At 32.6% G+C, this 72,089-nt stretch overlaps 2 protein-coding genes across 2 annotated transcripts; one reads left to right on the top strand and one right to left on the bottom strand.

Annotated features, from left to right (window-relative positions):
- The first annotated feature begins 6,523 nt into the window (after positions 1-6,523).
- On the top strand, positions 6,524-14,295 carry LOC123663390. The gene is made up of 6 exons (XM_045598077.1): positions 6,524-6,724; positions 6,952-8,351; positions 8,667-9,491; positions 12,714-12,917; positions 13,294-13,406; positions 14,051-14,295. Exons 1-6 carry the CDS (start codon positions 6,524-6,526, stop codon positions 14,293-14,295), a joined length of 2,988 nt encoding a protein of 995 aa, XP_045454033.1.
- A 2,865-nt stretch (positions 14,296-17,160) lies between these two features.
- Positions 17,161-49,844, bottom strand: LOC123663391. Its single transcript, XM_045598078.1, has 5 exons — positions 49,680-49,844; positions 48,105-48,286; positions 26,865-27,136; positions 25,959-26,183; positions 17,161-19,258 (listed from the first exon to the last, which is right to left on the bottom strand). The coding sequence occupies exons 1-5, from the start codon at positions 49,842-49,844 to the stop codon at positions 18,126-18,128; spliced, it is 1,977 nt and encodes a 658-aa protein (XP_045454034.1). The 3' UTR covers positions 17,161-18,125.
- Between the last annotated feature and the right edge of the window lie 22,245 nt (positions 49,845-72,089).

The following is a 72,089-nucleotide window of genomic DNA, read 5'->3' on the forward strand; positions in this document are numbered from 1 at the left end:
TATATATTTTTGCTTGCAAACGAAAAAGACCAGACTTCAATTACATCGACAAAAAATAGTCAAGTAATTATTAGATATAACTCGAAAAGTACTTGTCAGATCTGAAGTACTTCTCCATTAAAATTAAACGGGACCACATGACAAGCAACACCTTTCGATTAAAAAAAGATCATCGAAATCGGTCTGCCCAGTTTAAAGTTCTGATATAACATACAAAATAAAAAATATACAGTCGAATTGAGAACATCCTCCTTTTTTGAAGTCAGTTAAAAATAGAAAGCATACGACTATTTTGTAGGTCTGTTTCTTGAATACACAATTCTACACCCCTCTTATATGACTTATTTTACATAGTTCAGGCTTCATTGGATATTCGCAACAATTATAAATAACATTTATGGAAGTCATCCAAAATATTTTAGTGTATATATATATATACTATTTTATCAATAAACAAACATGAAAAAAATGCTGTTAAGTATTTATTGACTTACTACTCTCTCTCTACTCTCGACTATTACAGCTACAAGCAAAAAAATTTGCATAAATATCAGACATGTCTCATTTGAAGTGTACCAAGTACGTTTCTTTCTTCTTAAATAAATTTATTGAGGAAAGTAATAAAAATAATTAATACACGCGTATGTAGGACGCAGCAAAATTTTAATCTTCTTCTACATATTTATATAAAAATGAATGTTTGTCTGTATGTCCTTTATAGAAACGTAAACTATGCTTTTGATTATGTCATGATATTGCATGCATTGGCCCACAAAGGTTTCTGAGTTGGTACGACCAAATAAAAAAAGGGTAGCAAAGTGCGCAGGGTACAGCTAGTGTTTATATATATACGACGAAAGCTCTGTCCGTCTTTTTGTTTGTCCTTTGTAATGTGAATGTGATACTTTTACGGCTTGTTCTCCTAAATTCTCAGCTATACTCTTGAGTTGCTGTGATCAAAACCTATATTAATAAAAAATAATCGCGGAAATGTACTTACGCGCAAAGCTTCCATACGACTGCATCAATCTGAACTTCGTTTCTTTTAAAAGCTTTTATTTTTTTCGTTATTGATTGGACGGGTTTGTAAAGAAGAATATTTAAAAAAAGAATTGATATTTTCACTAATAAAAATGGTTTACAAAGTCTGCCATGTTAACTAGTTCAATATAATCTTCAATATAAGTAAAGGACTAATTTCTTTTTGTTGATTAAAATTAAATGTAGCATAAGTATTCCTTAAATTCATGATTGACCAGCACATGCCGTTAATGTCTTTATTAAACCAGATTTACACGTTACAATTTTCTCCACTTTTTAAGATATCAGTTAGAATGATCCAAATGTTTGATTATTTTATTATTTATTAATATTCAAATGGGGTTTATAGCGAGATAAACGTTAATTATAATGTTTATATACATTAACTAGTTGACTCCGCAAACGTTGCTTGCCGCTTAACGCTATTTAAAAATAGGCGTTGGTAGTAGAAGGGTGAAAATTTAGAGTTGTATGTATTTTTCAACGCCAAACCACAATAAAATAAAGAATAAATAATTTATCTACTCAATTAAAAAAAAAATTTAGGGTTGGACTACCTTTAACATTTAGGGGGATGAAAAATACATGTTGTTTGATTCTCAGACCTACCCAATATGCACTCAAAATTTCATGAGAATCAGTCAAGCCGTTTCGGAGGAGTTTAACTACAAACACCGCGACACGATAATTTTATATATTAGATAAAAGACTTAAGTTTGTCCGAAAATTTGTGATGTTGTCATGATTGTAGAAATTATATTTAAAACTAACAGCAATCGTATCTTTATACATTTATTACTATCAAATATTAGAAGAGGAATTGTAAATGATCTCAATTATTGAATTTACGTCATTACGATTGATGTATTTGTAATTATTTAAAAGTGATCGAATCAATCGACGATGACAGAAATCGTGAAAACATTAGCAATTATGATTACGTTAGAAAATACAAATATTCTCAGTTCATTCACTTGTTTGTTTGTACTGTCGTTTTTTTCGTTCCTTGGGTTTAAAAATAAACTCTTTAAATATTATTATTTGAACATTTGATTATTATTGTAACAGTTATACATTTAATATTTCGGCAGCTATTGTTCAGTAGTTACATGGTACTCAGTGAATGGAAAACTTTACATAGAAAAATAAATTATTCAATAGAAATTTATAACATTTTATAAGGATATTTTTTTACTGTAAATTAATAAAACACACCAAAATCCATTTCCTAAAGTAAAGGATTCACACAAATTAATTTTTTTGTGAATTTAGGTGAACTAAGATCTCATCAATGTACGTAAATATAAGCATGTACATCTATTATTCAGCCGAATGAGATGCATTATTTTATTTTGTAAGCAAAGCGTACGCTAATTTGAAATACATTAGAAAACTAATGATTTTTTTTGTTCCAGTTGGTCCGTACAGACGGTGGGAGTATATCAATATGCTAACAATTATTGGGCCGGGGGCCCATCGACGGCTTAAGAGGTAAACATTAAATTAAATATACGTACAGCTTTAAAATCAATCTTAAAAATGTAAATTAAATAGCGAAAATAAACACAACTAGTCATAACTAATACAAATCAAATTAGCTCATGATTGCTGATAAAGATTACTTTTAATAAGTTACAATTGATAGGCTATCAAATTTACTAGCAGGAGGTAAGAAAGGCTATATATACTACTTTCGCAAGTAGAAATTTTTTCGTCTTCCATAGAAGGACCGGACCAGGCAAGCCTGATCAAGACTAGATAAGGCATGTAACGCAGATGATTGGTCTGGACCTGATCAGGATGAGATGAGATTTCCTGATCGGGTACAGATCAGGAAATCTCATCTCATCCTGATCAGCCGATTCGGTCCGATCCTTTTAAAAAACACGAATGTATTATTCTTGAAAAATTTGTTTAGCAAAAAAAAAAAAGCGAATTGATATTATAAATATGTTACTTAACATAATTATTATAATATTTATTTCGTTTTTACTTTAAATATTAATTATTATTATTTATTTTTATGTTATTAATTAATTATTATTATTAATTAAATTTTATTTATTAACTTCTAATAATTAACTACTAATTAACTATTTCCTACTACTTACGACTGCTCCACTGTGTAATCAGGCTATCCTGATCTGGACGTGACCGGGTCCTGATCCAGTATGCCTTACCATACTTGATTATATTTTACATCAGGCTATCCTTGTCTGGACCAGACCTGGTTCTGATAGAGCTTGCCGGATCTGGCATGCCTCATTCCGTTCCATTCATATCCTGATCCGGTCCAGATACATGATTTGGTTGAGCCTGACTTTTTTTCTAGTCGGGTTAGTGTTACCAAGTTGCCAATAGAAATATCTATCTGATAAAGTAGGGTTAATCGTGAAGCAGCAAAAGTTGACTCTAAAAGTAAGTTACAAATATTTGAAAAAAATATTTAAAAAGTTTATCACTTCTGTTAAGTCTTTAACCGACTTCCCAAAAAGGAGGAGGTTCTCAATTCGACTGTATTTTTTTTTATGTATGTTACATCAGAACTTTTGACCGTGTGGACCGATTTCGACAATTTTTTTTTAATCGAAAGGTGGTGTGTGTCATTTGGTCCCATTTAAATTTATTTGAGATCTAACAACTACTTTTCGAGTTATATCTAATAATGTGTTTTTACTTGACGCTTTTTTCGTCGACCTACCCTGTATTATACCGCATAACTTTCTACTGGATGTACCGATTTTAATAATTCTTTTCTTGTTGGAAAGGAGATATCCCAAGTTTAGTACCATGATAAGGAAACCAGGATATGATGGTGGGATCCCAGAGAAATCGAGGGAAACTCTTGAAAATTCGCAATATTTTTTTATTGGGTGTACCGATTTTAATAATTTTTAATTTAATCGAAAGCTGATGTTTGTCATGTGGTCACATATAAATTTTATTGAGATCTGATAACTAATTTTTGAGTAATCTTTGATAACGCGTAATTACTTGACTATATTTTCGTCGATCCACGTTGTATTACTCGTCGATGTAATTGAAGTCAGTTTTTTTTTCGTTCGCGAGCAAACACAATTATGTATAAGCAATTTGATATCAAAACCAAGTCCTTTGTACACGCATATTATAACCGACGCAGACAAAACCTTTTGTATCAGCTAGATATAAAAATTGTGTGCTAACATTGGTAACTAGCTACAACTATACCTCATAATGTACAATATAAGGTTATACTTACGTATCACCACGAAAAGGGAAGTATTTTATAACTGTAGCAAGTTGATATTAACTTTTATGCGTCTGCATGACTATTGTGTAGTCTCGCATTCTTCGTGACTGTTGACTCGCCTACGTATTATTGGCAATCATACGTACGTAGAGTGCGTTAACATAAATAATGGAATAATATTATATGACAACGACACGTGGGACTTAATTTGTAATGGTTGAGCGATTTATTTTTAAATGGGTAGCAGTTAAGTTTCTTGGTTCTTCTGAGAGAAACTACAACTGCTGGTACCTTCAAATTAATTATAGTTAATTAATTAAATACTAAAACGTACTTATTACGTCCCTTACTTATGTCCCACATTGCATCTTGGCAAACGCAGTGTGAGACGTCCTCCGGCACGCTGGACCGACCAACTACGTAAGATTGCCGGTGTAGGCTGGATGAGGATCGTGGAAAACCGGGATGTCTGGCGCGAACTTGGGGAGCCTTATGTCCAGAAGTGGCCTGCAATAGGCTGAACTGACTGAACACGTATTTAGTATAGATATGTTTCAAGCGTGCTTCTCATCTCTACTTGAATAAAGACATTTTTATTTTGATTAATTCGTAAACGTTCAAGAGACTGCAATGTTAAACTTACAGTATCTTTCGCTACAAATATAATAAGTTTTTGATTTTAAATATTGATTTAAAATAAATTCAAATTTCGAATTATTTAGTAGCTATCTGTGTTTCTTCTGTTCTAACCTAACCTAACCTTTCTTTGTATAATATTTTTATGAGATAGATTTTTTTTAGAATATAATTTTAATTTGTAAAGTTATTTTTATTATTAAAATAAGTATGATTTTTTTAAACATAAATACTACAATATGAATTACTCAACGGTTCAATATTTCATTCAAGTTAGGAGTAATTTATGATCTGTGTAGATAATAATAAATTTTAAAGTAAGAAAAAAATTGAATTTTTCAAAAGAACTATCATTTATTCCGCCCAGTGTATTTATGTACAACTATAAAAGTCTACTAAGAATGAATAAAATTAATGCATTCCTCTATAATTGGTCCATTAAAATTGTAAAATTTAGTAGGTATTTAAATTATTTTAGGTAAAACGTCATCGCGGTGAGATATTGTTGTTTGGCTTTGTTACGTAATCTCTTTTAAAATAAGTTTCACTTTTATTACCGACAAGGGTAATGTGATGTATTATATTACTCGTTACTCGCTAAATTACTTTTACGTGTTATAGTTAACTGGTAGCAATTTGCACTTAAGTACGATAACACCATGTTATAACTTCATTTAACGGAATTACTTCCGTTTTTTATACTTCTATAAATTGTTTAAAATATTTACCGATTACTTGTGATTATTGCAAGTGATAATAATAATTGACACAGGGAAGCGACTTTGTAAGTCTACTACTATTAAACGAGCAATTTTTGTATATATATAATCTGATCTCGGAAACTGCTCCAACGATTTTCATGAAATTTAGTATGCAGGGGATTTCGGGGGAGATAAATAAATCTGCTAGGATTCATTTTAGAAAATGTCGTTTTATCCCTGTTTTTAGGCAATGAAAAAATGGCTACAATATCGTTAGAAGATGAAGGTAAATTTCGCACCTGTCAATAAAGTTCGATCGACCGGAAGTACCGCGGTTCAAATCCTAACGTTTCCGAGATCGATTATTATTTTTTCTTTTTTTTTTCTAATTGCACTCGTAATTTTTATTTAAATAGCCAGTTCATATTTTTTATTATTATGTCGGTAAAATCGAAAAATATTATTCATATTTTATCAATATGTAATTCGTATTTAAATATGATTCCCAAAACACACGATTTACTAAAAATACCGAGCTAAGCGCGGTCACCCAGGTACTTAATTTTCATGTGTCGCATATTATGCACAATATTAATCTTTTGCCTATCAATGACTCCATTGAAATAAATAATATTGAACGTGTTACTATGCGCTTGTATACTGTTTTGAACACATTTTATTATACAACTAGCTGCGCACCCTCGTTAGTTTGAGGAATTATGTACTAAAATATAATATAGGCTTATAGCCTTCCTCGGTAAATGGACTTTGCAACAGAAAAAGTTTTCAATTTAAATCAGTAGTTGCCGAGGTTAGCGCATTCAAATAAACAAACTTTTCAGCTTTTTAATATTAGTATAAATAGTATCACAATAAATATTGTTCTAAATTAAAACATAATATATTGATACAGATGGTGATGTGTGATAACGAGAGCGCGTCTGTCGGCGGCTTCCACCTTGGCGCTCAAGATGACCAACGCCCGCGAGCCCCGAGCGTCTCTTCCCTATCGCTTTACAAACAGAAGATCGACGCGCTCTTCGACGACACACGTTCCATTACCAGTCTTCCGCAGTATACACCTACGTCGGAAACAGGACGGAAAGATAGTAAGGTGAATATGAAAAAGTTTCTCAAAAACAATTGTTAGGCGATGTTTATTTATAAAAAAAATGTCGAATCAATAATCAACAACATTGGCGTTTTTGATACTGTCCACATTTTATGTACTACGCAATTATGTTCTGCCTTTCATATGATAGGTAAAGTTTAGTACTATTTATTCCTAGAAAATAACTGTATGTAAATTTAACTCATGTATTTATTTTGTTATTTTTGCAGGCCAGCCTATTACAAGACAATAAAACAAGCGTACTCGAAGACGAAAACAACTACTGTTTAAATAAAATAAAGAAGATCAATAATACTGTACAAGATCGAATAGAGAGAATGTTTGCAGATATGGCGGGAGAGACCAAACAACCTGAGAATATAGGGGTGCACGTATTCAGTGTGCATTACCTGGGGTCGACTCCTTTACAGAGTAAAGTAACAAGCCTTTCTGGACTTCAAGATCCTCTTAGGGATTTGTATTTCGCCTTCAAAAGTAATCATCGCCATAAAAATACATTCAACGGTAAATTAGAAATATCAAAAAATGGTTTAAAAGTTAGGTATAAAGGAGAGAAAGGAGACTTAGAGCAGCTCAATCCTTTTCCAACTATAGCCGTTTGGTCCGCAGTAAAATTTCTAGTTCAACCGTCAGATAAAGATCAAAACGCATTAAGTTATGCATTTGTTCCATTAATCACTGATCCCGATAATATCGATCGACACGCACTATTCAAATCGTTAGATTCATCTGAAAAGAAATATATCCTCTCCCACAACGAAAATTCACATTCACCTCTTTTCGCTGTCGTGATGAGGAAAATAGGCGTTGCAAAACAATTGGAGTGTCATGGGTTTGTATGTCAGACGACCGAGGACGCTATAGTAATAGCGGCCACGCTATACAAATCTCTTATGTCACATATGAGTCGGCAGGGTCACAATGATAACAAGAAGTTGAGAAATAGGAATGGAGTAAGCTGTATGAGTATTACAAGCAGCGTGGCAGCTAATGATGTCCCTGTTAGACCACCTCGAAAAAAACGCAGTACGTCTTCTTTGAGTGGAGATAGTGATAGAGCAGATGGGTACTCAGCTAGTGAATCGTTTACTGAAAAGCCGAAATTAGAAAGAACGAAGAATGTAACCGAAGATTTACCTCTTTTTTCAATACCTACTTTGCCACCTTTTGGTTCGAATCGAATTACTGTTGAAGAAGTAAAAGCGAAATTAGATTTAATAAGAAACAATGACACAAGTAGTGAGTCTCAAGAGTCTAAATCTTCCATTCCGAAAGATTCTTTAAATTTTATATCAAATCCGTCAGGTCAAAATCCACAAAGTAGTAGTGAATCTTCAGGCAAAAGCAAAGTGTCTGAAAAAATCGAACTATTTCGAGAGTTAGAAAGGCGGAAAAACATACAAAGACCACCGACTTTACCTCCTCCTATACCTACTAAGCCTCAGACTAAAACTCAACCAGAAAATCCCAAGGAACCGTTGAGACGTAGTCAAAGTGGAAGGAAATCACTAAGTGAATCTGGTGATATTTTGACAAAAGTTGCCATTCCCCGCTCTGGAAGTTTCTTAAACGCTGGTGGGCTGACCCGTTACAAATCTATCGGCCAAAGGTATGTTTATTAACTCAATTCTTTACAATTTCATTAAAAATAATTTCACGCATTCGCATCAATTAACACTATCGTCACACTTGACAAATTAAAGAACAGAAATAGTAACTTTAACGAGATTGAATAGACCATGCCTAGCGAAGTGTTTCGACATCTTGCGTGTTTGTAATTGTGCTAATGCAACCGCGTCCGCTACATTCCTCTGATTCAATGTAATAATAGCAATTAACTAGATCATATTAAATTCACCATTGCGAATTTAATGCATTTATTTTAGTAAAAATGTCTAAATTCTTTTTCAAATTTCAATTTCAGGAACAATGGTAAGAAAGGCGGTGGTTCACCGTTGGGCTTCAATGAACTGTTTAATGAATTTAAAGTACAGGAAAATTTACATTCGATGGACGAAATTTTAAACGCAATAATCGATCCAGATGGAATGTCTTTTAATGATTTGAAACCGATTTACAAAGAATTTCTATTAAAACTAGCAGTAACGTTAACTAAGGATGAAATATTTCAACACAGTAAAGCGATTATGAAGAAACAAAAGAAAAAGATTTTGCGAAGAAATAACACATTCTACAATAAGAGAAGAAAAATTTTCAAAGGTGCTAGCGGACTTCGTATGGTTTTTCGTTTGTCATTCGGTAAAGACTTAAAGAAGAAAGAAAAGAAGAAGCAACAAAGCAATTTTGATATACAGACAATAAACACAGCGAACGTAAAGGAACCAACGGAAAGTTCAGTTTCGACATCTAGCTACGATTTAAGACAGTTCAAACCTAAGGAACCAGATTTTCCCGCTCCGAAACGACAAACAATGAGACAAAGGAACTCAAAACGTTCGGAAAAGTCTATTCACGTTTCGAAGAGAAGTGGAAAGACAAGGCACGGGGAAAGAACATCGACTTCAGAAGATTCCGATTTTCTGACGTTGAGCAATCGTCTCGGATGTCAAAATAGAAATAGCTCGAGTGGTTATGTTTCCTGTTCAGAATGCGAGTCTGAAAGTTGTGTAGACCGCTGTTATTGTTCATTAAAAGCTGACTGTAAGCCTATTTGTGACTGCCCTACCAGAAACGGGAAGGAATGTACTAAAGCTAAACTGTTAGCTAAAAACTGCAAAGAGTGCTCGAAGTAAGTAATTTATTAATTATACAAATATATATTGCAAAATATTTTAAAACTATAAATATAATAGAAATAAGAAGCAAAAGTCTATTAAGTTTCTTTATCTAATACTACCAACTTTGGGGAGATAAAAATACAATAAATATTCTTTTTAGAACATAAATATCAATTAACAACAATCTTGAGCAATTAAATTTAACTTTCCAACAAGTTTTTGTATTGAAAGATGCAATATTTATGCAAATAGAGTGTACAAAAACACCAACGGACTTTCACGTTCTTACAGATAAAAATAAAATTCGCCATTTGTTAAAATGTTTTTGCTACTGGCTTGTTTTGCAATTTACACCTAATTTAGAGATCTCAATTTTCTAAAAATATAATGATTTAATATATCAATCGACAAATATAAGTAATCGGCACTTCATATCTTCATCTATAATCTGACAACTGCTCTATTGTATTGGTGCGTATAATCGCCTAAGCCACCGACGGTTTGTGGGTTCAATCCCCGCTTGGGATAGATATTTGTATTTGTACAAATATATCTTTCCGGTTTGGATGTCTGACCCTGTGGGTGCCCCGGGTCTCACAGAGCACGTTAAGCCGTGGGTCCCGATCCTCAGTGGAACAGCGTGGTGGATTGAGCTCCAATCCTTGTTCTACATGGAGAAAATGGTCTAGGCCCCGCTGGCGATGTTACGGGCTGAATCGTGATCGTGAATGAAATGATATTAAATGAATCGTCACTTATCAATATTTCACAGTATTTTATGTCTCCTCTGGGAATTTTTCGCCTTTTAAGTAACCCAATAATCTTATAACATACACCGTAACTGCTGATTTTATAGATTTATATTTCATTCACTATAAATTGTACAACGTTACTTCAAAAGTGAAATCAAAAATTCTCGATTTTGGTTCAGAGATAACAATCATTGTCCGGTAAATGATCTATTACGTCGTTTTTAAAATGAATATTCTCAGATCTTTCTGCTTTCGTTTGTCTAATAGCAACATTAATAAGAGAGCATATCTGCAAAGACTGTTAAATAATTACGTCAAATGACTTTCTATTAGAGAAATATCTACCTATTCCTAATTAAATTAAGGTTCATATCAGTATTTCTTGTTTGTAAAGAAATGAAATGTGCGTGAGTTATCAGAGCATAACTCGTCCGCGACTGGGGACGGCTCACGAGTAACTAAGCCGAATGATGTGATTCGCTTAGAATCCATTTATATCTAATTCCATTTTTAATTGATGAAAATTGTTGTGACTTGGTCGGACGCTAAAATTTATGATTGGGTCGTAAATCTTTTTTAAACTTTCACGATACGTAATCTTTTACTTCAACGTGGGCTATATATTAATATATAAGCTTTATAATAATTTATTGCATATGCACTTAAAACTTTTAATCAGCTATACTTTCAACTGAAGTATGTTCTATGTTATGGAAGTATATAACTGAGGTAGGGCACAGCAGGAAATTTCTTGCTCAAAATATGGAGCAGCTCGTCTGGGGTAGAACCTCGACCTTACAGAAGATCACAGCTAAATAATACTATTTTCAAGCAGTGTTGTGTTCCTGTTGGTGAGTACGGTAATTAGAGCTCCTGGGGGAACTGGGGATGGGGTCGGCAACGCGCTTGCGATGCTTCTGGTGTTCCAGACGTCTATAAGCTACGGTAATCGCTAACCATCAGCCGTACGCTCGTTTGCCTATCTAGTTACATAAAAAAAAATAACGAAGACAGTCAAGAGATATGACCGGATAATTGCTGTATGTTAGCGGTTACTTATTGGTATAATAAAAGTTGTTAGGCATGTAATATTTTTAATAGTCGTCAAACAATATTAGAACATAATATAGATATGATGACTCCACCATCTTTGTACTGGTAGAGTGAGGCTAGTCAATCGTAGCATAGAAACAGAAACAATGCATAAAAAGTTTTACTGTTACTTGCATTTGAATCAGATTATATATAATAATTATATTGGCGTGCAGGAAATACATTATTAGTTGTAGTATATGTACGTGTGATTAGCCAATAAATACGAATGGCCTTTCAAACAGGAATAAGAATAACATACTAATGGCGGATATTTTAACAAAAAAATCATTGCTTCGTCTAGATTAGATCTGACAAAATATATTTTTATTTATATAAATTCTTTATTGTACAATAAATACACTAATACAAGTGTGTAAAAAAGGCAGGCTTAACGCTAATGCATTTTCTACCAGCCAACCTTGGTGCAAGAAAGTATAGTGTGAAGGTGTACAGTTAAAAAAAAATACAACATTACATATCACATATACTCACAAATTATTTTTTTACTTTACCAGAGCCATTTATGATAAGCATTTCTTTGTGACATTTCTGTGTACAGTACTTTTCAAAATAAATGGATTAAGCGGAAATTCGTGCGGTGAAAACATATTTTTTGCTTGAAAAGTTTTACCAGCGAATAACTTCTTAAGGAATTACGAGAGACATTGAAAAAGACTTATCCGTCATATTCTGCAGTGGCTCGGTGGTGTGCAGAGTTTGAACGTGTTAAAACAACGGATAAAGATGATCTACGTTCAGACCGCCCTTCGACGTCAGCCTCTCAGGGAATGGTTGAAAAAGTTAAATAACTTGTTTTGGAAAATTGTCGTGTAACAATCCGTTTTATTGTAAAGAGCTAAATATTTCAGTTGGGAGTGCCCATGCGGATATAGCATTTTGCAAGATCCGTGCGTTGACTCAAGGTTTTGCGATTCAAGGTTTCGAAGAGCTCATTAAAATTGATTCAGCAAGATCCTGATAATTTTTTGGCCAGATTCATAGGGTTTAAAGGTCACAAAAATTGCACGATTTTTTGACTCTTCCCCCATTTTTGTCAAGATGAAGAATTTTTGGGATAATATGTTAAATGTACATATAAACCTAAAGGGTGATTATGAAGAAAAATAAAATTGTATTAAACCTAATAATTTTCTAACCTTAGCTAGGTCAAAAAAGTTCTGTCTCATTACTTTTTGAACGCCTTTCGTATATCAACTTTAATGGTATCTTAAAAATAATATATATTTTTAAGTATTTTAGCAATCAATTCTTAGCATGAAATAATAGGTAGTCTTTTTGCGTGTGATATTGACGTTGCGTTTGTAATTTTAAGTATAAGTAAGACCATATTAAAAAGTTTTTAAAATGTTATTTTGTGTATTCCAGAGAAGTATATGACGGCGACTACAGCTATTGCTCCTGTGACTCCGAAAGTTGCGCTGACAGTAATAAATGTTACTGTACCGGCCCTAGAAGGACAACAATGCAAAGTTCACAGAGTTTAGAATACTTAAAGAGTCCTTCAAGTAAAACCTACTCGGATAGGATGAAGAGAGCTTTTGATGATTACGAAGCAAAGCCTAGAACTAGGTATATTCATAGACCACACGATATTTTTTTTACATAACAATGCATGGTTAGCTGAGTGACTTTATTCTTAATCCAATATGGCGGAACACCCAAGATGGCGTAGTAGTTATTTTTAATGCACTCCTTTAATATGGGTAACAAATGAAAGGGATTGCTAAGAGCCCCCACAAGCCTCCACAAGTTCGCACCAAAAATGGCGCGAACTCATGTAAAACTAACTATCGACATATAATATATAATATGATGAGGTTTAATTATGTAGATAAACAAGTAAATTAAATAATTGACTATACATCGTTATTAATTAAGGTAGGTATAAAAGTAAAAGTCATAGAATATATACGTATGTAGTAATGATAAAACGCAACACGTGCAGGTCGATGGCGTCGAATCGGCGGCGGCGCGCACGCAGTTCGGACAGTCTGGCGCTCGACTACGAAATACTGCTGCAGAACAAGCCGCGCGCGCGAAACATGCAGCGACTTACCGGTGAGCCAGCGCACTAGTGCTATACACTACATAGGTTTCTCGACTATGAGTTATTGCTGCAGAACAAGCGACGCACGTGCACTGGAGAGATACACTTGCTCACATACATTAGAGCAATGGTTCTTAATTAGTGGTCGTAATCGTCCAGTGTTCCTCAAAGCGAGGTGCAGATTGAGTGACTCTCGCTAATCAATAACTCCAAATTTAGAGAAATGGTCTCCCATCATTAAACTGCAAGAACGCCCGCTATATTGTGTAGGTTTCGCTCACTCACACACGATACCTATATTCACAAGAACTATTCTGCCCAAAAAGCAGTTAGGATGGGGGAAATACCTCGAAGTCTGATTTTAACATTTGGTATTGACCGCATTGGAAACTATACATGCATCCTCTTATCACAGATTATTCAAAATTTAATCTTTATATAAGAAAGTAAATCTTATTTACATTGAAAACATTATTTTACTACTTTTCTGAATGGATGTTATAACTGTAAAACTGTATTGAGAAAATATTTTCACCGACTGATATAGGCATTCTAAAGTTAATTTGCAGCGAATGAATCTTATTTTAATATTTACCTAATTACAGCAAATTGAATGGAAGAGTTATATTTGAAGTGTGTCTCTTTTAATTGTCAGTACGAAGCACTGGAGCTGGTTCTCAAGATGCACTAAGCGTGAAGAAATCCGCGGAAATGGCAGCGCTGTTTGCAGATGTTCGTTTATCTCAGCGCACCGATGTTCGCTCGTTAGTCGGGGGGCGTAGGAATAGGCCTCCCCCGCTGTCCTCACCGCTTCCTGTGCCACCCCTAGCTAAAATTTTTGACAATCGACCACTTAGCAGTAATGCTAGTTTAGAAGATACTTTAGGCTATTTTCCGTAAAAATATGACAAAGGCTAAATAGTATATTATTTTCATAACGTTGAAATTGACACATTTTTGTTACAAAGTTAAAAATGTGAAGAATTTAACTACATTAAACAGAATTGGAGTCCAAACTTTTTAATTGATATTTGGATGATTTGTATGATTCGATTGGCGCCCAATGTGGGACACCGTTTTTAGAAATTAATTTATTGATAATTTTTACAAACTTTGACATTCAACGATGAAAAATTTACTGATAAATATTTAGTTTTAAAAATTTAATATATTTTTGCAATATAATTATAAGAAAGCGCGTGGCATAACTAATTGTAATACCACTAACTTTTTTATTTATATTATAAATCTAATCTAGTTACTTATAAATTAAAACTGAATACATATAGATTTTGTAATGTTATAGTCTATTCGCGTTAAGAAAATAGTGATTCATCTCTGTCACTTAGCTTAGTCATGACGTTTGACCAATTAAATCATAATAAATTAGAACGCTTGTTGGATGGCTTACGCCGACCGGTCAATTTGGACACAGCGTTCTAATGCCAGTAATGAGACACTTTTTTTCTTAACGCGAATAGACTATAGCATGTTATTACTCTGTATGTATTCAGAATATGTGGTTTGGTGCAATTTGTCATATTTTTATCTGTGTTTTAAAATAGGTTAATATAGTTTCAAGTATCTCATCACGTATACCACCTTATTCGTAAAAAATAAGGATTTTATTAGGTATATAGGTTTTTATTGTAAACATTGTATGTAGTTATTTATTTATAAAATAACCGTTATGCATATGTTAGGTTTCAGTCATAATGAACAATCCTAATATTAAATATTTTACATCAATTTAAACGAAACGATTTTTATTGTATTGGTAATTTTATTAGTATCTATTAACATTTACATACGTACATAATTAATTATTGTGTCCTATGAGATGACAAAATAACATTAATTGTTTTTTTTTAATTGGAGGTCTTTTAACTAACAAAATTTTGTAAATAATTAATTCTAAGTGTTTTAATGAAATATGTTTATCTTTTCAATGTACTAACAATTTCTTATTTATAAGCAAAACCATGTGATTACTTTAAATATCGTTTCGTAATTTTTTAAATATTATATATAAAATGTTTTTTAGCTTCTAAAGAAAAATCGTTTAACGCAGTTGTGCAATTTCAGTGCAATATTTATCTAAAAATAAGACTTGAGTGCAATCGAAATGTTTGTAAATAAAATTAATTTTATAAAATTGTGTTTTAATAATATTTCTTTCTATATTACTATTATTCAAACATTAATTCATGTATCATGGACATGAGCATAATAAATAAACATAAATAATACATAAGCTGTAGCTACGGCAGTAAAGAATATAGCCACCCCACCGCTCTTCCCGTTGGTCTCGTAAGAGGCGACTAAGGGATAACACAGTTCCACTAACACCTCGGAACCTAAAATACCGACTGATGGCGGGATAACCGCTGGCTTTGAAGTACACAGGTCGAAGACGGGTAGCAGTGTCTTCGGTGCGACAAAGCCCTGCGGTCACCAACCCGCCTATCCAAAGTGGTGACTATGGGCAAAACACACGAGCTCGCACCATAATGTCTGGCGCGAACTTGAGGAGGGTATGTCCAGCAGTGGACTGCGATTGGCTGAAGTGAATAATACTATACTAAATACTATACTAATAATTTTGAAATCCCACGATCTCGCACTAAACGATTTGCTTCCTCGTTCCTAATTCGCACCGCTAAAATTTGGAATGCCCTTCCGGCTTCCGTTTTTCCAACGAACTATAACTTAGGTATCTTTAAATCAAGAGTGAATAGGCATCTTCTAGGCAAGCGCGCACCACCTTAGGCTGCATCTTCACTTGACTTCAGGTGAGATCGCAGTCAAGCGCTAGTCTATATATTTAAAAAAAAAAAAAAAAAAAAAAAAATACATATCCAGTCCGCTGTTACCTATAACACAAGCATTAAGGAGCTTTAGATTACTTAAGAAGCAGACGACCATGTGTGTATGTTGTAGACAATATATATATATATATATATATATATATATATATATATATATATATATATATATATTATATATGTATATAACAACTAAAATCCAACACATCACATGTTAAAAAGATCCGAATATTTCAATAAGTTCAGCTTACTCTTAAAAATATTTATATTGATTTGAATAAGAAACTATTAATTAAACTTATACTATTACTTAAATTTAAGAAGCTATCTATGTATTTTAAAAATAATAATCACTTTTAAAATTTTAATATCTATAATGACGATTCGTGAGTTTTGAAGCTTATTTGAGTAACGTTATTTTGATTTGAAACAAAAAACGTTTTAACAAATTTTTTGCCAGTAAAATAAAGTTTTATAGCATATTTATATTTTAATATTACAAAATTACAATAGATTTGTATAACAAGTGAATGACGAAGTACTGAAGTAACATCACAGTAGATAATTTTGGTAGAAGTTTAATTACACCAACTATGACAATATCATTTCTGTATTTATTTAAATAAAAAATATGTAATATACATTTTCTGCAATATACACTTTTTAAACAGTGGAAAAGATTTCAGCTAAGTATTAAATGAAATACTAATAAAGTATATGTGTGATGTGTAAGAGTTATATGTGATATGAAGTTTATGTATAATATAAATAAATAACTGAGTATCCCACGTACTACACTTTAGCGCTATCAGGCTATCTAGTTCTTGCAATGTAAACGGTATCCTGCTCCCATTAAATACCACGTTTATCTCAAACGTTGGAAAATGAACGCTAGTAGAATAAGAAATAAGGGTCTAATGCTAAAATAAAAAATAAACAATACAATCAATAAACATTTATTAACATTTCACAGATACATTGTCAAAAGGTTGTGGGACGGATTTAGATGACCTACAGTTGTCACTGACTTTCAATAAAAATTCCTACGTTATGTATACTGCGTGTTTTAACATTTACATTTTTAATATCTAACAATTTTTATAATGTCTTTTATTCGATATCAAAACCTTTATAGAACAGACCTTATTATATTATTCATATAACTAACTCTATTAGTTTTATCGTAACATTTGTTTTGAATTATGTATAAAATATAAACTCTATATTTAATTGATTATGAGTAATATTATAATTTATATTTACAAAGCTATTTCTGTGACATTTGATGAGTATTTATTACATTATTCTTTGAGAACCAATTCTCATAAGTATATACTTTTTCGGATATAGTTCGTTTTGATTGTCATAGAATATTATAGTTTTATCTTTAGGGTTATTTTAAATAGCACCCAAATACTTACAGGTTTTTAATATTTTCCTTTTATTGTAATATAAAGTTTGATAGCGATACATTGATTGACATTGACAAAACAAATGATATTTTAAGTAAATAAATCAGATTGTGCTTATTTTGCACTCCGCGATTAGTGCGAATGAAAGAGAAATTATCTATATAAAAAAAGGTAAAAATTTTATTGTACGCCATTACGATTCGATTATAACACTCAAGACTAGTAAGTTAAACACGTCAATTATATTTTTTGATATATAAACAAGAATATTTTATGAAGTATAAAATTGTATATAATATTCACGGTCTATTTACATATTGAATATTTGATATATAATTTAACAGTATCGATGGTATCTAATAGGTACATTTTATGATAAAAAATGTTAGTAAAGATACATGATTTTTTTGATTACAATGTAATCAACGTCATTTTATCCTGGTTTTTTAACAAGTACTAAGTTTTTTTTCTCTACAAATCTATTATGGCATTTCTAATAAGGTCTCACAGTACCTAGGCGACCTCTCGGTATTGGCTCCGCGTAGCTGTGTCGATAGTTTGCTGGTTGCCGGTCAGCGAGGTCACGGTATTCCCTGTAGTCCCTCTCGAAAAACCTATCTCTGTCACCTTCAGCGTAAGACTGGCGCTGTTCATCTAATAAGCGTGAACGACTAAATGCCCTTTGCCTATCATTCCAATCCCTCCTTCTATCTTCTATTACTGGCTCAATAATTTCATCTTCGTCAATACGACGATCTAATTCTCTTCTCTCTCTAAAGCGATCAAATTCTTCTCGATGTGGTTTTGGCTCGACTCTGTTCAAGTATTCCTGTTTTGGCTCGATCCTGTTCAAATACTCCTCATTTCCATATTCGTATCTTTTAACTTCATCACGTTTTCGGCCAACTCGAGGAAGTCTCTCGATTTCTCTCTGCCCTAAGTCTCCCAAATCGCGTATCCTGTCTTCCTTGCGTCTCTCCGGTTCTCGATGAGGGCGCTCTAGCTCCCGATGAGAACGGTCGTTTTCTCTTCGAGAGCTTAATTCTCTGTGACGATCGAGTCGCTCATCGCGTCTTTCTTCCTCCGGGGAAGAAGTTGAGCGACTGTTCCTTTCCAACATACTCCTCCTCATCGCCATATGTGCTTCGAGTTCTCTGTTAAACCTTTCCCTTTCTAGGTTCATAAACTTTTCCTTGGCGACGTTGAAGCGTTCTTTTGGAGAAACATCCGTGGTCTTTAAGCTGCCTTCGCTTGCTCCTCTTTGAAGTTTGCCAAATCGTCGATCCTCAACCCTGTCTATGCTTTTGTTCGGAGGTTTTGTTTCGGCAACGTATCTTCGCCTGTAGCTTGGTGTATCATCTTCAAACTTCTCTGGCTTGTCTTTGCTGACACGTTCCAAGGATTCGTGACGGAATCGACGTTCGAAGGTAGTTTGATCGCGGAAGGGAGCTAGTTGATCACGGTACTGCTCAGTGTAGTCATCATTGTAGGGTGTTCTGTCGTAGTTGCGGGGCGAGAGAGTGCGGCGTGGCGGTGAGGCGCGCCGCGGTGAAGGAGGGCGTCGCGGCGGTGAAGCATCGAACGCTTCGTGCATGAGGTACGCTGTGCTTTCTGCCCAGTCTTCCTCTGAAATAAAAAAAAAAATAATCGTTAAAATTTTTGTTTTTTAAAGGTTTATAACTCTATTTAATATTTTGACAAACCAAAAAATTGTGGGAATAGATTTTAATTACAATTAATATTTTTCATAAAATTATTTAAATATACGTTTTACATGTTAATATAAAATATGCCTACTAAATCGAGATTACTTTATTTTTGTGTTAAAACTGATCATAGATAGCACCAAGATTATTTCTCGATTTATTATAATATGTAAATATAACATGTCGGAAAACACTTTTAATAAGTTTCCTGCCCTAATAGCCTACTTGAGATAATATATTCACGACCGCCGGTGTAGTTTACACACTCAGTCTATTGTCAAATATGCATTTACATATAACGGGAGTATATTCTTAAGAAATACGCCATTTGTCTCAAGTGATTTTGACAATATTGTAGAAAATAATTGTATTTGCTCGCTAAAACCGGCTTCAATTATATCGATAAGTAATACTATATTAATAGGTAGATGTTTTCGTCTACCTATATTAATATAGTATTCATCATTACAGCCTATACAGTCCACTGCTGGACATAGGCCTCCACAAGTTTACGCCAAAAATAACGTGAACTCATGTGTTTTGCCCATAGTCACCACGCTGGGTAGGCGGGTTGGTAACCGCAGTACTGGCTTTGTCGCACCGAAGACGCTGCTGCCCGTCTTCGGCCTGTTTTTCAAAGCCAGCAGTTGGATGGTTATCCCGCCATCGGTCGGCTTCTTAAGTTCCAAGATGGTTGTGGAACCTTGTTATCCCTTAGTCGCCTCTTACAACACCCACGGGAAGAGAAGGGGTGGCTAAATTCTTTAGTGCCGTAGCCACACAGCACTTAATATAATATAGTATTGCCAAATTTAAATTACTCTCGACGTAAAATAGCCAAGTATTTACGCATTAAATTAAATTATATCACCTCAGATGTAAATTTAATGAAGATAACATGACACGCGCCATTTTTCAATTAAAAAAAAAATCATCGAAATCTTTCCACCCACCCAAAAGTTCTGAGGTAACTGACACACATAAAAATACAGTCGAATTGAGAATCTCTTCCCTTTTTGAAGTCGATCAAAATGCGTTGTTTATATGCAATACGACAAGATTATTCTGTCTTGGTTGATGAGGTAAGTCAGATAGGAATTATAGCTATTCTATTTTTGTGTGAGTTAAGTAGTACTGACTCGATGGATGTAGGCAGTCTGTGAAACTCATTTAAATGACTTAAAATTCAGATTAATTAAAATTAAATAATTAAATACTGATAAACAATTAACAAAGTGGCGATTTAAAAGTGCTTTTGTAACCTACTTTATTACAAAAACTACTTAACCTTGTTGGTGACACAGATCCCAATATAATAGAAGCGTAAAACTAAACTCTTACGTTATTTTGTTTTGTATCTGTACAAAGGTTTATATTCCTAAGCGGTTTTAGGAAATTAAATAATGTTTTCAAATATTCGTAAGCTCTATTCTTAACACGCAAAATAATAAAGACGTTTTCTAATGAACAGAACGGTCTGTAAAAGAAAATAATATAATATAGGACTTATACTGGAAATTAAAAACTCTTAATAGTTGTGTTTGCTCGCAAACGAAAATAAATTGGTTTTCAATTACATCGACAAGTAATACAATGTAAGTAGACGAAAGAATAGTCAAGTAAATACGCGCTATCAAAGATTATTCAAAAAGTACACATTAAATCTTGATCAAATTTAAATGGAAGCACATGACAAGCATTAGCTTACAATTAAAATAGGAATTACTAGAATCGGTATACCTAGTGAAAAATTATTCGGTACAATACAACGTAGGTCGACGAAAAAGTAGTAAAGCAACTACGCATTATTAAACATAACTCGAAAAGTACTGACCAGATCTTAAGTAAATTAAATTGGACCACAACACACAACACTTTTAGATTAAAAGAAAAATCATCAAAATAGGTGCATCCAGCCAAAAAGTTCTAAGGTAATACATAAAAAAATACCATCGACTCGAGAACCTCCTCCTGTTTAGGAAGTGGGTTAAAAACTCATAGCGTCCGAATTCCAAACGTTCCCAATCACGAAGTTTAACAAACTGTTTGTCTGTAAAGCTTGAAAAGTAAAGTGAATGCTTATCCTAAATAAAATATTTCAAGTCATCGTAGATCCAATGACTTGTAACCGGCGTGTAGTGTCTACGTCTCTACATAAATATCTTTTTGACACAGAAAAGAACCTGTCACACTCCCACGTGCAGTTGGTAAAAAGTGGTTTTAAGTTTTATCGCCGGGTGTCGTTTTAAAAGCTCGAATGGATTTTGGGTTCACACCGTTTTGAGTTTCGTTCTTTCAAACATCGCTCTACTTTACCTCAAACAAAAGTGAAAGTAATGATTTTATTTGAATTTAACATTGTTAATAAGATGGTGAAAGTATTAGCTACATGTTTTGTATATATGTTGCAGTCAGAACTCTTAACCAGTCAAAAGTACTATTGACTAGAGAAATCAGTCAAAAGTACTTTTGACTGGACAAGTTGGTCAAAAGTGGTTTTGACTGAAAATTATTGGTTATTAGTACTTTTGACTGCAAATTCGCGGTTAAAAATACTTTTGACTGACGCTCTCCGTCAAAAGTATTTTTAACTGCAAAAAAGCGTCAGTCAAAAGCACTATTAACTCGTTAGATGTGAATAAATTTAGTCAAATGATCCTGATAAACCATAATAAATTTATGCCCGCGATCTTCTTGCGACTACATGTCAATCAGATTGACTTGGCAGCGGCTGTTCATTTCAGTGTGCAGGATCGATTTCTAAACCTGACCCATCCTTTTCTTGCTTTTCTTCCTTTGGCATACTTCGCACATTGATAAATATATATTAATCATTTCTTTTGTAATATTAGCGTACTTTTGACCGTTTCATTCTTAAGTCTATCGCGACCACCATGCCCTATAGAAATATGAGCAGCATCAATAATGTCGTAGATTTCCTCAGCCGGCAAAAATATTTGACAGGTTCTGTGTTTGTAAGTAATTTTTTTTATAATAAAAAATTATGTATTAAAGCGTTGTAGTCTACTGTACTGCAATGGTGTTTCCTTTTCATTAAATTTCGCGTCTTCCACATCCATTGCAAACTTTTTAAATTTTTCTTTTGTCATCACATTGAAATGACTATCTTTCATATCTTCCATTGCTAAAATTCTTTGCAAAATGCCTTCTTTCTTTTCGTAGTCACTCATTTTTGTTCTTATATCAGCACGTTCTCCACTAATAATGAGTAATATAAAAGTTTATATGTGCGTTTGTCGTTATTTTTATCGACCACCTTAACTTTTTACGAGTTTTGACTGATACAACCAGTCAAAACCACTTTTGACGGAATCATTTAGTCAAAAGTACTTTTAACCAGCTCCATTGGGCAAAAGTACTTTTAACTGTTATTTTAGTCAAAAGTATTATTGACTAAAGCAAACGGTCAAAAGTACTTCTGACTGATTTTGCTAGTCAATAGTGCTTTTGACTGGTTAAGAGTTTTGACTGCAACATATACATATATATATATATATACATATAAATTTTTTGGTCTAGCTATATTTTAAACAATTGTTTTAGAAACGTATAATGGTCCAGCTGTTAAGAAGGCAAAGCTCTGAATATTTTAGACTCATTTGATTACTATATAATAAGTGTGATTTAATTATGTCTTATATGTTGTAAGACGAAATAATCGTAAAAAAATATCATTTTTTTTTTAAATTGATTCTAGCTCAAAGTCTGGGTGTATCTATTAATGATACATTATATTACACAGATTTATTAAAATATAAAAAGTATGTATATCAGACGATTGTTAATAAACATAGGTTGCCTCGGTCACCAACCCGCCTGCCCAGCGTAGTGACTGGTGCGAAGTTTTGGAGATCTATATCCAGCAGTGGACTGCGATAGGCTGAAGTGATGATTAAGTTGCCTACTGTAGGAAAAATTTACCATATTCAGATAGAGTCGATTTAGATGTATATAGGCATTTAACAAAAAAAGGAATATTGTAATTTTAAAAATACCAAAAAGGTATTATGAAGGGATTATATTAGCTGGTTCTTCTATTTTAAATTCATTTATATTGACCGTTTAAATTTTTATTTTATACCAAAGTGTTATCCAACAATATTAACGATATAAGTTTTCAAATAATATTAGTATAAATTTACACAAATACTATTTACATCGGTTTTGTCTAACAATTTATGTAAAATATTAGTTTATAGGCAATCGAAACATAATGATTATTATGATGAATATAACTGCAACAGACTTCGCAATAACGAAGGTTAATCCGCTCGTGAAGCACTTGTTGGGAGATTTTAATTATAAAGATTCATTATGCAAACTTTTGCATTTGAATGCATCAAATTGTTGCAACACACGTAATTTGATTTGAAGTACTCTATTATACGTACATTAAAAGATAACTATTAAATACAAATTTCTCAAGAACTAATTAATAAGACGAACGTTAACTATAATTTCATTCTGGCTGACGTTAAAGTCTGATTCATTTATTCGTTTACATTAAAATATTGATATTTTTTATACTTAATGCTTTATATTTTTACATTGTTATATACTACTTATATTATATTATATGAGTTATCTCTTGACCGAACGTTTTCACATATATCGACAAGCTAGTTGGCGCAGATTGTTGTGCTTTCTGCTCCGAGAGGTTGTTGGTTTTATTCCCGCCTCGAGTCTGGGTTATGATATACGTATTCGTTTATATATAAGTATTATTTATATGTATTTATTGGAAAAAATCTAGCGCAATCAACCGGTTGTTACCTGTAACACAGTCATTAAGTTGCTTCCCGTAGGAATAGACCACTGTCTCTGTATGTTATAGACATTTATATATCTAAATATTCAGTGAAAATCTAGGATTCAAATTTTTTGAAAATTATGATCAAAAGTATAGCTTTTAGAAGATTACTATTATAAAAAAAATCCACCACCCCGTCACCAACCGTCTGTCTGTCTGTTTGTTTGCAATAGTTTGTGTCTTTGTGATCAACTGAAAAATTACCAAAACAAGTTTTATGACGTTTCAGTGACAGATATAGTCACAGGGTGACTTGGAAGGTGTATATATTCTATATGATGCGACGAAATCATTTATATGCTTTAAAACTTTGTATATTTATTTTGTTCTCCAGTCTCACACTCTTATAAGTATTGTTGAAAAAATGTTTACGCATCAAATTGAAAATAGCATAAAAATGATCGTGGATCGTGACCGTTTGTCTGTGAACATCACATCCTGGTCTTAAAAAACACAATTATTTTATCTTATTACCTCATTTGTATCTACAAAGATATAGTTGCAGTTCCTCGTTTTATATTTGTTTAACTAGCTGTTGTTCGCAATTTCGTACGCATAGAAATTTTTATGTATTCCATACTAGCGACCCGCCCCGACTTCGCACGGTTGAAAAAACTATTAATGTCTCTGGAATCACTCTATTTACCAAAGAAAACCGCATGAAAATCCGTTGTGTAATTTTAAAAATCTAACCGTACAGACAACGGGAAGCAACTTTGTTTTATACTATGTAATGATTAGGCTATCAAAATTTAAAAAAATCTCCGTTTTTACAACATTTTTTATCGATGCGCCGTTCCTATTAGTTAAAGACTGATGTTATATAACTGACTTTCCTTGATCAGTGAGCTTTCCAACACTAAAAGAATTTTTCAATAAAAACCAGTACTTTCTGAGGTGAGCTCTTTCAACAAAACAAACTTTTTTACTTATTGACCTTTAGTAACATAAATTTTTTTATTTTATTTATATATTTTATGTGAAGTCGTTATCTCTTGTTGTTTTTTGTAAAATGTTGCAAAAAATACACCACAAGAGTAAACATCGAAATAAGTAAAATAAAGATGATTCGCATTTATAAATGTCGTTAATATCGATTACAAAAACGTATTCAACTTTAATACCTTTATTTACGATAAAGTATACTTGACGAATGAATTATAGAATAATTTTTTTTTTGTATAAAAATAATAAGAAAAATACGAAAAGTATAATTAAAGTAATTTCCATTTTTATAGACCATTATTTTTATAGTCCAGGCGGCCTTATCGTATTGATAAATTTCTTACAGGCAATTCCTGAATAGAAACTTTGAATAACTCTCAACTCGAATATTAAACACGGACATATTTACCACTATTATAATGTCGTGTCGTCGCCGTGATGTCTGTGACGTCGCTGTTGCTTAATGCAGAAGGTAACGTAGATTTTTGACATTTTTGATTCTACGGTACTCACCGCGAATATTATTTTGAAAACTCATGTTATTTCAGCAACGTCATGTAGAATCAAAAGTGTTGAAAGTAATGGTGAAAATTTAAAAGCTTATATTTTTACTAGCGACCCGCCCTGGCTTCGCATGGTTGAAAAAACTGTCAGCGTTCCTCTACTATGTTATACATGTTCTATTTACTTAATAAAACCGCATCAAAATCCGTTGCGTAGTTTTAAAGATCTAAGCATACAGACAGCGGGAAGCGACTTTGTTTTATACTATGTAATGATATGTAATTTATAAACGCAGGTGAAACTGGGCGTAGATTATATACATTATAATCTTCTAACATACCGCTTGTACTGTGATTGTCATGTCGGGGATATTCATTTCTTTCAGGCGATGGCGCGAGATCGCTGCCTATTCCAGAACTGCCTCCTGAAGATTCGAGCTTACGACGAGCGTTTATACCCACTATATTCTGATTTAGGCATCTTCGAGTATCGATGTTGCTCAAGTTGCCCTTCTGGCGGTGAACCGTGTCATAGTCCCGCGGTGGTAGCAGAATTGGACTTTTACCTGGAAATCATTAAAAAAAAATTCACCTTTAATTTTGTTTTAAACATTATTATACTATATGTATCACTTTATTGTTTATGTTCACTTTGGATTGGGTGACCATGGAGTCACCCGTACCATGGCGCCTGCAACGTCGCCGAAGTAGAAGTCCTATATCAATTTATTGTTATTTTTTATCAAAAATGTTTTCAGCGTGTGCAAATAAATTAAGGCTCTATTTGTGTATTTTTTAATATATGATACAGCTAATTCATATTCTATTGTTAAATTAAGCTGATTTTACAAGTAGACAAATTATAACACATAAAACATATTTATATCAATATATAAATTATTTTTAACTAGCGCTTATAAATAATTAACGAGAAAGCACATTAAATATCAATCGGCATTCCATGACTATATTCTATTTTTTTATTATTAGCGAAAAATACTTGTTTTGCTGTTATACATTAAAAGCTTAAATCATTTTCTAAGCTTTGTTAAAGTGCATATAGTATTATCCTACTAATAAATCAGGCATAGCTAATGCAAATGCTTTCAGCACTACATAGATATTATTATCACTTACATACATATTTGTCAGTAAAGCATAAATAAATACATACCAATTTTTCTACGGTGCACTATATTTGCGTGAAAGCATCAGCGACCTACGTAAGAGAAAAAAATCTGACTGACCTATACCCTTTTTACCTGTAGACAACTTTTGCTTCAGTTCCGCAGCGAGGCTGTCATATAGATTGGCGACATTTCTGTCCTCATTGCTCCCCGAGTCAGATTCCCTGGACACTTCGCTCCCTAACGAAGAATCTGGAGGCTTCTTTAATGGCAAAGCTCCTCGCATTTGAAGTTTGCGTTCGATATCAGCAAATTTTTTCTGGTTTTCTGGTCGTTCGATCAACGCTAGGAGATGAGTGTACAGCATCTCCGCTGTGTGGTCGGAGTCGCATCTGTAAAGATTAACGGATTTGGGTTAACCAGAAAATAAATCAACAAAAATCTTAACTTCAACAGCATCTACTAGAATGTGAATCCTGTGTGTCTGATAACTCTATCAGACAATACGACACACAAGCACAAACGCCCAGACTACGACAAACAATTATATGGGTATACAAACATTTGTAATAAGATCAAATCATTAGTGCATAATAAATACTTATATCTTATCTATGACCACCAGTTTACTAAACTTGATTAGACAAAATACAGAGAGTTTAATTATTATTTTCGTATGTAAATTTTTCACCAAATTTAAAACAAAAGCATTCCCAAAAGCATTCACAAAATATTCTATGATAATTGTTTGTCTGGAAGAGATCGCTGTAAGCAATAAATCTGGCTTTGGATACTTATAAATATATTCCTAATAGTTCTAAATTGCGTCTTCTTATGTTTGTAATAAATATTTGTAAATAAAATAAAATAGTGGTTTGTGAGGGCAATAATTAGTTATAAATTTTAATCTCCAATGGTCAAAGAGAATTGCTATGTCGGTTGCGGATCACTTTGGGCTAGACAAACTAATCTTGGCCATTTGCACAAGTAAATTAACTAGTACGACTATGGCTATGATTATGCACAGTTATACATATAATCATAGTTATAATTTTTAAGTATAAATGTCTCTAATTTTTTTTATTTGATTACTTTTAACTACAAAATATCCTGTTCAAAATAAAACTCATTATGCATTGAACGAAGGTTATGCAGGATGGAAAGGTTATTTATCGATTAGCACAAACTTATTCATTGCTTTAATTAATTCAATCCTATACCAGTATAGTAAATTGGGTTGCCAGTGACTCTTAAGGGAAGCACCGTAATACGAGTGACCGAGCAACCAACGAGACACTTTTCCGAATCCGGTATTGCATTGCGAACCGTAAACGTTTTATGAAAATATGTCAGCTGTACTGAGATAGTGCTGTAAATATCGATAAACGATATCGACAGACTTGCCAAATGTTTAGTCACGCATTGCACTTTAATGTCAAAGTTGAAATATCGACAAGGTCTTGTGTCAATTAATTTTTCAGTTTTTGTGTTTATTTATCATCAACATACAATATGAGTCTGTAACGTTCCACTGCAGGGCGTAGGTCTCTTTCTTCGTGTAGGAAGAAAGGTCGGAGCTTAATCCAATAATATGCTTAAATTTAAAGTGTTATCATCTATCAGATTATATTTTCCGAAGTTTCGGTGCATAAGTCTAGCTCCTAATAGAGCTAGGTATTACAAGGTCAAAGCGCTACAACATTAGAAACTTATGAATAGGCTCCTATTAACATAATGTTATATAAGTACATATGTACGAATGATGTTTGGACTGGAATATTTTTTTGTTTTTTTTTTACTTGTTAGGGAACAAAAATTTTAGCGTTAATATTGATCTAATTCCTAATTATAATTGAAAAGAATTATGTATGTCCCTCTTTTTAACAAAAGCCTCGCCGTTTTAGGACAAGGGTTGCACTTGAATCTACTGAATTACTTTACTCCAAGACCATAAGTCATGTGTCAGGAATCTATGACAACAACCAAGATCTAAGCTACGTATTCTCCGAGCTAGGGTAGGAGACCCATTGTCGATTATTTTTTAATATCTGTTTTATTTTACTTGTAGTATATAATATATGAAAAATGATCATCAATAATCAAATTAATAATATCGATAATGAGAGACACAACTCTTCGCATTTTATGATCAATGAAATGAGGTACTAAGCGGATATGATGTAATACGTCAGGATGCTAACAGGCGGAGTTTGTGTATGGAACCAGTTTATTAACGTACAGTTGGGTAACGTGTCGAATACCATTACCATTGTTATGGTGATCTGGTGGTCCAATTTCTTACTTATTTCGAACCATGATTTGAGTGATCTTGTGACACATTATTGCTTCAAAGGTAACCAGTTTACCAGTTAACAATATTTAGGTATTACACAAGTAACTAACAGTAAAATTTAATGTTGTTTACAAAATGTATTAATAACTATTGTTTATATTATGTTTATTATATTTACTATTTCTTTATTGTGTTAAGCCAACGTAAAAGATATTAAAACAATAGAGTACATATTGTTCTATATATTTATGACTTTAGAGTCACCGAGTCCTCAAAAAATCGTAATTATATATAGTTAAAATAGTATTATAATATATCATACTAAAAATAACCTGTTTCCTCGTTTTATCCGCTAAAATTACTGTTACTGGAAATCATTTCAGTGTAAAGTGGGCGGTACAAGTGAATAATGGTGCATAATTTTAATTCTACACCCACAATCAAGATAATATGTGCATGTTTAAACAGGTAAATTATTGGATGAGCTAACAACTACTCCCTATGCTATTACCACATAACTTGTGGGAGGTAAATAGTGGATGCAAGTCTATAGTCAAATGAAAAGCTTAACGTTTTACGATTTTCCACGATGAAATGTTCCACATGTACCATTATTTAAATATAAAATTGTGTTATGGAGATTTTTTTGTAATTTTGACCTAAAATATTCATCGTGTTTATTTAGATGGAACTTTGAGTAAATCAGTTTGAAGGAAACAGGTTTAGAATAATTATTAATTTTGGTCAAAATTTAGATAATTTAAGATCACGTATCTTAGAAAAGAAGTCTATTTCTCTATTTTGGTCAGGTTTCTTTGGAAAAAACAGTTAACACGTGAATTTTTGAAGTTAAGCCTCATTTCTTAATTTTGCTCAGTTTTCAGTGTAAATGGATACCTTTCTTGAAAAGTAAGTAGTTTTTCGTGAAAATATTTACCACGCATCCTAGAATACCTGCCTATTTTTACCGGACTATGATCTTTTTATACTTAGACATAAACTACGTAATAATAGACAGATGTTCGAAAACAAGTGTAGGAATGCCGACATTTAACATATTCAATGTCGCGTTCACAAGATGAGTCGGTCTGCGTGGTGATATGAAATTCAAAAGGTCAACCTAGGCAGTTTAACCCGGATATTAAAACGACGGATGAGGCGAATATACGAAATATTATGTAAGTCACATTGCAAATTTTGCACTTTAGACTTTGATGCGAAATGTTAGGATTAACATAACACATTTAAATATTAAGTAATACTTATGGAAAAAAATAAACAACAACAATATTTATAAAATACTCTAATTGATAACAACCGCTCTGGTGTAGTGGTGAGAGTCACCTACAACACCAACGGTTTGCGGGTTCGATTCCCGCTCGGTACGGATATTTGTACAAATATTTCATTTCGGTATGGATGTCTGTCCTTGTGGGTTTTTTTACCGTGCGTTGGAGAATACGTTAAGCGGTTGGTCCCAATTGTTATCATAAATACCCGATAGCGATCGTTGAGCAGCGTGGTGGATTAAGCTCCAATCCTTCTCCTACATAAGGAAAGGGCCCTATGCCCAGTGGAAAGTTACAGGCTGAACGCGAACTCTAAATAATAAATATTGGGATGGCTCTTAGTTATGTCAGTTAAACACGGATTATATTATTTTTGTTTTTATTTTAAGTGTTTGTGTTGTTTTACGTTAGAGGTTAAAAACCTATAATTTTTTTCGGTTTTCAAAATTCAATGAGTTCGTCATCCCTACCACACCCATTACTCCCCTGCTTGTCTTTTTCATTCCCCTTAACAATGGCGAAATCATCCGTCCTGTTTTATCAATATTGGAAGCCATTAATCCAAATGAATTTGACTTTAGTTTGACAATGATACATACAACGGAAGAAACAGTAATTAGTTCGCATTCATTGAAGTATGTAAAGTAACTGTTAGTTTAAATAACAAATAAATGTATTTCCCTCAAAATTTACCATCAACATTAATTAAAAATGCCAACCAATTAAAAACAAATATATTTGAATATTTAGTCAATCACATACTATTAGACGTCATCGCTATATATTTATATAATTGAGTCTATGAAATATATATTAGTTTTATATAATAAATTTATAATATATTGTAATATCGATTATATTCTAACATATCACGACTATAAAATATAAATACAAAAAAGTAGGTTTTGTCAAATATTTTTGTATGAAATTTGCGAGTGTGTCAATAAAATAAAAAGGAAAACAATATGACCTGCAAAATCTTGTTCTTGACTGTTGACTTGAAAGGAATGCAACGGCGTTATGAATGTCAAGGTTCATAATAAAATTTATGTATCAATTTGATTATCATATATGAAAATATTAATATATTTAAATCATTTACAACATAATTAGTTATGACTGACGTGGGAAATGGTAGTTTCAAGTTTTATACGAATTCCAAAATCACTTCTAAAATCATATACTTAGTATTTATATACTGCATATTATTATTGTAGTTTGCACTTTGTTTCGATACTATATTCGGGACTTGAAAATTAATTTTACATCGTACAGCGTTGGACTCTACGACCTTCTTGGTGTAGATGCGTGATGAGTGGGTCAAGATATCGTGAGTATTTAGACTTCACTTCAACAAGGACACTTCCCACATCTTTAAGATTTTTTTTTTTTTTTTTTTTTTTTTTTTTTTAGTTATGTGATATATCCACAGGCTTATTATGCCCGTGCTTTTGTTATTCCATATATTGTTATTATTTTTTTTTTTTTTTAACATGCATCGGTACTTCACCGCAACTTAGAATCTAGAAGCCTTAATAACTAGTCTTAAAATTTCAAATTTCTAAAAGTCGACGCGAGTCCACTGACCAAGACTATTCTACATATTGCTTATTTTATATTCTTATATACTAATTATTTTTATTATATTTACACTTATTTGCTAACTACAATATATGTACACTTATTTTCTAACTACAATATATGTACACTTATTTGCTACTTACAATGTACACTTAACCTATGTTATTGTTAGTAGTTAGGTACTTTTTTTTGTGGTTAGGAATCGTTTTGTCCATTTAAATTTAATTTTTTTTTTTTTTTAATTTTTATTAATATATTATATGACTAATCCTATCTTATTAAGTAAATATATAAAGCCTTATCATTACAATTACATCATCCTATTCCTATACTATTACATTCAATTTTATTATTTATATTACTTACTTTACACTTTTATCTACGCATAATTTATACTTACAATACAATAATGTCTTCACACCTCTACATTTTTCAACATTTTGAGCACATTCTCAATGACGGCAGCATCTCTATGGTGAATGGCCATCTTGAGACTATGCTCAAGGATTTTCTTGTCCGTCATCTCCGCTGCCCTCGCCACAAAGCGACCAATTGCGTCGTCACGGTCGTCGGTGTAATAGACACAGGTGTTGGTGTGTCTAGTCACCGCGACTACAGCGTGCGAAACGCTGTCGTGGATCTTGAGCCTCCTTGTATTTGTCTGGAGGACGATGACGTCCTCACAGGTCTGGCCCTGCGCCTCATGAATGGTTAAGACGCGCGATCCCTCACCGGACCCGTATCCCTGGTCAGTCAGCAATCTCTTCTCCTCTTGCGTAAATACCAGGTACAGGGTTCGGTCCCGTCCTACAGGAATGCGCGCGCCTGTGAGACTCTCCACTCGCAAAGATCGGATCTTTGTGCTTGAGCTGTACACGGACTTGTAAACCTCACTGATGGCAAAGGCGACATCTTTGGGGTTACGATGCGTGCACGACAACTCGCACGAAATAGTCGTTATAAGGGTTGGTCTACAAAACCGCATTTCGAACAGGTTATCCCTGTCGATGTACGGCAGTTGGTTTATGTCTCCGATGAGGACTACCTTCTCAGCTCCCGATAGTCGGGCGGCCATTACTATGGCTCCGAAATGGTTCATGAGGGCTTCGTCCACCGTTAGGCGGTTGATTTTTAAACCCTCACGGAAGCCATTTACCAGAACGGAGGCCATAGTACGTACCCTTTGCTTGACCTTGTTGCCATAGCGGTGCACCAGTTTTTCTTTTAGATCTTTAGCCGCCTCGACTGTGGTCGTAATCACGACTTCCGTGTCCCCATCGAAGTCCCTGACTATTCGGGTTGTCTTGCCGCATCCCGGTACCCCGTTTATCCACTCCAGTGATGGTAGTTCCCAGGTCACGTACGGTAAGCCGGCTTCGGCCCGGTCGCCCGTGATGGTTTTTGCCATCCGTAGCATCCGGTCGCCCAGCATTACTTTCGTGCATCTCGCCACTACCACCACCGGGTCCCCTTCGGGTGTTTCAAAGGTTTGTGACTCCTCGTCATTACCCTCAGACTCGACCGCGCTCACGAAGCCTGCTGTGATGTTATATGCGGCCATATACCTACCCGACATCTTGCCCTTGAGTATTTGTCGGGTATCACTGTTGTATATGGCTGCTTCGGCTTCTTCGAGTTCCACCTCCAGTAATCTTTGGTGATCGTACTGGTAGGCCTGCATGATCTTTTTGCAGGTGGCCAAGCTTACCTCGCGGTTTGCCTTAATAATGGCCAGGAACTCGATGAGGGCGTTTTCCGCGTGTTGAAGCGGTGTGGACGCCGGTCGAAGTCTCGGTGGTGATACTTGTCCCATATCGGCCCTAGTTCGAGCGGCCGGTGACGCCGCTGGTTGCCTCGGACTATTGTCTTTGGTGAACCTGCTCAGCGCCTCCGATAGTCGCTCTCCCTGTCCAGCCTTTTTGGGAGAGGGGTGATGGGGAAGCTTACTTTGCTTCGGGGAGATGGTTGCCTGGATAAATGTCGCCAATGACATCGAGCTCGGCTTAGATTTGGGTGCGGCCGTTGCCCTACGTTGTTCTACCTTCTGGGCCTCGACCTTTAGTTGTAGGCGCTCCGAGTCGCTCGGTGCGGCTTCCCCGAGAGCCGGCGATGCAGAGGGTGAAGGTGATTTTGATTTTGGTCTTAAGTAACCAAGGTCCTCCCCCCTGTCTTCGTAGACAATGACCTCACTGTTCTTGGAGGCCATTAGGCAACCGTACCTATCTGATACGTCGCCTCTATCATAGCCGACTCTCATCGAATCAACACTGATTCTTCCGGGGATTCCCCCGGGGATCTCGCTCATCCGCTGTAGCCACAAGCTGGACTGCGCGAAGGCGGACGTCTCTCCCCATTCGAAGAGTGCGATCTCTTTGTTTTTTAACCGCAACAAACGATAGGTCGAGTCGCCCTCCTGCTCTTGCGCTAGCGTTGTGATTTTTGTGCGCCTTATGCTTGTCTTTTGAGTGCTACCGTTTATCAATAAGGCGAGTCCCGGTGAAATCGCCAGCCGATTGAGTTCTTCGGAGCGACAGAAGCTTATCCCCATCCTCTCCACTTCGCTGTCCATGAATAGAGCCACGCATCTGGTCCTAATACCAACTTCTCCACTTCCATTCACTTCACTGGGCGAGGATTGTTGGCCCAGAAGGGTGCGGCCAGGAGACATCCGCGGAGCTGTTGTGTTATCTCGCTGAGCGGCTTGTTGGACACGGTTTTGCTCTATTTGTGCTTGTGTGTAGTGTATCTGAGTGTGTGACATCTTTAAGATTGTCTTTATTTACTTTTATAATAATAATAATAATAATAATCTTTATTTCGGGACTAGCCCATATAGTGTTAGTAACAATGATGCTTATAGTCTAATGTTAGTACAATTACATTTAAATAATTAAATAATTACATTTTAATAAATTTTGAATTAACAATAACTATAATAATATTTCTTAATAATAATAACAACAATTTTAAAACAACTAAAATGTGCATTCCCTTTTTTAAATATTATATTAATGTGAATTATAATTTAATTATTAATTTATTTACCATTTCATTATCATTATTAACAATTTATAATTAAGGAGTTAAATACAATGAATTAAAAACACACAGAACACAAAATAGACATGAAAAAATATATATATCAAGTTAATCAGTATCATTCAATCCTCCTTTCACTCTTCGTGGCTTTCATCCATATCGTATGTACCTATCATGCTAATGTTATTAATTTATTTAGCGGCTCGGTCCGACGGCATAACATGCATGGTGATCCAATGTTTTATTATGGATCCGTCAAACCGGTCCGCAACTGTACGCAGGATGCTGTTGGTGCTCGCGCGTATCCGCCTCCACAGAGATGCCACACGCTTACGCATAATTGCATAAAAGCCATCTGTATGCTCCTCTGCGAACATCCCCGAGGCACTGCAGTGTCGCGGGAGCCCCAACAGCGCCCTAAACGCATTATTATACTGGACACGCAGGACGCTGTAGGCCTTCTTAGTATATTTAATCCACAGGCTGCAAGTGTAAAAAGATTGACAGTATGCTCTGAATAGAGTTATTTTAACTTCATTTGTGCACTTTGCAAACCTGCGGATAAGCATGTCACTTCTGACCGCCAGCGCCCTACGTTCCCGTTCCATGTCCATATCATCGCTCTGGTCAGCATTTACCCAATGCCCCAAGTACTTGAACTTTGTTACTATTTTAAGCGAGGTGCCACTTATTGTTACCGACGGTACTGTGGGATAACATTTATTACCTGCTTTAAATATAAGCATTTCGCTCTTTTCGGGATTATACCTAAGGCCATGAGCCACTGCATACCTCTCACAGATCCCTAATAATTTTCTAAGGGCTTTGATTGAAGGGCTCAGCAGCACCATGTCGTCAGCGTAACTTATATTGTTAACAAATGTACCATCAATAGAGCATCCGACTTTGGTGCTGCTCAGCTCCTCAATCAGACGGTTCATATACAAGCTAAAAAGCTTCGGCGAGGTCACTCCTCCCTGCCTTACCCCACATTCCAGCCTGTATGGCTCCGACAGCGAGCCCGCCCAACTAATAATGTTATTCTGGTTACCGTACCAGTACTTCAATAGACGTATAAGGCCTTCAGGTAGTGTGGTCTCTGTCTTTAATTTATGCCACAGCTTATTGTAAGACACCAAATCAAAGGCCTTTGAAAGGTCCAGGAAACACGCATAAACTGGTGTGTTCCTGTTCGTATAGTATTGGACAGTATGCTTAAGACACAGCACTGCACTTTCAGTGGACAGTCCGGGTCTAAATCCGAACTGTGCGTCATGCAGATTTAGATGCGTATCCAATCGGCTACTGAGCATACTGTCCAGTATTTTTGCAATGATGGTGGCCAATGATATGGGTCTATAGTTACGTCTATCAAAGACATCCCCTGTACGGTTTTTCACAATAGGTACCACCAGGGTCCTCATCATTTCCTCAGGTAGGTATGAGTGACACACGCAAGCAGTATAAAACAACGCCAGTACCTTAGACATATGCTCACCCGCATACTGTACATGTTCAATGCTTAGGGAGTCATGTCCAGGTGATTTCCCGCGCTTTATGCTCTTTATAGCTGCTTTTACCTCTACCTCAGAAAATACCACCTGTTCAACTAACTTGGAATCATCTCCCAGATTCAATGAATATTCCTCCGATGGAACAAGTACAGATTCTACTTTAAACTGGTTTTTAAAGAGCTCTGCAATTTCAGAGGGCTCGCTAACACCGTTCACACTAACCGGAACTCGCGACCTGGGATTCAGTTTACTCGTTTGTTTCCAGAATTTCCCAAAGTCTTTATTATAATGATGTGAAGCTATCATGTCCATTTGTATCTGTTCTTTATTATCTAGGCACCATTTCAATCTTTCCTTAAAAACTTTTCTAGTATAGACCATGTTGTTATATATATCTCCCGTTTTAGGCCTACCATATAGAACCCAGTCCTGAAACCCACATCGCGCGTCCCGATGTGCTAACCTAACGTGCTTGTTCCATCCTACAACATGTTTTTTTCTCTTATTCTTATTTTTACTACAGCTTCGACTAGATGCAATTTTTAATACATTAACAATATTACTATACAAACTATCAATAATAACCCTATGTTCCTGATTACAACAACTAATATTACTACACTGATTTAACACCTCAGGAAACTCTATATGTTTTAACAAAATATCGCACTGCTCATGATATAATTTTATCTCTTCCAAATTTCTTTCCCCCCATATAACATCATTATTTTCATTAATATTATTACAAACAAACTCACTCCTAATTGTATTTAAATTACATTTAATTTGTAATGGGTAATGATCTGACCAGTAAACATCATAGTGTATCTTAGCATCTACAACTTTTTTAGTAATTTGCAACTTATTTATTTATTTTTTATTTATTGAGGTTTGCTGGCAGCTGTTACATTTATAATACACTACGATATTTATTAACAGTTCTTTGACTGATTCCATGATATTGTTTTATTTATAGTCTTCTTCATAATTTTCTTCAATAACAAATTAATTAGTAAGTATAGTTTTTATTAAAAAGTTAGTTAGTTTAAATTTAAAAAAAAAAGTTGATATTAACTGAACACCAGAAACGAGGGCTTTTTTATTTATTTAAATTATTTATTAAGTATTAATTAAGGTAATTCATTACTATAACAATTTTTTTTTACGATATGTTTGCGCAAGTATTTTATAATGTTTAATACAAATACAAATATACTTTATTGTACAACCAAAAACAATACAAATAACATAAAAGAAAAAGAAACAAGCGAGAAATAATAATAATAATAACAAAAAAGGAATGTACAAAAGGCGGTCTTATCGCTAAAGAGCGATCTCTTCCAGACAACCTTTAGAAAAAGGATTAATTGGATTTTTTTTAAGTTAAAATCCACAGACGCGTCAAAAGATATTCAAAATGTAGTTATAATCTATTTCTTATCAATTGCATCTATGTATAAACATTTTAAAATTATACCTATGTTATTTGAAGATACGACTTTTATTTACGGAATAACTTTTAAAATATGTTTAAATAAGGTCGCTATTTGTAGTAAAAAATAACATTTTCAATTTTCACTTCACGCTTAGTTTGCTGTCAATTCAACCAACATTTTTTGGCGCCCAAACGTGTTTCGTGTTGTACAACTAAAATATTTTTTTTTTTACGGAACTGTTAAATGACAACAGCGGTGAAAGTTTTGCGGAATTTTTATTACTATTTGTAATATTCCGGTTTGAAATATCAGGCAAATGTTATATTGTAGGTAGAGGAAGTTTTTTTTTTGGCAAATTTATTATATTATACTTTCTAAACGCTTTTTATTATTTTTAAAAAGGTTTTACTGAATTTTTATTGAACAGATGAATTGAGCATTTAAATTTAATTTGATTTTTTTTAGATTAAAATTAGAAGGTTTTAAACTGATAAATCAGAGAGGTCATGAATCACATTTAAGTCAATTAAAGCGTTAGCGTACGTCGGTTTTTAATATTTAATTTGACGATCGATGTGATTACATTAACAATTATATTTATTGTTTGTGTATTATTTATTCCAACATTAAGATATTCATACAATATAATGTATATGAATATTCCATAATAAATAGGTTTTTTATATCGGACTATCTGAATACGATCAATGTGCGTTTATAGAAAAACTTATATTTTATAGTATATGAAAATTTCGTGTCATGATGTATGTTAGCGATAAACTCCGAAACCACTGAACGCATTTTTAACAAATTTTGTTAGAATTTGTAACTTTGTCCAACTTGGGAGATGTGGTAGTTTTTATCTCAACTATTGATCTCAATATTTGTTATTGCAAATTAAATGTTTATTATACGACTTTAGTGTGTATTTATCGGCTAGTTCTATAAAATCCTAATAGATGGCGGTTTGCCATCTAAGTTGCACATATATCCGGTAGATGGCGCTGTATTTCTATTTCTAATTTACATATATTTTAATAAATTATGATTACTGAGCCACAGGAACGCATGGCTGGGTCAGGTAGTAGCTATATATGCATTAATGTCATAATAGAGTGCAACTTATGATATAAATATCTATATGTAAAGGTTTAGTACCTTTACATATAGATATAGGCTATAACATATAGAAAGGCTTACTCGTAAAATGAAATCCTATATGAAAATGTAGCAAAAGCACTCCTTTAGTTTGAGTGTGAAGGCCTTTCTAGTTAGTTTAATATCCAAAAACGATAAACCCTATAAACAAGCATATCCACTTACTTGTAATTAGAAAGTATAAGTAACGATTACACGTCTTGAGATAGAAAATCTGTAAACATAAATAAAGCTGATAATGTCATCGCTTGACAACGTTGTAATTGCTTAATGAAAATTACTTTAGCGGTGACAAGCTTTGAAGACACTCGCGTATTTTATAGTAACTTGTATACGTCTAATATTCCATTATTATTTTTATACTAAAATTTATAGTTAGAGTAATTAATATTTATACTTTTTTATTTACTCATACTTTTCATTGTTATCAAAAACTAAGATTTTAAGCTATTTGTTTCGTTTTCCTAATTGTATCATGTTATAAATATTTTCTCTACTGATAGGGGTTGGTCTTGTCTGTAAGAGATCACTATTAGTAATAAGACTGCCTATGCACTTTTTTTAAGTTAAAATATTGTTATTTCTTTTAATGTAATCCTAAATGTGCAATAAAGAATTAAATAAGTAAATGGTAGTTATGGCAAAGCTGAATGCAATTTATATTTTTAAGTAATTAAATATGGCATACATAAGTCCTATTTTAAATCCTCAAATGTTTCCTAGTTATATACTGTTTATAAGTTTTGTGCTATCCTTATTAATGTTCTATTGAAACCCAATTTCGAAATGTTAGTTTAAAACGTATGCATCTGCTGGCCTTAAAGTACGTAAATAAGAATACATTAGGAATAAATTTAATTAGGTACTTGTTTTAAATTGTAATTACTATAAACAATAAATGGTATTGATTGTAAATTTTTTAGTAATGTTAAGTAAGTAAGTACCATACTTACATAACTTTACAATTTGTAATTGTACTCTTAGTTATTTTGTGAAACATGAAAAACGAAAGTGGTCTCTATAATCAACTGTGACGACGTAGTGTAAAGTAATAACTTCGTTGATTGGTATGACTTGTGTTGTCATACGCTCTAACAAAGAGAAATGCGAAGTGAAAACATGTATCATTAGGTTGTTACCTTAATTAAAGATAGTTCTCCATTTAACTTCGAATATAAGTTTAATATTGAACAGCTAGTCTTTATTGGCAACTATGGTGGCAGACTAGCGTATAGTCAGCCATCATCACCATTGTTTTGGGTTTTAGTCACTTAGACATGTAAATAACTTTATTAGAATTTAAGCTGCGTGATTCGTCTAGCTTAAATAAATAATAAATAAATGCCTAGTGGAATTTTCTCCTGTGTCCGGGGGTCCGGAAACACATACAATACACAAGCACAAACGCCTAGACCAGGCAAACTTCATATGGACAATAAAAATGTATGCCATGTCTGGGGATGGAACCCGCAACTGCAAGCGCAACGCCGTTAAGCCAGGTCTGTGACCGTTTCACTAACACGTCGCGCGTCGTAGTGTAACTCTATGAATACTATATCATTACAAAAGTACCAGCTATTTAGCGATTCACGCAGATATCATCAGTCATATATATATTGACAACAACTTTCCAATAATAGCCTTTAATAGATAATCTTTGAACTATGCTAATGAATGAGTTTTTTAGTTTAATTTTTTTAATTTTTAATTTTTTTTTAACTGAGGTAGGGCACAGCAGAAATGTCTTGCTCAAAATATGGAGCAGCCCGACTGGGGAAGTACCTCGAACTTACAGAAGATCACAGCTAAATAATACTGCTTTCAAGCAGTATTGTGGTCCTGTTGATGAGTAAGGTGACCAGAGCTCCTGGGGGGATTGGGGATTGGGTCGGTAACGCGCTTGCGATGCTTCTGGTGTTGCAGGCGTCTATAAGCTACGGTAATCTCTTACCATCAGGTGAGCCGTATGCTTGTTTGCCGAACTAGTGATATAAAATAAAAAAAAACTGTGATTGTCATAACTGATTATATTGATGCTACTTCCTAATGTCCGGTTTCTATATTCAAAACACTAATCATTTTGTTTACGTATCTTTAAATTTGATACAAGGAATGTTCGTAGCTTAACAGTGAATAAAACGATAAGTTTTCTAAATATTGGAACCGGGTTAAGAACATCTTTAATACCGAGTAAATTGTAGTTAATGTACCCAATATTAAACGTCTCTTCAAGACCGCAGGCGAATACAGGTTGGGTCTTAAAATATTGATTGCGGTATAAGGCTATCAGATGCGATGTCCAGTGAAGAGTTGGTACACGCTTCGAAAACTTGAATAGCAGGATTTCAGTTTGCAATCACAGTACTATTTGCTTGACTACGTTTCGAGGTCAATGCTACTGGACATGTCTAAACGAGCGGTTATCTAAATTATTCTAGGACGTTTGGTAGTTACAAAAGTGGGAAAAATTGACAAAAATAAAATGATCTCTTTATATTGTAATTACATTTCGAATGATAAATAATGCAATATATTAACAATTTTTGATTAACATGAAAAATTATAATCCAAACTTTACAATGTGACGGTTTTTGAAGTAAAACTTCTTTACGCACGCTTGACTTAGGCAGTAAGCTGGTGAATGCGGGGCAAGAGCGTTACGAAAAGTGTGACCGGGCGAGGCGAACGGAAGTTGAGAGAGAAATATAAATTAGTGAAGATAGAAGAGAGAGAGTTACGTTTCGTATATTACTGTAGGGGCAACTAAAGAAGTTATATTTCAGTCGTGTGATATACTCTACTAGCAGACTAGTTTTTTTTTAATACTTGTTACATTTAAAACAACAAAAAAATAATAATAGATAATGTGCTCTATTTCTTACATGGTAATCAGGGTCACCAAGGTGTATAATAAGCAAAAGGCGAGACCTTATGATGATAGGCCTTGTCACAAATACCTCGCGAGTCGGTGTTCGCGACCCCGCGGTCGCCGTGATATGTCAGAGTTGCCACATGGCTGTTTAGAATCCCTAAATCTACTTTTACCGTTCAAGTGAGAGCTTAATTTATTATTTCTATCGTAATTTGAGTATTAAATATTAAAATAAAAAATTAGTTGTTAAAGATTTCTTTAAGGACTATTATCATTAAATTATTTAGTTTGTCCGTCTACCTCAATGTTTTTTCTTGCATGTTTTAAACTCGACTGGTAGATAAGACTGTATAGCTGTAGTCCGTAATGATGTGAAAAATAATTAAATTATTTTAAGATTGAAGATTATAATAGTAATGACGTTTATTTATTTTTTATAAATTTATTTGAAAACGAAATTATTTGAAAAATCAAATATAGACTTATAATTGTATTTATTAGCAAACGACAAAAATCCGAGTTCAATTACATCGACCAGTATACAACATACGTAGACGAAAAAATAATCAACGCATTATTAGAGATAGCTCAAAAAGTACTCATTAGATCTCAATCAAATTTAAATGTGAAACCACACGACAAGCACACCTTTCGAATAAAAAAAGAAATCTTGAAATCGGTCCAACCAGTAAAAAATTATGAGGTAACACACTTAAAATAATTGTGTTTGCAGACAAACGAAAAAAAAAACCGACTTCAATTACATCGACAAGTAATACAACGTAGATCGACGAAAAAATAGTCAAGTAACTACGCGTTATGAAAGATTAATCAAAAAGTAGTTATCAGATCTCGATAAAATTTATATGTGACCACATGACAAACATCAGCTTTCGATTAAATTAAAAATTATTAAAATCGGTACACCCAGTAAAAAGTTATTGCGGATTTTCAAGAAGTTCCCTCGATTTCTCTGGGATCCCATCATTAGATCCTGGTTTCCTTATCATGGTACCAAATTAGGGATATCCCCTTTCCAACAAAAAAAGAATTATCAAAATCGGTATACCCAGTAAAAACTTATTGCGGATTTTCAAGAGTTTCCCTCGATATCTCTGGGATTCCATCATCAGATCCTGGTTTCCTTATCATGGTACTAAACTTGGGATATCTCCTTTCCAACAAAAAAAAGAATTATCAAAATCGGTACATCCAGTAGAAAGTTATGCGGTATAATACAACGTAGGTCGACGAAAAAAGCGTCAAGTAAAAACGCATTATTAGATATAGCTCGAAAAGCAGTTGTTAGATCTCAAATAAATTTAAATGGGACCAATTGGCACACACCACCTTTCGATTAAAAGAAAATTTGTCGAAGTCGCTCCACCCAGTCGAAAGTTCTGATGTAACATACATAAAAAAAAAAAAAAATACAGTCGAATTGAGAACCTCCTCCTTTTTTGGAAGTCGGTTAAAAAAGGTGTCGAATTAAACTCCTCCTTTTTTTGAAGTCGGTTAAAAATATTGTAGTTCGATTGACTATGAATCATTTGCCCACACCTCAATTGATTACATCTAAATTTTTATCTCTAACTGTCAAATCTCTTGATATACTTATTTTTCAATCGTTCAACTGTCTTAACTAAACCATCACTGATAACATCTAAATACAAATAAATAAATGATTCATACAAATATTCCGTAACTGATGTATATACGAAGATTATACATTCATCCTTAAGTTAACAAAAAATGTAGGCAACTTATTACCTGTGAAAGATGCGTATAATAAGGTAAAAGTGTCCAAGACAATAAAGGGGCGTCAAGCAGGTACTTTTTAACTCGGAGAGAATCTTCAAAAAGATGCCCGGCTTTTGGGGTAGAACCGGGTAATATGGGATTCTTACCACTAAGCCCCTGCAATGGCCATGCCAACTGTGCCAACGCATCCAGCGCGGTCCACTCAATAATTAAATATGATTTAAATGAGTGAAACTACAAATGGAATCGTGAGATCTGACACGCCTTTTGGGTTTTAAGGAATATACATACAAAGATACGATACGATTGAACCTGTTACGTGTCACTGCTGGGCATAGGCCTCTGTCTCCTTGTAGAAGAAGGATATAAGGACACATAACATAGATGCACAAACTAATTATCAAAATTATAATTATTTAGAAGGATATTAAAGAATACGTGATTTTTATATGCAGTAAAAGGAACTATGATTTCTTTTCATTTACAACTTGATTAACTACGATGATTACTTTGACTCTTTAAACGCCAAGCCTCATTTGGACGTGTCAATTATTAAGACATGACTAATTTGCTGGCAACAATGTATTGTTAGTCGAATACTTGAACAAGTATCGTAACATACTTTCTCTTCAAAATCTTAGTTCAAGTGTTCCCATAGATTTGAGGATATGCTTGTGTGAATAATTATGAATGGCCATGTTTTGTATAATTTAATTTAGCGTATAAGAGAAACAATCATAGATTCTGCTAGCTAATTACGAGTTATAGTGATAGAAACATGATAGGTATATAAATCAAAGAAAGAGTCATTAGGTAGGAATACCTTCTTATTTCAAAATGTTAATTACAATAGATTTTTTTAAATCAAATTTTTTGACTAAGTTTTAAATCATTTTAGTGTTTCTTTAAGAGTGACTGAATATTTGGTTGGTATTATTCACAAAATTGCAAAAAGATTTAATTAACTTCTAAGAATTAGCAAATTATTTAGTTATTAATGTCTATTAAATAAAAAACTTTTTTCAAATAGGCTTCAAAAGCACCTTCGAATCGTTAATTTACAAATTATAATTTTTAAATGATTATTATTTTTAAAAGCGAAGCTACTACTGATTCGGAATGAAGATTCTGCAGAGAAGAATCAAATAATTGTGTTTGCTCGCAAACAAAAAAAAACCGACTTCAATTACATCGATAAGTAATACAACGTAGATCGACGAAAAAATAGTCAAGTAACTACGCGTTATCAAAGATTACTCAAAAAGTAGTTATCAGATCTCGATAAAATTTATATGTGACCACATGATAAACACCAGCTTTCGATTAAATTAAAAATTATCAAAATCGGTACACCCAGTAAAAAGTTATTACGGATTTTCGAGAGTTTCCCTCGATTCCTCTGGGACCCCATCATCAGATCCTAGTTTCCTTATCACGGTACCAAACTAGAGATATCCCCTTTACAACAAAAAAAGAATTATCAAAATCGGTACATCCAGTAGAAAGTTATGCGGTATAATACAACATAGGTCGACGAAAAAAGCGTCAAGTAAAAACGCATTATTAGATATAACTCGAAAAGTAGTTGTTAGATCTCAAATAAATTTAAATGGGACCAATTGGCACACACCACCTTTCGATTAAAACAAAATTTGTCGAAATCGGTCTACCCGGTCAAAAGTTCTGATGTAACATACATAAAAAAAAAAAAAAAAAAAAAATACAGTCGAATTGAGAACCTCCTCCTTTTTTGGAAGTCGGTTAAAAAGTCTCCGCAAAATTACTCTTTTTTGAAAATAATATATAAGCTGTATTTTAGTACAAAATTAGTAATATCTGCATGAAATACAGCGTATATAAAGTACTATAGTAGTACTAGTTCTTGTGAGCGTAAGGCAAAGATGCGCTCCGTCTGATTCAAGCTCAAGTTGCAACATTAACTATTGAAATAGTAAATGTCAGGTGTTTTGTTTCGCAGATTGAAAGTAAAGGGCACGGGACTTAATTGTATTTATGTACGACTAAATAGCGATACAGGTTATAAATATTACTAATGAATATATAATGGGGTAACCTGTTCAGCGTGGAATATAAGTTGAATATAACTTAACATTTTAATCTCGAAATGTAAATTTGGGATGATATGTCTCGTTCTATATACTTCGTAAAATAGCTTATACGTGTATAAACTATGATAAAAATCCTGTGTCGGGATGTGAATAAACGCAAAACAAACACAATAGTCCCCAGACAGCATAAAACACAAGGATGCAGCACACCACATAATATATGCTGAGATGACGTCGTCAGCCCGTTCAAAAATATATGTTTTTTTCTATTTATTGCTGGCATCTATTTTGTAGATGTTAATTAAATTTCTTGTTCGGCTTTAATATGTTCCTTTTTTTATAACTAAGTCAAATAAAACAAAATGGTGAGAAAATTGACACATCCCACGTTATCTGTTTACTACTATATTTCGGGTATTTTTTCCGACGGGTCAGTGTACGTAAATTTATCTTGTGTCGATCGTAAGCCTGTTGCACGCTCCGCAAACGGTAAGTCACCTTACAATCGCCAACTATTTACATGCGCTGAATACTAACTACCCGATTAACTTAGGTAAAACTCATTATTCTAAAACCTAAGAACAGGATTTTTGTTGACCAAATATTCCATGGTAATATTTTTGTAAGAAAAATTTTTAAGGTTCCCCAATAAAGATCAAGATTCCATTCTTCTTTAGGTAAATATTTTAATTTATTTCTTAGAATTGATGATATATTAATAAATGTACAACTTATCTTGGTTACAAGAGATGATAAAAAATCAGGGGGTTAATATGTATACGCTTCAACCTGTAATATCCCACTGTTGGGCATAGACCTCTTTCTCCATGTAGGAGAAGGATCAGAGCTTAATCCACCACGCTGCTCCAATGTGGGTTGACGGATATATTCCCTACTATGAGTAACGATCTCTATCAGATGTACATGATAACAACCGGGACCGACGGCTTAACGTGCTCTCCGAGACACGGTGGGAAGACCCACAAGAACTGCACAAACACCCAGACCACGGCAAGCATCTGTATGACCAATACTGTGCAGGGATCGAACCCGCAACCGCCAGCGCAACAACCACAAACCAGTACTGTGACTGTTGCGCCAACGCGGTTAATACGTGTGCATATATGTAAATATACATATTGCTATAACGCTAGACAAATAACTGTAAGTTAAAGAACATTAACAGATGAAATATACGAGTATATGAAATAATTTATCGATTTAGAAAACATGACATTCTCTTTAAGATAGGAAATTAAGAGGGAAATGAGAATCTTAATTTTAATGGATCTGCGTTTCCTCAGCGAGAGACATTTCATACCCGTCATGTATTTGCGGTAAATTGCTATCATTGCATTATATTACGGAACACAATTCCTCTTGATGTCATTTTATAGAAATGTGCAAATCACGAGCTCAGCCGAGCACGGCTGCGTTTCTAATGTTGTAATGATCGCCGGCTGCATTCACGTTAAAGGATATAAACATTATTTTCACAAAAGTTCTATAATTTGAGAACTTATGCTGACTATTTTTAGTAAATATTGATAGTGAAAGAAGAACTGCGCGAAGTTTTGTATGAATTACTGGTGGTTATCATATACACCTGATAGCGATCGTTACTCATAGTAGGGAATATATCCACCAACCCGCATTGGAGCAGCGTGGTGGGGACATGGGGAAAGAAACCTCACAGTAGTGGGATATTATACGCTGAAGTGACTGGATATTTGTTACCCTTTCCCAAAATCGTTGAATTGCTCTTAATTGAACTTGGTAAGTAGACAGTTGAACATTCAATACACCGAAGACAAAACTAAAGGCTTTGTATCGCGGAAATGCCACGCCAATTTATATTATTATTATTTTATACTTTATTGTACACCACAAATATATTACAAACAAAGCATAAATATAGTTACAGACAGTGAAGTACAATGGGCGGACTTATGGCTAATTAGCCATTTCTTCCAGACAACCCATACATAGAAAGGAAACTTATTATCTAAATTGGGTAGGTGGTGTAGATGTATAATAAACTTACATACAATTTATACCATCGAAAAAGAACACCTTGTGTGTTTTTTAAAATAATATAACAATAAAAATTATAAATTATAAAGTAACTGATCCCACAGACGTTGTCCAATCTTGCGAACTGTCAAACACGTCAACTTGCAGGAATCGTTAGGTTTTCTGAAATTTTATGCGCCATTATCTTAAATTTCCATTTAAATAAAATATAGCCGAATTGGTCGAGCCGTTCTCGAGCGCTTAGCAACACATTAAGTAATTCATTTATATTTATTCAGATAGTAATGAAAAAATAGGGTTCAATTATTACTAACCTGTACGCGTGTACGTGAACTGGACAGCCAGTGATGGGGTTGAACAGTAACAATACACATGCGACCACGTCCCCTTGTGCGACGGCGCTGGTAATACTGCCGTGGGGAATGAAATGCTTGATAGTTTGCTGCTTGCCTTTGGCTGTCACATTCTGAATTATCTTCAAACCTTTGTGGGATACCTGACGGGGAAAACAAGTAATAAATAAATATGCAATACATTTCAACAAACATCATATACACCCGGCGGTTTAATGCATGTGTTTTAGGTAAAAAAAGATTTTTATAGTTACGTTTTCTTTCATAAATGTACATATAAATATATATAACACCTAGATTCGGGACGTGAACTGAACTCTTGAAGCAGAAAGCAGGGTCAGAAAGATTTGTGTACAACCTTTTTGTAATTTTTAAGACTTTCCAGATGTGTAACCAATTTACAACATGTCATAAGTGAAATTATCAGGTTGAATCGTATTTTTCTAATAATAACCCAAAAATCATTCATCAAATGAAGAAAGAATATCCAGAATAACACTTTTTAAATAATTGTAAGATGAATAATGTGTAAGTTTAGCCAAAACTGCGTCTTTAAATAATTTAATTTTCACATTAATGTCTCGTATCTCAATCTTTTTATTTGAATAAGTGTATTTTTAATTAATGAGATAACTATCTACGAATATATGTATAGCTATATTAAATTAAATATAATCTCGCGATTTCTTGCTGACCCGGTTTTTCGGTAATAATTTTTTGCAATCTCGTTCATAGACGAAAAAAACATTAAAAATCGTATTACTTATTCATTTCTTGTTACAATTTCGTTAAAGAGTACAACTTTCTAAGAAGTCTACTTATAAGAAATTGTATTCGACATTTTATTCGTAGCTTTACTTTCATTAAAATAAAAATATGATTAAATTTTATACAAGAAACACTTTAAAAGATAACTTTATTTTTGTGTAATAAAATTTTCCTTATTATAAAAAAATCCCGTTTAATATTAACGACAGCTGTCAAACACTTTCCACCTTAAACGCGAGGGAACAGTGTTTGCGTGTGAAGCTGTAAAAAAAGAACGCATGAGAAAGCGTTTCTAAAATAAATACACGTGAACCGAGCAATAAGGTTATAACGCTTGTTTAGATTGTTCAATTTCAAATGATGATACAAATTATATAGTTATACGAATTATATATTTAAAATCCCGATATACGAACGAGTCGTCCGTGACCATGGCGTCTGCGATGTCGTCGAAGTCGGAAGTTCAAAATGACAATCGCGATGTATTACGGTGTAAGTGTTGATAAAGACCGTGAGAGCTTATAAACCTAAATTGACATTGTAATAAAATTTAAGACTCGCATGCCAAAAATTTGTTCTATTTACACGAGAAAATAATCCATAACGACCAAAGAATAAATGTTGACCCTAAGGAAATAGTTTCAAAGAATTAAAAAGTAAAATGAAATTTAAATTGTATAGTTATATATGTCACATACATTTCTTGTATAAAGCAACTAAACGCTTATAAGGCATAAATTTCAATAAATAATATTATACTTCACTCACTTGTAAGGTAACTTTAAAAGGTTCTAAGTTCCTCGCCCTCTCTTCCAGCAACCTTATAGCGGGTAAAGCGAATTCTTCTCCTCTGAGGCCGCGCGATTCCTGCGCTCCGAGGAACCACACGTAATACGACGCTTTTTTTATATCCTTCTTAAGTCTCAACGCCATTTTGTTTGGAGCTTCTATGTCATTGTTGAATGTCTGAAACAGAGGTTTACGTTATTTTGCTGCTAAGTTTTAATACGGTAAGAACGTGAAGCGTTTGTGTGCTTTGTGGTCATGAATTCGACACGGTGAATTGAAAATAAAAAACCTTAAAACGTTAAAATGTAACCGCAAATGTCTATAAAGTGATAGTTTTCATTACGGGGCAATATGAACTAAAAATATTAGACCTAAAAATGTTAACCGCTTGATTTTATATCTACTTAGTATAGATTATAATACATAAACATATAAATAAAATGGTAGGAAAGTCAAAACTGTACATTGAATATTTTTTTTAAAGAATACTCGGGGTGTGATCTACAATCGATACCGAAGCCAAAAATATAGTTTTTAGAATTTTTGTCTGTTTGTATGTCCGGGATAAACTCAAAAAGTACTGCATGGATTTACTTCAAATTTGGCACAAATATTATTAAGAAGTCGGGTCAACATATAGGCTACATATTATCACGCTATCTCCTACGGGGAACGAGCTGTGAACTTTTATTTCTTCAACGCATTCTGTAACAACGTGTAATCTAACGACGCATATTTGAATGTTGCTATTATGTTACTAACCATGCTATAAACTAGCTTCATACTATAAATAAAGACATTCTCTAGTATATTTAGTATCAGCATTGCACCCGTGCGAAGCCGGGGCGGGTCGCTAGTAAAACATAAACTGGAAAGTTTTAATAAATACTTAACCTAATACTAGTTAATAACAAATACTTAATATGAAGAGGATCTTTAAATTACTGATACCTATAAATAAAATAATATTGTCGTAAGGTTAAGTTAATGTTAATATTGACGCAGCTAAAAATTCACAGAACGATAAATATTCGATCCTTGTACGTTATTAAAATTCTATAGCTGAATGGAGTTCTGGACATGTGACAAATTGTCTATAACAATATTATGCGTGGACATTCACGTAACAGTTGCGAAATAAGGGCAATGTACAAACCAACGTAATGTCACTAATCTAATCACGGCACTATACCTTTAGTACCGTAATACAATATTTAATATATTATTGTACTACGATAGATTTAACAGCATATATTTTTGTATATCTATACCATTTTATTTAACAAAAAAAAAAAAAAAAAAAAAAAATAGCGTGATTTGACAGTCTTAGCTCTATACAATTTTGTTTTAGATCGTCGCCTCGATTGACCTTTTCGATAATGGCCACTGGAAGGTTTTGTCAATTATCTTTGAAATTATTCCTTCAATTTTAAGAACTTATATTTCATTCTGTTAATTTTTTTTATTTAATAAAAATTATTTTTAATTAAAATAACAATAACGAATAGAAGCGAAAAACTAAACATAAAAGTAGGTGAATCTTGTTGGAAGTTTATTAAAAAAATCTTATAACTATGAAACATAAACAATACAATAATTTCAATAGTACATGTAAATGCACTAATAAATGTAATAATATCTAATAATAAATGTAAATGCAATAATAAATAACGCACAGCAAACATTTTGACCACTTGCATTATTACTTGCTTTAAAACTTCAATATTACTTGCACTTTAAATATTACTTGCTTATATATCTCCTATATAGAAAAATTAAGTCTTATCGTTAGATTTGCTGATTGTGTTTCCTATCAGACCGACAAACTATTATGATATCTTAATAAAAAAATCACCAGTTTATAGTGTTGAAATGCGAGCAGAGAACATTTAAAAATATATGCAATGTTTGAATGCAGTCTGTGATTATGTTGTATGTTGACCGTTTGTTTATTAGGAATTCTCTCACGCATTCATTGCTTCACTTGTTCTCAAACCTTGACTCATTTTCTTAACAGCTCACTGAGAACACACGAAAAGCACTAATACTTATGAAAAATTTCAACATTGCTCAATATTTTGATGTAATTGCTGATGCCGAACACTTTAATTAGATACTTTTTCAAATAAAATATTCAGTTTATTAATAGCATTCCGACGATTTGCAATAATTTAATGGAATGTAACTTTCGGAATTTTTATTTCACATTTTTTATGTTATGTATGTCTTGATATGATATTTTAATGGATACTTGTTAGACTGAAATAATTATTTTATCTATCTTTTTCGTTGTAGCGCAATGTGTTATAACCTCTTTACAAGCGGCTTACGATTTCTCTACCAATAAAATAAGTCAGATTATGTTTCAATGAGCATACTTTTAAATTTAACTAGTACTAACTCATTAGGCTCCATTATGTGTCTATTATTAGATTTTGTAACAACTTTATTTGATTCGATATACAAAAAAAGAGTAACTGTTGAGTTTCTTATCCATTTATTTCACGATTTATTTCTATACTTCGAATCAATGATATCCCATATTATTAACGATAGTTAAATAATTAAATTACATATTGTAAAATAACTGTCCAAAATATTTTTCAATTGCGGTCAAAAGGTTAGGTCAATTTTTGATTTTGATTCGATCGAATTTACAGTACGATTTTATTGCAGTGGCATGAAAGCAATTCAGAGTATATTAAACTGGTTTAAACGATTTTAATAATAATCTATAATCAGCGATATCGCTGAGGCAATTAAAATAATAAAAATGATTTATACTCTTGACGAATTGGATTAATATAACACCTATATATTACGGTCATAAAATATAACGAAACGTAAATGGCACATGTTGATGTGTCAAAATATCATTTGAGTGAGTTTTGTGAGTGAGCGTGATAGTTGAACGCACTTTTGCAATGTGTAATTTTATAAAATTACGGTGTCGTAATTACATACGTTATACTTATTTTTGTTTTATACATTTTTTTTTGTAACGTTAATACGGTATAATTTATGCGAGTGTATTATTTCTGACAATAAAGTTTTTTTTAGAGTAATTGTTTTTGAGTGTTTGATTTATTGAAATAATTTTTTGTGTGTGCGTGTGTAAATGAATGAAGTAACTAATATTGCGTGTTTTTGCATTTTTAGTATGTTAGTCGTACAGTTGCTTTATTCGTTATCATTACATAGTATAAAACAAAGTCGCTTCCCGCTGTCTGTATGCTTAGATCTTTAAAACTACGCAACGGATTTTGATGCGGTTTTCTTAGATAAATAGAGTGATTCCAGAGTAATGTCTATAAGTAAAATGCATGCATAATATAGCAGAGGAACACTGATAGTTTTAGAAGTTTGTAATGTGATGTCGTAAATAAACATTTTTTTTGCGCTTACATTGCAAATATTTATTATTTATTATTTTTATATTTTATATTTAGTATCAGCATTGCAACTGTGCGAAGCCGGGGCGGGTCGCTAGTATATAATAAAATAAAACAGATGTGCAAAAACTTTTAAAAACATTTTTCATAATTTTTAAGTTTTCATGAGCCTCATCAATTTTTTATTATTATTAACTAAACGCAACCTACCTATAATTAAATAAAACCTATTAATTTATAAATTATATTAAAAAAAAAAACAGTAAGTAAACATACAGTAACTTCTTCTAGTTTAGAGAAAACAGTTTTAATAAGGCCTTTGCTAACTGGTATCTGCTAAAGCCACTATGAGTATAACTTTAAATTTGGCCATCGCTCCTACCTGCGTTGGGAGCATGGGCTGAGAAACTTTCAGCTTTTATAAAAGGACGAAGGTCTGGCTCTTTCGGGCCTTTGGGCTATATGTACCTAAATTAATAAAAACAACAAAAAATAACTGAAGTAACAACGCAATATATAAGAAATCCAAACCTCATCAACAACTTTCTTCAAGCGAACATTTGTCAAAATCGTAACGATGTCATGTAATAGCAAATCGTACTTTTATTTCTTTAAATTACGACCGCGGGCTAATAGCCGACCGTTAGGCACTTTGGAACAGATACAAGAATTTTATTCCGTTATTAACTAATCGAAAAAAAAAAAGCTCGCACGTGTGTTCTTAACATACGATTGTGTCGAAGATGTACTAGACCATGCTGATTGATTAATTATTATTATAAAGAGTGACTGATGATTTTTTGCCGATTATCTTTTAAGAAGGTGGAAGAATTTTTTATGTAACTAGATCGGCAAACAAGCATACGGCTCACCTGATTGTAAGCGATTAGCTTATAGATGTCTGCAACACCAGAAGCATCGCAAGCGCATTGCCGACCCCATCCTCAGTTCTCCCCAGGAGCTCTGGTCACCTTACTTACCAACAGGAACACAAAATTGCTTGAAAACAGTATTATTTAGCTTTGATCTTCTGTAAGATCGAGGTAAACCCCAGTCGGGCTGCTCCATATTTTGAGTAGGAAATTTTCTGCTATGCTCTACCTCAGTTAGATTTATATAATATTATTATATTATAATTCGGTCACCAGCCCGCCTGCCCAGCGTGGTGACTATGGGCAAAACACATGAGTTCACGTTACTTTTGGCGTAAACTTGTGGAGGCCTATGTCCAGCAGTTGACTGTAATAGGCTGTTATGATGATGATGATGATGATAATTGATTTAGTAATTACTAATACATTTGTAATTTGTAGAGAGACGATTTAAAAGTGCTTTTGAAGTTTATTTCAGTATACATCTTTGATTTAGATTTTATATACGTTTATTTGAGTTAAGTCAGTCTCACCGGCTGCTGATAAGATTTATTTCGTACACAACTTACTGATAAGCATTATCTATAAACTGAAAAATCTCTTAGCGCCTGTTTCATCTAAACTAATAAATTACAATTTGGTCTCAAAGGTTACGAATAGAAACTTCGGTCAGATAAAACGAAGTTCGATGGTGAAAAAGATAAATATATCATAAACTTGTATCTTTTGGATACCGTTATATGTCCGATGTTTTTATCAACAACCGTTAAGACGGGCTGTTTTAGTTTTTAATGTTCTAAATAACAGGTGAAGAGTAATAATATCAAACTTCAAAGACGAACTAAGCGACCTGGCGAACTTCGTACAACCATATGTTTTTCGTGACTATTTCGATTTTTTTTATTTGATATGTACAAATTTTGTTTTGAGAACTAACAAAAAACAAATAATTATCCAATTTAGTGCAGTCTTGCGAAAGTTATACGTGTATATACGTTCCGGCGATACAATTTTTATGAATATACTAGCTGTACCCTGCGCGCGAGGCTACGCTTTTTTATTTTATTTTTGGTCGTACCAACTCGGAAACCTTTGTGGGCTCATGAACAACACTTTGATCGTAACATGATCAAATACATAGTTTACGATTTTATAAAGGACATAAAGACAAACATTCATTATTGTATATAGAGATTTAGGATGTAGTAATGGGATATTTACAGATAATTAAATTTTGGTAGTATGTGTCAATATAAAACAAAAAAAATGAATGTTTATTATATGCAAACGTTATGATAATTACATAAGACAATATGTCATTGTATATTTTTTATGTTTCGCCATGACAAGATTTATTAATGGAAAAACAATGGCTAGTTAGTTTTTCGTTGTCATCACTTATTAAAACATTGTTACTCATTTTCACACATACAAGTATATTGTTATTTTTTATCACTTGACATCAATTCTAAGTATCTTCAGTACCTAGTATTTTGCATGTTTCGATTTTTGTTTAAATTCCTTAATTAATTTATTTGTGTCAAGTTAAATAAAGTTACAGTAGCTATAATGGCAGCTCGTTCATATCCATCAATTCATATCCTGGAAGTGTAGTATATATATATACTATAACATACATATTACATACATATTACATATTCATGATTTAGTTTATACCACCATAATCATAACCATAAAACCCAAAACCTCAATCCGCATAAGTTATGTGAAACCTTAAGAAAGGTGTGAGTTTGATATGAAATAAATATACACTTTTACATATCTTTATATTTTTCGTATTTTTCGATCCTGTGCGAATATTGGGATGAAAAGTACCCTATATGTCATTCTGGTTCACCAGCTATCCGCGTACTTAGCTTCATCACAATCGGTTTAACAGTTTCGAGTGAAATAGTAATAAACAAACAAGCAGCGCGACTGGGGTAGTACCTGGACCTTACAGAAGATCACAGCTAAATAATACTGTTTTCAAGCAGTGTTGTGTTCCTGTTGGCGAGTAAGGTGACCAGAGCTCCTGGCGGGAATTAGGGAATAGGGTCGACAACGCGCTTGAGATGCTTCTGTTGTTGCAGGTGTCTATAAGCTACGGTAATCGCTTACCATCAGATGAGTCGTACGCTTGTTTGCCAACCTAGTTATAAAAAAAAATCTTCACAAACTTTCGCGTTTATAATATTAGTGGTACAGTTCTCATCATTTCCTTCTATTAGGCGTATTTAATCTAAACTAAGCATTATTTACGTTCTTTCACTTTTACTTTGAATACAATAAGTAAACAAATTCACTAATTGCTTTGAATCCATAGAACAATATGCGACGAGAGAGGCACCGAACATCGAGGTCACTCGGTTATGAGGCTCTCATACCTGTCTCGAAAGCGCATTGTGTTTTTACATATCTACGAAAATATCAAATTAACATATCAGGTTCTGATGACTTAGTCACACCATTTTCCTAGCGAAAAAAGTTTGAATTTAAGCCACTATCACTCTACTATACCGTGAAATCAGATAAAATATTGTTACAGACAACGTCAGTCTTTTTCAAACATGATGAATGAAATAATGAATCGATTCACCGCCTTGTTGCAAGGACATCAATCATTTAATAACATTTTAGTTTCGCGTGATCCCCATCTTTAAATTTGGATTCTTTTGGAATGTGATGGTGACACCTAAGGAACATTCGAAGTAACGTAGTTAGGGGTCGAACAATTTATTTAATAAATCCTGATGATACGTGTTGAGTTTAATTAATTTATGTCAAGTTCTTCAGTGTAGTGCGTTCTATTATTATTTTTCCAGAAAAAAATCTTTTAATGAAGTATTACAATATCAAAGACAAATGACACATTATATTTAAAAAAATATACTGATAGTAACCTAGCTTTACCAGTAGTTATGAATACAACCTAGCAGTCATCAATTGTGACAGTTATTCGAACTCAAAGCCGGTTAAATGCGGGAAGTGTAATCTATATAAATAAATATTAATCGCTAAATAAGTTGTTAAGCGCGCGAAGAACGGCTGAACCATTGTAGCCGATTGTTTTTCTTCTAAATTTTCTAATATTTTTCTAGAAAATTCTTATAGGATGATAAGTTGTTTAGATTAGAAGATTATTTTAACTTTGTACGCGTTTGACAGTTCGTAAGACACGCTGACATCTATCGGTCAGCTAGAATATAATATTTTTAACGGTTTTACTTGGCGATTATTTTGTGTATTACTTTCAGTTTGAACTCTTAGCAACGTACGTTAAATAAATATATTAATATGAATATTAGTCACGGATATTAGGTTACTTTTACTATTTGAAGAGTTTTATTATAGAATCGAGGTCAGCAGAAATTTGTTAAAGACTAGCGGATTCGTTTTTATATATATGTAGATAGATATAAGTAATAGCAGTTCTTTCCATATTTGTTCGATTAGTTTTTTTTTATAAATATTTTAATTTATTGATATTTTTTTTTATATTAAAAAAATATAATTAAAAATCTTTAACACGTTTATATTAATATTACAGACATTAAAAGATATTTAAAAATTGAATATACATACAAGTAGATTCTGTAATTAAGCATAAGTTTTTTAATATCGATATTGATATTATAAAAAAAAAATATTATTAACTATGAATAATGGACAAACTCGAAAAATCCTAGACCGATTTTAAAATTTATTTCATCTGGAGAATCTTTTTTTTATCATAGTGACAGGCTGTATTTAACTGTAGAAAACGGAACCGCCAAAATCGTGTAACCCACGCGGGGGAAGCTGCAAACGGAAAGCTATTTTTTAATACTTTTATTGCTGAAATAAAATTTGAAAGCAGTCCGATTTAGAACTACGTTAGTCGTAAACTTGAACACGTACCTTGATTTCATTACAAATCGATTAATCATTGTTAATTCTCGATTTAACGTAAGACTGTTTGTGAAACAGGTTTCTTAAGCAAAGTGGAATTTAATTTACAAATGATACCATTAACAGGTGCGTCGGCGTGTAACCCACCACGGTACTTAGTACCGAGTTAGTGGGTGACGCAAGTTTCACAAACAATCAAATCTGAATGGTTTATAACAGTACGCAAACGAGGAATGTTACCTTGATTTACCCAATTTGGAAAGCGGTCATTGTCCTTTGTGATCGATAAAAAAATGATTTCAGTGCCTTTGTCTCGCTAATTGATTTATTTCAACCATGTTAAAAAAAACAACAAAGATTATATTTTGAATTTAAGTAATGTTACAGATTAAATTTTGACTTATAAAAAAATGACAATCCTTTCATTTTACGATTCTGTCATAAAAATCAATTATTTTATAATTATTATCAGTCGTTTTGTTGACAAATATATGTTTCGTCTTAGACTTGTTAAAAATTTACAGTCATAATGATTTATAGCCTATAATATTTTAAAACAATAAGGTACAATAATCTAAAATAATATGATTAACGAACTCAAAAAAAAAAACTTACTGTAATAAATTACATCGAATAATTCGTAACTATAGGTTTAAACTTAAGCCTTCTTAAACTCTGATTTGTTATTTATTTGACAAAGATAAATTGTGAGATTGAGAGATATTAATATTCCATAACTAGGTATAAGAATGTGATATAGAAGATAAAATACTAATGTTAATGACAATATAACTGTCATTAAAAATATTATTCATAACGACATTCCATTCATTCATTTGGTTCAATGGCTTCCAATGTTGCCATATTGTCATTGAATTTTTTTTATCATCAAACATTTTTCTTGTTACAATTAAGATTATAATTCTTGAACACATCAATAAATCTCCTTCACGTGTTTTCAATTCTACGTGACATTGGCGAAATTATATGCCATCTGCCACTAATATAAGCCATTAATCCAAATGACTGAATGATATTTATTGATGACGTTACAGATAATTTAAGCTGAATGAGACATAGCATTTTTAAATCTTTGTATGTTACGCTCTTTATTCATTTCGGTCATTGTCCTGTCTGGTCAGTGATAAAAAACAAATAAAAATTTGTGGTTAGGCTCTCCGATAGTGCTTCTTTGTAAATTCAATACTCGTATCCGCTTAGGTATAAACAAACATTGTTTCTTATGTAATGTGGAAGACGTTGAAGGCATTTTAATAACAGCGTCTGTTTGCAACTTGTAACAAATTTTTGTTAGGTATGTGTTTATATTACGTATGTTTCATTGTTTGTGAATGTGTTTGCTAATATTACAATAGACAGCTTTATTGTGAGTTCTAATAAACACTTAATTAACTTGTTATTAGTGTATTACGCGTCAAGTACCTATTATGAGATGTGACATTTGAAAAAAAAATTTTTTTCGAATGTCAATATTTGTAAAGATAGGTATTATTTTTATTTTTACGAAAAAACTATAAATTAAAGTATAAAATTATCTGTATCACTTTTATGGGAAAACACTGAATTTATTGCAATAAATAAATTAAAGTTTTGTCAATTAAATATAGCCTGAGAGAGTCTTCATTCACACGGGCTATTTTAATTTCGAATTTCTCTCGAGACCATTACTAACGGACTAAAATAGTATAACTACTCATAATTTAAAATCTTACACATATTTTATAATAATTGAGTTAATTAAAAAATAAAATCGCTGAATATTATTCAATAATTAGTACTTTCAGAAATTAAACCCACTATTCTTGGCACAGCATTCGGTTACACTAACCTAAAAAATATTAAAGACATGCACACAAATACAAAGCACATTCAAAGTTAACATTTAAAATTACATTTGACATACAAAGTCAACAAGCAGTGCATGCAAAAAAAAAAGGAACAGCCACACAGGAGAATTTCAACCTCATGTTGCAAATGACCGCCGAATACAGTAACAACAAACAACACATACGCCTTTTTTAATACCACATAACAACTCTATTCATAAAAGTTAATAATAAGAAAAACTCCCAAAAAAATGAGTTAGCAACAACATTCACGATTCTTATGATTTCTAAACTTTAAAAAAAATCTACCAAGCTTACACAAGTCAAATGTGACTTGAAGACGAACTAATAACGTTTAAGCGACAGTATCGTGTTACCGTTACCGTCTACCGTTAACGGGTAACGTCACAGTTAACTGTTATGTAACCCGCACCCGTGCCAGCCCGCAACCTTGCTTAATTGCAACCCACATTACGGGCTCAAAGAGGAAGTTAGATCAAATTAGCGCTATCATGTATCTACTAAATGCTATGAGAACTCTAGTATACATTAAAATGATAGGCTATTACGTGGTCTAATGGCAAAACAACGTATGTATTCTTATAGGATGAAACAATACATAATAATAATAATAAAAACATTAAATATTATATTTCTATATAGCTTACATTTATAAATAGCTTTATAGTATGTATTTAAAGGAATTATTATTCACATGAATAACAGATAATTCCTTTAGGTATTTATTTGTACTTTTGTTGTAATAATACGCATCAATTTATTCGAGTAGTTTTCCAAAAAATAAATTTTTGAAGAAATGTTTATCGATTCATTCTCAGTAAAACTGGATCATTTGTTATTCTATTCCTTGAAATAATAAGTGCAACTTGATCTCCATTGAGTTAACTGTTTTGGCTTCGGAGTAGTTATTTAATTACTTCGAACTGTATATAATGTACAATGTCAATTTTAAAGGTTGAAACTACATATATATTTCGGATATACCGTCAAGGAATACTTAAGAACTTTCTGTTTTTAAAGGCATAATATTGCTGTAATATTTTTTAACTAGCTACTGTTATGAGCCAATAAATCTGATAATTTTATTACAATTGCAATAATGTGCCAATTGTTGACATTTTTTTTCTTTTATAAGCTATTCTATATACTTAGGAGTGTTGATATATAATAAACAAAAAATAATTTCTAAGTTGTAGGTATTTTTAAGATATTCAACATTAGGTATCAGGTTATTTGTGCATGGTAAGTGGTAGTGTAACAATTAGACCCAAATGATGGCGGTACATGTGCCTATTGTCGATGTAGAGTCTATCGGTTCGGGTTTGTCTTCCGTCCGCAATCCACGCTAGAATAATAGCTTATTGTTCTACCAAGTCACGACTATTGTACTGATAAGCTATTTTCACATTTATACACGAGTAATAGTGACGAATTTCGTTCGAAAATCCGCGCTCATATGACAATATAAGAGCACAATTTTATTGTCCTAAAGAGTAGGTCGGTGTGAAATAAGCTAGATACATTTTCATTGTGACTCTCCTTTTTGTCGTGTAAAAATAATTATACAAATTTTAGTTCAAGAATCTAGTTTACGAGTCTCAAATTACAATAACATTTCTAGAAATAAAAATAAGTATATAAAGTTGTAAAATATCTTGATATTGTAACGCTTGAATTGTATGTGTTTAAAATACATAACTATTGTTTTATTAAACATTTAAAACATAAATTAATCCGTTTGTCAACGTAACCCAATATTTTCTATTCCTACTATTTTTATTAACAGTACTTTATAAACAGATTTTCTATTATTTAACTTCGTTATTCCATTATCCATATATTGGTTATATTTTCGTATATTAGGTAACGTATACATTTTACCGACTTAAAATTATAGGCCAATATTTATATGTAGTAAGTAAATAAATAAAAAGTAATTGACAGTTATGATATACAATTGGTAATTCGAATAAAAATTTGTTATAAAACCTGTTTTAAAATAGCATTAAATTGAAATAGAACGTCCACAGATAAAAAGAAAAGAAACTTAAAAATTAACCGTTTGCTTTTAGATTTGTTCTTTTTTTCATTTAAAATATTTTGTAATAGTTTAACGAAAACAGTTAAAAAACTGGTAATGTTTCGTTTCAGTCGATCGCGTAATTTTTTATTCGTTTTAAACAAAAGAAAGTCGGAAATTAACTGACAAATAACGAGGTAACAACATCACGAAATTTATTCATCATTTTACGCCACGCACATGTTAGTAAAAATGAACTGTGAATATATAGATTTTTTTAAATATTCTTTTATACAAACCGTATCTTGATTTGTAATGAACATGAAATAAAAGAATTATCCACTATTCAGTGCAGTCGTCCGAAAGCTACGCGCATATATTACAGAGATTCATTCTTATTTATAAGATAGATAGATTAATGTGAATTTTAATTTTGTAGTTAAAGTGCAGATGATCACCTGATCTTGAGTAATTGGCGCTATTTTTCTCAGATTTCATTGATTTCCTGTTCTCTTGATATACAAACGCAACTGCAGGAGCTAGTGGCTGGCAAAGCATGGCAAAACTCTTGTCGAGTAAACCGTGTTTGAGTCTTATTCAACAAAACGTATTTATGTAGTTACAGCCACAAAAACATTATATGCTTAAAAATAACATATAACGGAGATTTTATTTTTCGAAAAAAACAGTTATATATAACAAAATTATTTGGTCTAAATGTTAAATCATTATGATTTATACTCATATGCCTATCACAAATCCAAACTAACCTTTTAAAAAAATGTTTTCATTGTTTTTTTAAAATTTATCCCCAATAGGGAAAGGCAAAGGACTATAACCATACAGCCTTGTTGGAATATGTAAGTTTCGTTCTGATATATCAAAAGGCCGGGGCCAAGTCTAAAGTAACTTTATTTTTCTTCTGATTCGAAAAATATTTTCATTTTTTGTGTTATTTGTTGTGTGTTGTCATATATATCTACAGATACACGAAAACCAAAAATCTTTATAATAATTAATAATCTTTCATCATCATTATTACAGCCTATACAGTCCACTACTGGACATAGGCCTCCACAAGTTTACGCCAAAAATAACGTGAACTCAAGTGTTTTTCCCAATAATCTTTACAATAACATAAATATCTGAGAGCTTGTTAAAGTAAGAATGACGTAAACATTTGTAAAAAATTGAAAATATCTACGCATATAAAAATACACTACCTAAACTTAACGTAGGCTATATAATCTCTTTCTACGATGTATTTATTTATTTATTTAATCGCGTACAGAACAGTTTACAGCCATTAAAATATACAGAAATAGTCCACACATAACATAATGTCTACGTTGAAACCCTTAATATGTACCACATACAGCAAAAAAAGGCACTAAGCAGAACAGAAGTGGATGGAATGGAATATAAATATTACATAAATTGAAACTTAAAAACTAAAATTGCTTAACTAGTAACATGTATTAAAAGTTTGGTTTGAAAAAAGTGAGAGAACAATGATAAATGTCTACCAATACAAGTACTGACAAGCAGGTTGTACTGGCGTCACATACGAGATAAGGGATTATAATAAGAGTTGTTATTTCGATAAACGTCAAGAGAGAACACCTTATTAATTATAATATTGAAACAGAATCCATATCTATTAATGTACGTGCTAGCTACAGTTAGCTCTATAAAAGCTTAATGATATTTAAAATATGTGTTTCCTAATCCGTATGAAGTGATTTAATATGGATGCAGACGTAAAAGTACTACAAAATTGCGATCAAAAGATATTACAATTATGTATTATTACGTCATATACGAGTACTAACGTGTGCTACTAGTAACCTACTGCTTAACGGAAAGTCGTTTCCTGTGCTGGATCAATTATAAAGACTTTGCAATTGAAATTTTGCTATTTAACACATGTGCGATTTAATTTTAAAAACATTGGTTTTCCTTTTATATAGTTTGTGGCGTTACAGTTATTTTTTTTTAGTTTTCAGCTGCAAATTATTTCTTTTTTTATTAAAAAGAATAAAAATTTACATTGTTTTATTCTCAACAAAAAGTTTTTATTATACAAAAAAAGGTAAATTCATTATATTTTTCATTTAGACAGCTATCCAATTTGCTGCGTTTTATTTATATCTTCCATCTTGCTAGTGACATTACGACAACTTGTCAGTATTTTTCGTGTTTATTTTAATTTTTACTATTGTTGTGTTTGATTGGTAATGGTGATAGTGGTGTACCCAGGTTTACATATAACTTTTACGTAATCGTCTGTACCGGAAGTCTGTCGGTGCCGGTCAATTGGCGTATTACTTTCATATTCCTTGTGGTAACAACAAACAAAGATGCTAATATTTCTTCCAGCAAAGAATTTACAGATTTTTATTTTGTAATACTTATTATTAATATTTTTATAAGCAATATTATGGTTGGATGCTCACGCATTATTACGTTTTTTCTCAATAAACTTGTTTATGTTTATTAAATAGGTTCATTTCCATATTCATACTATGAAGTTGATCTTCAAATACTTTTTAAAAGAATTTATATAGGACTACCTATTTATTTATTTAAATACTTTATTGATCAACAATTTACTTTCATATTTTTTCATACCGCGGGCCTATATCGTTTCTTAAGGTATCTTCTTTCTCTCTTTCGTTCTCTTCTTCTTCTTTCTATCTTTCTAAGGGTATCGTATACTTCGAAAATAAAAGATACAGAAACATAAAATATAAAGACCTACAGATAAACTTGTATATTATACATACGAGTATACATACAAACATATATAAACAAGATAGTCTCAATCATAATATTACCGTGAAGTTAGATGTTATGTACATATATTGATTATGCAATTACCAATTAAAGAGAAAATATGTCGGCTCTAAGTCGATATTTTTATGTAACAAATGCCCTCAATTTGCAATATATAAAAGTTCAAATGGTACAAAGATTTATACAATTTTAATATATAGATATAAAAAAATCAATACTATAAAGTAAACAAGAATATTAAAATGAGTTGTAATATTATACATCGAATTTGAACGCCGTTATATTTTATACATAGGTTAAAACTAAAAGGTAAAAAGTTAAATCTACAATTACCTAAAAATGTAAGTTCAATTTTGTTTATCATAAGGTATTATTAATGCACTCCATTTTATAATTTAAAAAAAGATGTTACATCAAATTATAATATGTAATAGTAGATAAACGACCGCATTACCGACTCTGTTTAGTTTATATAATAGATAAATAAATATAATAAATAAATATAATTACATTATAAATGAGTTTCATTTAACAAAGTCAAAAAGTATAACGTATTTAAATAGTTCATTCTAATATATGGGCATTTTATCGCTTAAGACGGCTATAAAATATCATATTATCTGACATTAACAAGAAGTAAACGCGTTTGAAACCCTCCGTTTAATATCAATAGAATAATTAAACACGACTTCTAACAATTTTATGTAAAAATAAATGGAAATACTCAATATCGTTATAAAAGAACGAAAATGGCAACAAAATCGCTTTTAACGATTTATGCAAGAAATAAACTTGTCCCACTAAAGTTTAAAAGTACTACCGTTCTAAATCAATTAAATTTATAGCGATTCAGCAACATCCGATCATTTCGCACTCCACTTAACGAGAACCTTGCTGTCGTATACATTATCGTTGACGTTTCTTTTATAGTAGACGGGTAAGTTTTTTGAGCGTAAATGTCGACTTACAGTGACAGTGTGTTCATTTGTTGACGATATTGTCATTGATAAACGGTTAGTTTTTTTTTTTTTGACGTAAAACTTCTTTATGCACTTGACTTGAGGAGTAAGCTGGTGAATTCGTTATGAGAGCGTTACGAAAAGTGTGATTTGGTGAGGTGAACGGAGCAACAGTGCGAGCACATATTTTCTTTCTTTCTCTCATAGCCAGTTACGTTTCTTATATCTAAGACACAGTGAAAACCTATTGTGCAGGCCCATTGCTAAAGAAGTTATACTAAGTCTTTTGGTATCAAGCACACTCGTATTTTTTTTGTTGTTAATTTTGTAATGAAATTTACAAAATGACAATAAGTAAGCCATGTTTGCTAGGAATTTTCTTGATCGTCGCTTATAGGTAACTAATTAGAATAAGTATACGATAATAACTGAAACCTACAGCTCACCGAGGTACACAGTGGGGAGACACACAAGGACAGACACATTTGTACAAATATAAATTCATCCCGTGCAGGAAATCGAACTCATAAACCGCCAGTTTTTAGGAGCCTGAAACGTGGCATTACACCAGCGCGGTTATTTTTTATTTAAAAAAAAATGATCTTTGAATGAGATATCTTAAAATTGATTAAAATGGCTAAAAACATACAACGTAACATTTAGCTCACTCAAAATTTCATTTCAAATGAAACCTTATTTTTAGTGTCCTACTTTTTTTAATCCACTTAATCTTATTAATTACGTAAGCATGAACATTACTCAGATTCTACAAGGTCACTGACACGAGATAAGGATAAAAGTTCTACTTATTAGATGTGCCCACACATTAATACTTTTTAGAATATAAAACTAAGGAATTAATAATTATCTACAGAAGCAGTAAGTTTTAATGTTGTAGGCTACCTAGCATTTATTATTTATTTAAGTATGATATATTTATTTGTTTTACTCATACATTAACTAAAACTATTTAATTTATATAATATTATTTTATATATATTTAATAAACAAGCATATCCGCACGATACCCGTAATATACGGCGTATGACATTAGCCTGTGACATTAGCTCTCACTTGCGATTTTTGTACAAATTATTTTCAGTATTTCTGAAGGAACCATCTAGAAAGAGCCTACGGCGCATGAACAAGAATTTCGACAAGGGCTAGCGAGTGAGACGTAATTTTGTGGTTTAAGAATTGTGCAAAACGAATATTTTTGTTATTTAAAAATATTTTTCTTGTCTATGGTATATTGTCTTTATAGAGTTAAGTAAATTTTGTAAACTTTTATTAAAAAAGTATAGTTATTGTAGAAATAATGTTTTAATCCAGCTTTTTGTCTGAATACAATTAATAGCTTTATATATCTCGAATGATAGTCACGTATCAAGAGTTTATATATATTGATTGATAGTTACTGTTCACGTGAAAATTTATGTACGCTTCGAAACCTTAACCAAAGACTAAGTTTATTTACCACTTTAAAAATATAAATTTTGGAAATTTTAAATATATTTTTACGAACCGATAACTTTGTTTTAAACAGTCATATTACTATACTAAAACACAATAAAGTAAAAATTCAAAGATAAGGCCGATTCTTTCGAGCTCTTTCAAAATTAAAGTTTGAAATTTCCGTAATAATTACAAAAATATTGCAATTGCAAGATGTATGTCTAATTAAGATATAAATAAAATTTAGTGTTACTTTCAAAGCGTGCATTTTTATGTTTATTGCCGGTCGACTGAAGTTATCAGAGTATCCACTAATATGTAATTCTCACAACTTTTAACAATTAATAAACGAATAATGTTTGTATGAAATGTCATAGTAGTGTAATGAACATCAAATTAATACAACGAATGACGTCAACGCACGGTCGACACCATTAAAAAAATTATTAATTAATTGATCGAGAAACAATATGATTTATTTATCTATTTTATTTATTTGTTGTGTCACTATGGATGAAGTAGGAATGTAGAGTTCAACTGAAAGATTAATGAAACTATTAAGAAATTATTTCGTTTACAACTCAACATTTCTATAAAGGTTATTTTTTTTTAATAATATTATTATTATTGACATATACATACATACATTCACTTAGGGACTGTTTTACTTGTTGCTAATAAAGCAATCTTAAATATCCTACAGATAAAACCTTATGATATACTTTCCTTTTCGCAATGAAACCACAGCAACCTAGTTATCTAATACTTCTAGTTTATTATTATTAGTTGTAGTGAAAAAATATTTTATCTCCTACTATTAACCTATCAGTATGTTATGTACCAGATAAACCAGCAACCCATGAAACAAAGTCTAAATATAGTGTTTTTATTTAATCAACATTGCATAAGCGTCTGTTTTTTATTACAAATTTCTCACAAGCGCTCCAAGGTTTGTTTCTTAGTTCACGCGTAAATAATTTGAATAACACTTCGTATGTTACAATTAGAGTGTAATTACTGGTCATTTCGTTCAAAGTAATAGGCAATTTCATTATTTGTACCATAAAAAAATTAATCAAAGTAACGAGGACAGCTGTAGTGAAACTGTACACACAGTAATTAAAGATTCTTATCTATATTTATTTATTTATTTATTGTACAACACAAATATCTTACAATCAAAGTTTATGGTTACAGATTATATAGTACAATGGGCGGACTGATGACTAATTAGTCATTTCTTCGAGACGACCTAAACATAAAAAGGAAACCAACAAAAATTATTTTTCAAACTTAGAATAACATGACAGATACATAAACTAGCTTTTCATATCAATTTTTACCAAGATTTTTTATATGATTAGGTCGGCAACCAAGCGTAAGGTCCACCAGATGGTAAGCGGTTACCATAAGCCGTAGCCTAGGTATAGATGCCTGCCACACTAGAAGCATCGCAAGCGCCAAGCGCGTTGCCGACCCAACTCATGACCTTCCCAAGGAGCACTAATCACTAACAGCTTCTGTAAGGTTGAGGTATTTCCGCAGATGAAATGCTCCAGATTTTAAGCAAGATAATTATATCTTGCTGTGCCCTGACTTAATACAAGTTTCAAACATACTAAAAAAAGGTGTGTCTGTACTAAACATTGACTTGGTATGTCATGATTTATGATGTCACAAAAGAATTGAATTTGGCCTTGTTAAAGTAAAACGTAGTGTATATACATCTATAAGCTTGCAAATTTTTCTGATCCTTGGATTGATCAATCGCATGTTTGATCAATTCATTTGGATTATATGGACACATTTTTGGCGCGAACTTATGGAGGCCTATATGTCCAGCAGTGGACTGTATTAGTGTGAAATGATGATGATGATATGGATAGACACACATACTGTAGATACATTTTGAATTGAATGTACGATACATATAGTATACACGCGAATACTAATTGCGTATTACACGCGTACTGTACGCATGTTACGAGTTCATTAATAACAAAATAATTGAAAAAATATATACAATGACATTATTATCACAATGTCAAGTAGCGAAAGCTTAACATTGCGAAAGTTATAAGTATAGTTTTTTTTTTTTTCATTTTATTCTTCATAACAATTTTTTCAAGTAACGGTTCCTTCCTTTCCAATAAGCTAAGAATGTTGTGATTGACAGCAAAAGCGTAAGCGATATTAATACCTTCATTAAATCGCCTATTATATAATTTAGGTAATTGCATTTCTATAATTTATTTAGTTGTATATCCGGTGTAGGCTGGATGAGGATTGCGGAAAACCGGGATGTCTGGCGCGAACTTGGGGAGGCCTATGTCCAGCAGTGGACTGCCATAGGCTGAAGTGATTATGATGATGATGATGATGAATTTATTTAGTTTAATTTAATAAGTACATTCATTTCTATCATTTGGTTCAATGGCTTCCCTTTAAGTTAATTAAAACCGACTTGTAGACAATACGGTCGCTAGGAGTTTTGCCATTAAGTAAAGGGAGGTAGAAGCAAAACTTGCACTTACTTGGATTTGTTTTGTACATATTATGTAGTCTATTAGTAAGTATTATGTAAAATTTGAGCGAGAGAGTTACTTGCAGACAAAGTAGAGGATTTTTACAAGTGACTCAAATGTAATTCATTTTTAATATGTAACAAACAAATAAGTAAACCTCGTAATTTGTACGATTTTATTTTTGTGTTACCCACACATTAGGAAATTCTAAACATGCCGACACGGTCAGTCGGAGATGCAGGTTCCATCCCCGCTGGAACGGTCGATTTTTGATATGATATTAAAAAAATGTTTAAACCTCGTAATTTTTTCCGCGTTATAATTTACTGTCACTATTGCAATACCGTGGCCTATGACTTATAGTATAATATGATGTATGTGACCTTCTACAAATAAATGTGCGACTAGCACATTATTTTTTTTTTAATTGGTCATGCAATCAAGTTCCAAATTATTGTGTCTCAATAATAATTAAAAAAAAACGCACACACACACACACCATAACTAATAAACTCTTCCGCTTTGTAATTTATAATATTTGTATTGGTGTAGCCATCATTAATTGGTCTTACGTAGTCGAACTTAAATTCGTATACAATTAAAACTAAATTATACAATACATAAAAATGTATTTCGCTTTTAAAATGTACATATTACTTCTAAATATACATCGTTAATGTCGGCGATAACTTACACTATAGCCTGCCGATAAGCGGATACCGTAGGCTTTTTTTCATACAACTAGGTCGGCAAACAAGCGATTACCGTAGCCTGCAACACAAGAAGCATCGCAAGCGCGTTGCCGCACTACCCCTGATCTTTTTCAAAAGATACACATCGCATAAACACAACAGTACTTGAGAACGACATTATTTGGCTGTGATCTTCCGTAGGGATGAGGTACTTGTCCAGTCGGATTGCAACGAAATATCGACCAAGGAATCAGCTGTATGTTAGACACTACAACACTAGTAACTATATATTATATGTTATTTATTTACTGCCAGAATACAATTTTAAATTACTTCAATACGATATTCGTCAAATGTACTTAAATTTTCATTTTTAAGGAAAGCATCAAAACGATTTGTTATTATCGTTTTCGTAGTCAATATTTCTGGACGTATAATTAATAATACTTTTTAATAAAAGAGAAAGCCTAAGAGACTATTTATACATGTATAAATGAATTGTAAATATTAGAGTTTAGTTATGCTTAGATTTGCAATTATTTAAAATATATTATAAATATTTATTTAAATGACTTAATGCTAATTCTTGAAACTTAATTAATTTCTACTTTGCTTATATCTAAGGTATGCTAATATTTATTGTGTTCGAAATTATTCTTATATGAAAATACTTTAGATAACATTGGCAAGTTGTTGCTAAGGTGCGATTTTGAATTTTTTTTTTTGCATTAGAATCCCTGTTTTATTAATTAAGATTAGTATCTATAATATGAAGAAGGGAATAAGTAAGAATAAAGTGATAAATCGGTTTAGTTTTTAATCGATAAACTAAAAAAAAAAAAAAAACTGAAATGCTTCTAGAAAGAGATAAAGAAAACTTGTTTAGATATAAATTCTTCAGGTGAGTCTTTAAAAAGTAAGTACACGTAATTAGTAGTAGCAAAGGTTAGTATAATAAATGTCAAAGTTGTTGAAACCATAAGTATGGTTAGTACGCTTTAGAATATTGACCGTAAACAAGACATGAATGCCTAGTGCTAACTTCCTGGTGATAACCTAGCACCAACCGGTCCAGAAACAGGATAACGGGACAGCTCAGATATCCTGTTTGGTTATGTTACATTTATATCTTTTTGTAAAAATTATGATAAGAATTATGTATAAAAAATATCAACTTGAGATATTTGATTTCAAAAAAATTAACACAATTTTTGTATAGGTATCACCATGGATATTGAATGCTCGGCGACAGAGTTGGAAATCGTTTTTCACGTCGTGGATGGGTCGCAAACAGAAATTACTTTTGTTTAGTACAAAAATAAATGTAACCAAAAGTTTAGTATCCGTAAAACGTCGAAGTAAGGTTGAAGGTCAGCGCTCAATATTTTATTTTTTATTTATGAAGAAAACCGTATCCGTGCTATGTTACTATACAACCCATTGAATTACATTCATAGTTTTAAAATTTTACAGAATTTAAAATTGTTTCCAAAAACATTTATTTTAATTACGTAATTTTATTAGAATTGTTATTTATTTTTAGAAGTGGATATATAGAAAGATAGATAATATAACGAACTATATAAGAAAGCGCCTTTAATCTCTTACTGCCGAAGCACACGCGTACAAGACTACTGTCAACGACCGCGTCCGTAACCGTACATTTAAATGGTACCTAGGTAGACGTTCTTCACGGTCTTCGAACGCAATAAATTTCGGTAAGTGCAAGGTTACGATTATGGTTTATGGTCAGTATTAGTATTATAGCTTAATGGTTTATTGCTTTGTTAGACTAGGCTACTATTAATGCGTGAATTTTTACTCATAAAGCGTATATTATTTAAAGCGTATTTATGAGATATATAAGAGTTTCTGACGCTTTTATTATATTACAGGACGAATAAGCCAGTCAGAAATTT

The sequence above is a fragment of the Melitaea cinxia genome, chromosome 20 (assembly GCF_905220565.1).
Source record: "Melitaea cinxia chromosome 20, ilMelCinx1.1, whole genome shotgun sequence".
In the NCBI taxonomy this organism is placed as follows: domain Eukaryota; kingdom Metazoa; phylum Arthropoda; class Insecta; order Lepidoptera; family Nymphalidae; genus Melitaea; species Melitaea cinxia.

Coding starts and splice junctions, on each gene's coding strand:
- LOC123663390 (XM_045598077.1), top strand. CDS start 6,524: ATGGTGATGTGTGATAACGAGAGCGCGTCTGTCGGCGGCTTCCACCTT. Junction 8,352..8,666: donor TACAAATCTATCGGCCAAAG/GTATGTTTATTA, acceptor TTTCAATTTCAG/GAACAATGGTAAGAAAGGCG. Junction 13,407..14,050: donor AAACATGCAGCGACTTACCG/GTGAGCCAGCGC, acceptor TTTAATTGTCAG/TACGAAGCACTGGAGCTGGT.
- LOC123663391 (XM_045598078.1), bottom strand. CDS start 49,844: ATGGCGTTGAGACTTAAGAAGGATATAAAAAAAGCGTCGTATTACGTG. Junction 48,287..49,679: donor CTTTTAAAGTTACCTTACAA/GTGAGTGAAGTA, acceptor TTTCCCCGTCAG/GTATCCCACAAAGGTTTGAA. Junction 26,184..26,864: donor TACAGGTAAAAAGGGTATAG/GTCAGTCAGATT, acceptor AATGATTTCCAG/GTAAAAGTCCAATTCTGCTA.